Source organism: Malus sylvestris, chromosome 16 (genome assembly GCF_916048215.2).
Source record: "Malus sylvestris chromosome 16, drMalSylv7.2, whole genome shotgun sequence".
NCBI classification, from domain to species: Eukaryota; Viridiplantae; Streptophyta; class Magnoliopsida; order Rosales; family Rosaceae; genus Malus; species Malus sylvestris.
In genome coordinates this window covers 31,795,146-31,867,234 of record NC_062275.1, presented here as the reverse complement: position 1 = coordinate 31,867,234, position 72,089 = coordinate 31,795,146, and the positions used below count along the sequence as shown (strand labels likewise).

At 39.5% G+C, this 72,089-nt stretch overlaps 2 protein-coding genes across 3 annotated transcripts in view; one reads left to right on the top strand and one right to left on the bottom strand.

The window, feature by feature from the left end:
* The window catches only part of LOC126606562 (ADP-ribosylation factor 1), a 10,247-nt gene extending 5,843 nt beyond the window's left edge, over positions 1-4,404 (top strand). Inside the window, exons 8-9 of the mRNA XM_050273962.1 lie at positions 2,946-3,076; positions 4,117-4,404. Of these exons, the coding sequence (XP_050129919.1) occupies positions 2,946-3,076; positions 4,117-4,150 (165 nt within the window). The 3' untranslated portion in view covers positions 4,151-4,404. The remainder of the gene's footprint in view (positions 1-2,945; positions 3,077-4,116) is intronic.
* Positions 4,405-22,710: 18,306 nt separating this feature from the next.
* On the bottom strand, positions 22,711-27,613 carry LOC126606559 ((R)-mandelonitrile lyase 2-like). 2 transcript variants are annotated; one of them, XM_050273957.1, is made up of 5 exons: positions 27,392-27,613; positions 27,046-27,173; positions 24,347-25,006; positions 23,154-23,994; positions 22,711-23,054 (listed from the first exon to the last, which is right to left on the bottom strand). In XM_050273957.1, the coding sequence occupies exons 1-5, from the start codon at positions 27,571-27,573 to the stop codon at positions 22,898-22,900; spliced, it is 1,968 nt and encodes a 655-aa protein (XP_050129914.1). In that variant the 5' UTR covers positions 27,574-27,613; the 3' UTR covers positions 22,711-22,897. The 2 variants fall into 2 exon arrangements, with proteins under 2 accessions (XP_050129914.1, XP_050129915.1); XM_050273958.1 differs by having other exon boundaries at positions 27,046-27,190; positions 27,392-27,540.
* Positions 27,614-72,089: the final 44,476 nt, after the last annotated feature.

Here is a 72,089-nt window from a genome sequence, read left to right as displayed (position 1 = left end):
ACCTGTCACACGCACACTCAGCTTTGCAGAAATTATGGGCATTCTGTCGAAGACTTCTGGTGAAGTAGAAAGCACATGAATCTTACTGTTCAATCACCCACTTCCCACACGCAACAATAGCTCATGGGTACCACAAATAACTTTGCCAAAGTTCTCTGCCAAAGTTGAGCACGTGAAGCTTGCAGCTCCCACTACATCGCTCTGACCAAGAAAGGTAAAAGAATAGCAAAGAAACAGCACTAACAAAAGTTTAGACACATAAATTTTGAAGGTCTAGCTACCACATTATTACCCACAACTGTAAAGGAACAGTACCACTGCTGGATAATTGGAAAGTCCCTGTGTGTCAACCTCTGTGCTTCGTGGCAAGGTAGACTAGCAAACATGCCCAACCTTTACTCACATTCGAGAAAACACTCCCAATAAGATTGCTTGCTCCAAAATCGAAGAGGCACCGTCCTCCGAATCTCGAGAGCCAGACTCCCAACATGACTACTTTCTCAAAATCGAAGAGAGGGTAAAGGAACAGTACCATTGCTGGATAATTGGAAAGTCCCTGTGTGTCAACCTTTGTGCTTCGTGGCAAGGTAGACTAGCAAACATGCCCAACCTTTACTCACATTCGAGACAACACTCCCAACAAGATTGCTTGCTCCAAAATCGAAGAGGCACCGCCCTCCGAATCTCGAGAGCCAGACTCCCAACATGATTACTTCCTCAAAAATCGAAAAGACACTGCTCTCCGAATCTCGAGAGTCATACCCCCAGCATGATTGCTTTCTCAAAAATCGAAGATGCATCGTTCTCCGAATCTCGAGAGCCAGATACCACAGACCACTTTTTCAAAGTGCTCTGACAGAGTTAAAACATGTGAAACTGGCAGCTCCCACTACCGTGCTATGACCAAGCAGGGTAAAGGAATAGCATTACTACTTGTTGTTAGGGAGACTCCTATATATGTCGACCTCCATCCCCAACGGACAGGCAGACCTGCAAAAATGCTCAACCTTTCATCATATCTGAGAGGGCACTCCCAACGAAGCCTTTCGAAATATTCAGCTTTCTTTCCCCCCGATAATACCTCTGCAAACAAGCTATACTAGAGCAAGAATATCTCATATCATCAGGGTTAAAAGCAAGAGTATCCCATATCATGCTTTTTCCCTGTCTTTTCTTTTGGCCTTGTTTTTACCTGCAAGACAAGGAGAAAGAGAGCAATCAGTCAGCACTTGGAATCAAGCTTCCAGCCAGGAACTGACTGCCTGGAACCCCTTACCTGATTACTTACCTGGCATTGCTCTCGAGTACTCATCTTCAACATCTTATGTTTCCAGGGAAGATTCCGCATCTGCTTGAGGAACAGATAGGGCAAGTGCGAAGGATACAAGGAAGCATGTGGAGACAAGCGTAACAGCACACGTGCCGATACATTCATTACTCTGTCAAACGCAAAAGTATCCCATATCAGCAGGGTGGAACGTACTCTAGATTTGATGGACTTGTTTTGACCCTCAAATTCTTCAGTCGGCCTTATACTCTGGAGGAAACCAGAAAACCCTCCAGCTCAGTTCAAGAATAAGCCTGTGGAAAGTTACTTCTTCAAAAGCAAAAGTATCTCATATCATCTCTTTTCATTTTTCTTCTCTTTATCCTTCATGCTGCTGCAAGATGGGGAGAAGGTGAACAATCAGTCGGAGCTCTGATTGCTTACCTTGTCTGTCACTTCTTTCAGCAGACCCCCTAGCTCGGCGACTTGGGGGACTCCTACTACATGGTTTGTATCGCGCTTGACCAAGCCTGAAACTACAAGTAAGCTTCAAGTGAAATTGATACATTACCTTGTGCATCTCCACCAGTTAAAGATACCACCCCTGGATGGAGGAAGAGTACTTCCAGAGAAGATGCCACATCTACCTATGAGACAGATAAGGCAAGTCAAGACGACACCACACTCCGATACTTAGAAGTTTCGTGATTACGAGATCATTCTCCCACAATATTTCCTAATGTCATTTGTACTAAATCATTCACTTGTACTCACTAAATGAGAGCTTGAACCTATGTACTTGTGTAAACCCTTCACAATTAATGAGAACTCTTCTATTCCGTGGACGTAGCCAATCTGGGTGAACCACGTACATCTTGTGTTTGCTTTCCTATCTCTATCCATTTATATACTTATCCACACTAATGACCGGAGCAATCTAGCGAAGATCACAAAAAGCGATCGTTTTCGCTACCTAGGATCTATCTTGCAAGAGAACGGAGAATTAGATGGAGATCTCAACCATAGAATACGAGCTGGATGGAAAGAGTGCATCCGGCGTGTTGTGTGACCGTCGTAGGCCACTGAAGCTCAAGGGAAAATTTTATAGGACGGCAATAAGGCTAGCGATGTTGTATGGCACAGAATGTTGGGTGGTGAAGCATCAACACGTACACAAAATGGGTGTAGCGGAGATGAGGATGCTTCGTGGGATGTGTGGGCACACGAGAAAGGATAAGATTGGGAATGAGGATATCCGAGGTAAAGTAGGAGTAGCCGAAATTGTAGGAAATATGAGAGAAAATCGGCTCCGGTGATTTTGAACATGTGCAAAGAAGGCCGACTGACGCTCCGGTTCGAAGATGTGACTACGGGACAGAGGTTCAGGGCCGAAGGGGTAGAGGAAGACCTAGGACAACTTTGGAAGAGACTCTAAGAAAAGACTTAGAGTACTTGGATCTAACGGAGGACATGACACAAAACCGAGCGCAATGGCGTTCTAGGATTCATATAGCCGACCCCACTTAGTGGGAAAAGGCTTTGTTGTTGTTGTTGTTAGAAAACTTTGAAAGGGAAGCAGTTCTTACATTCCAAGTTCAGTTTCATATCTTTATATTGACCTTCAAATATAATTTTTCAATCTTTGTGATTCTTTTTATATTTTCATTTGTGTTATTAGGATCTTCCTGGTGCTCTTGATGATGCTGCAATAACTGAGGCTTTGGAGTTTCACAAGATAAAAAATCGCCAGTGGGCTATTTTTAAAACTTCTGCCATAAAAGGGGAAGGTCTATTTGAGGGCTTAGACTGGTATGCGTTACTAATCATCAAATTTTCTGTAGTTCCAGTTAGTAAAAGAACATTCCGTTTCAATTGTGTAATTTCTAATATAGCTAAAAATGGTGGATATGTTTTCTCTGTAGTTACATCTGTTTTACACATTTATGTATCCTAGGAATTTCCAACGGTTTTAAAACTGGATGAGATTGAGCTAACAATTTAACTGGATAAGATTGAGCTAACAATTTATCTGGGTAAGATTGAGCAAATATTTATTGCCTGTTGCCTTGGCTTCCCTTGTGAAGAGCAAAGGGCAAAAGGTCAGGGAAAACTGTTGAGTTATCTGCTCAACTCACCTCAGTCCATTATTAGAAGCCACGTCCCAAAAAGCATTTGTTGGTACTTTAGTAGTCAACATGGTAGTTATAATGATAATAACCATGAGTATCATGCAGAAATCAAGCTCGTAGAACGAATTCATAATTTCAGAGTTGAATCTTCAACGATGCTAGAGTAAAATTGGCCCTACAACTGCTCAGCTGCTAGAAACAAAAACTGAGTACTAGTAGTTTTCACAATTGTAGTATACATGCATAACATTACTATGTACACTAAGTACCATTGTCCCCATTAACATCGTAGAAATTTCAAGAGTCCAGCAGCAGGTCAATAGGATCCTTTATTCATTAATTCCTTTCTGAAACTATGACTCTAAATCTGCTTCCTGCTTAATATTCATTCTGTTGGAGTTTTGCTATTGGGAATTGTTATTAGCGTTAAAGTCATCATGCACTCCTATGTCCTTTATTTTCTTACACTAGGGAGGAGTGCATGACGACTTTTATAATTGCCAATAACAGTTATTTTTCTTTTTGAACAACAAGCAGTGCTGTTGGGGGCATTTGTTTCATAATATTTCGTTTTTGAGTGTGCGTAAATGTACTTTTAAGACTTTGTACAGTTAGAAGTGATGATGAATTTTCAAGTTCTTATAGTTTTCAATTTTTTTTTGTTTTTAACTTCAACCTTAGTTTCTGAAGTAGAGTGGAACAATATACTTGTTAATGTAGGTTGAGTAACACACTCAAGTCTGGAGGTGGCTAATTCTTTGGGTTTGGGAAATCAAAGCTTACTTCTCTGTAGCCAGGTCAGAATTTGGGAGGAACGACGTTCTGATAGAAAATTTCATTCAGGAGTGCAGTTATGTCAATTGTCCCTTGCCCATTTTTTCTGTTCCCATTTTGGAGTAAACGACTGCTATACATGTAAAAAGTTCCCATCATAGATATGATCATTTGGCTCATATTTTTGTAATTTTCATGTTCTCTGCTTTATATCAGTTATGCTAGATTTTGTTTTGCTTGTGTTTTTCTGTGGTTGGGCTAACGTAAATTTTCTAACCTTTTACGTGGAAGTTGACCAATATTGTCTATCGCCTTCGGTTGGTTTATCTGTCACTTGGTGAGCCATAACTTAGAGAAAAAACTTTCTGCGTTCTCACCAACGTATATTTTGGGGCTGTGGTTCAGAAAGTGAATTACAAGTTTCAGCGGTTGATATTTGACGTTGGAGTATTTTCATGTAGATTTTAATCCCTCCTAGTTCATCTGGTTTATCGACAGTCTTCGGTTTTTGCAAACTCATAAGATGATGCTATGCAAATATATGAACAATATATAACCATCTGCTGCAAACAATCACAATGATTTTAGTGAGGTTCAACGACCTTTGCTTATTCCTCATGTGATCTCTCTTGAAATGAACCATGGAGAATAACAACTCGGTTATAAGAGCTTATTGAAAACCCTTATGCTAAACACCAAAATCTTGCTGTAGATTTCTCTACCCTTGTATTCTCTCCGTTGTTCGCGCAAATAAACAACCCTCAAAAGGAAAATTTTTGATGAACTAAGTTCATTAAGCCACATAATGCATGCATTTAACGATTAAATGGTTGAAGCACGCTTGTATGCATTTTAAAACAAAACTTAAACCATGAAATTTAAAGCTTAGTAGTGGTGGTGAACCAAGACTTAACTCAAATCATAAAGAGAGTTGAGAAACTTTATACCTTAGAATCACAGAGAGTTGAGAAATTTTATAACTTTGAATCACTAAGAGAGTTGAGAAATTTTATACATTTGAAGCACCTCTTTGCTTTGCAAAGGTTATTCACCCAAGAGAGGGCCTTCAATCCTTTGCATCCTTACTCCTTGGCTCCATGGATATGGATGGAAGAAAGTTGCTTGTTGGCTCCTTGTCTTCTTCGATTAGAATGGAAGAATAGACTCTCCAAAAGCCACCAAAGTTGTTTTGACACCAATGATGATGGAAGGAAGAAGATGAGTGGTATGAGAGGAAGGGAATGCTAGTTTGCTTCTCCCATATGTCCAGCCTTTCTTGAGAGAAAGAGAGAGCTTGTGTTCTCATATCTTTCCTCAAAGAAACCTTAAAGAGGTTAAGGTTATAAAGTTGCCTTTATACCTCTTTTCAAGTGAGTGGCAAACTTGTAGCATGGACAGTTTTGAGATTGTCTTTGGGTTAATTCCTATCTAATTTTAGTTGTCCTACAACTTAAACTCAATGCGCCTTGTGGATGAAAACCTATTTGGCCCCCAAACGCGAAACTTAATTAAAACCTAATACAAACCTTTCATATGATTACTAAACATATTAATCAATCCTTGCCATATGCATTTGAACTATTTGATTGTCCTTACTCATCGTCGATATATCTTTCAATCACTACCTTACATGGTGTGCGATAAATTAGGTTCTTTTTAGTGAGGCAGTGGACGATAAGAACTCTTACTAATCTATTGTGAATTGAAACTTACTCTCAATTCTCCCTTTAGTGATTCATCTTCAGGGTTTCCATAAAAACCATGAGTAGCAGCTAGCAGTATGTCACCTAGCAGTATGTCATTGTGGAACTTGACAATTGCAAAACACTTCATCGAGCACGTCATATAGGCCTTGGAGGTGCCACCCATTCGAGTCATGTTGGCAATGTAGTGGAAAAGATGAAGACTCTCGAGTGGCAAAAAGACGAAACTCCAAAAATAGTCGTTTGACGAAACCACTGTCCTCAGCTAGGAAAGCTTGCGGTACACCGTGGTCAAAACCGAACTGTCGTCTCACTCGGAGAGGAGCATAAATTGCACTCCTTTCCTTACCATTCTTTCCAAGGGACGGTACCAACGAGGCTAACAACGCCAATAATTTCTCAGTGAGGGAAGAGAAATATAAATTCTCGGACAAAGGAATCAAAGTCATACTAGGATCATCACCATAAACGACATCAGTATAAAACATCACCGCACTAGAACACAGCAGCTCATCTACCACAACAATTCTACCACGGATTTTATGTGCGTATGATAAAAAGTGAATATTTATCACGGGCTTAGTGAGCACGTCGTGGATAATAATATTTTATAACAAGCAAATAATGACCCGTTATGATAAAAGAATCTAATACCACAAACTTAGTCAACACGTTGTAAAAATATTAAATCACCATGGACCTTCAACGTGGTATATAGTTCGTAACCACTCTGGATTCTTTTTATCTACCACGATCATTAAGTGTGGTAGAATTACACACATTATTAAAAAAAATTCAAAAAGCTGGATTACAAATTTCCCAAAATTTGAAATCTATGAAACTTACTAATATTCCCGCCCTTCTCAAAATTGAAATCCTTCTCAATTCCTATTTCTTATGGCTTCCTCTTTATTCTCTGGGCAGACTCCCACCTACCACCGACTTGAAAACTCCCCACCGCTTCTTAGCCATCTACAGATTTTCCTATTCACCATTTCCCTCTCATTTACCCCTTGTTCTTTCTTCCCCTTCGTACTTGTTCTCGGAATATTCCTTTTTCTCTCTCTCTCTCTTTCTAACTTCTGATTTTCATTTTTTTCCTGAGAAAACTGCAATAATGGTGAGCTTCTCAGCCCTCTGAGTTTTTACTTAACGATCTTCGTCAATCTGCTAGTATCGCTCTAAATCTCCTTGCTAGTGCCCCAACTGTTGTCGTCATGAACCTCTGCTTCATTGGCTTCATCACGGCTCTTCATGTGTTCGGCAAGCTGTACCTCCACCGATCTAGTGGCGGAACTTGAGGTCTGGGTCCTGGTTCAGATCGGGTTCGGATTCGAAACTTAATTGGTAATTCAATGCTACAAATACTTTGTTTTCGCTATGGTATGTAAATTATCTCAGGGTTGATATTGTTAGGGTTTTAATTTTGTTTAAAGTTTGGATCTTGGATTGTGTTTGGATCAAAATCGTGTAATAAATATTTAACCTTTCGTTATTTTGCTTTCTGAATTTTGATATGCTATTGAATGATTGAGAATTTGATGATCCAAAAGTTTTGAATTTGTTAAAATTTTAGAGATTAAAAGGAAAGCAGAATTGTGTATACTTGGGAGATTCATGGTTACATAAACTAAGTAGACGATTGCTAATAAGATTTGGAATTGAAAAAAGGGCATCCAAAGCAAAAGGGATTAGAGCTTTTAGAAAATAAATAGGATTGGCTTTGCAATACATTGGCTACTGATGTATGTTCAGAAAAACTGCCCTTGATCCATTTTGGGGTGAAATCTTGATAAATGTAAAGATAAGAATGGATGAATGATCAACAAAATGTGAAGAGCTTGATTGTAGCCAACAATAACTAAGCTTCTTTCCTGCCCATGATTTGGACTTTGATTAGAAGGTATTATTTAGAGGGTTTCATAAGGTTGTTACATAATGAATGCCTATTTCTGTTAATGTCCTTATTAGAAGGAATCAGAAGTTTGGACTGGGGATGAGTTTATCCATAGGGTTCAGCATTTGATATCTATTGATCCACTGCCTGTCTCAGTAGTTTAGCAAATCCTTGGGATAATCGGTACTAGGACATTTTTTTTTTCACTTAGATGATGGACTGTTTGCCTTTTGGGAATTGACTTAATGGATGAAATTTTTTTGTATATCATGTCCTTGAGTTGAGACATGAGTTTCCTTTCTAAGATATATATTTTTTCTTGTTTTATCTCAAAGGTGGTTGGTGGTTCTAATTCATGAGGGTCCATAACTCCAATGTCAGCTATTACATCAACAGGAAACTACAAATTTGAAGTGTGTACATGGGTGGGCAACTACAAATTTGAAAGGAATTTGATTGGAGGTATTCAAGGAAAACTAAAGTCTTCTAAGTGACAATTTCCTTGTAAATGGAGGCGTATTTCATAATTTATAGATAGTTTCATATTTCTTAGGACATCACATTGGTTTTATAGGTGATTTTGTTGTAGTTTAGTGTAATACTTGTAATTCTTTTTAAACATGTAATAATTTAAAATTTTATTGTATTATAGTAAATTTGCAATTTTGTGGGTTTTTATATATTGCTTTTTTTTTTTATCAAAATTTATATATTGTTTTTAATTAATTAATTATTTTTAATTTTTAGAATTTTTTTTATAATGGGCATTATCCATGGTTAATTAATGGTCCACAATGGTTTTAGCGTGTGGTGTTAGATTCGAATTCACTACAGGCTAAATCCGTGATTATTATTTAATTGACAATGTGCTTTGGCCGTGGTAAAAGTCTAAACTTTTTACCACATCCTTAATACTAATGGGCAATGTGTCCGTGGTGGATTTTGATCTACAACGGACATCCACCGTGGTAGATGATCTTTTTTCTTCTAGTGCCGGCTCGAAGCCTTCAGGGATTGCTGTGTTCACGTCATCCAGATACTCGAGGAGGTCTTGCTTCCTTCCCGGGAACTTACCAAACCAACGACTAGCTAACAAAAGTCTCACAAGCATATAAGAGGAGTTAACAATAAAGCGGCACTTAAAGGGCAATGACTTATCTTCAACCATTTAATATGTTCCCAGAGGAAGATTTGTAGAAAGCAGACACACAAAAACTCTTTACCGAAGCACTGTCGACTTACTCCCCCAGAGAGTGAATGTCATCCAACTCGTGGTATAGAAGACTGAGGAATACAAGGCACTAAAGGAACCAAGTTGCCCCACACAATCGCCAGGGCTAACAGAATCACTCGACAGTGGAAGGTGTCCTCACTATCACATAAAATGAAGCGACCAAGCCACAAATACAACATGGATTTTCTATTTCAATTACTAACATTTTTCTTAATTTTTTTTTTTCAAGAGGGTTCCAAATTTCACAAGATCGACATGTTTAGGGATGTATACGTTTAACCGGGGATAAGAGATGACGGAGGAGCTGCATGTAAGTATATTTAATTCTTACTTTTCTTAAACTTGTAAGTAGTATACATATTAATTATTATTAATACATCTGTGGTATTATTACAAGTGACGATGGCGGAGAAGAGCCAAGCTATTCATCAAGAGGTCGCCTCCTAGCTTTCCCCGGACACCCTGATCAATGCAGTGACTCCGCCCGACGGTGTGGGGTTTCATATCATCACAGAGATTTCGATTAGAGGTCGAGAAAGGCTTGTCGGGGGGAATGCCCATCATAGGGAGAATGTGGCCTGTTCTTCCAGGCAGGCCAAAGGCCAGGTCAATGCGTTGATGTAGGAAGTGGCTTACCTAAAGTAGCGGTTCGCAACCCAGGGGAGTCCGATGACGCTGAGCTTACAGGTCTTTCACTTGTTCGGTATTTGTCTCCCACAAGCTTCTCAAGAACTATCGACCTCTAAGCACCCCCCACCTGAAGGAGACCCACCCGAAGGAGACCTAGCTCGCCTATGCTGACGCAATAGGCCCCGCGACACTTTTTATGTAGTTTTTTTTTTTTCGGATATTATAAATTTTGTTGTCTTGTATGTACATATCCATATATCCTATAAATATTTTTTTTATTAATTACTGTTTATAATTTAATTATAATAATAAAAAAATATAATTAAATTATATATTTTATTAAAAATGAAAACAGAACAGAAAAAATAAAAAATAAAAACCCTTGAGCAATGAATCACTTCGTCACAAAAGATTAAAAGTAAGAAAGGTTTTGTCGCGCAATTGGTAAACAACAAAACTTAATAATGAAATAATGTTAAAATTACTTGAATTGTTAAAGGTTTACCCGACGGGGACCTTCATCGATAAGTCTTACCTAATGACGTTTTGCCGTCGTCATGAACTCAACGTGACAACATGGTTGCATACCCTTGTTATCTGTGTGATGACAGGCTTCGTTTCTTTATATTTTATGCAACAAAGCTTTTTTCAACAAATACCATTTCCTTCGTCACACAAATGCTTAATTCACAAGCTTTGCGTGACAACTACTTTGCGATGGAGTTTTTGTCCTGTGAATGTTTAAGCGATGAAGTATATATTTACGAGACAAATTACCCTTTGTCGTGAGAAGTGTTAATTGTAGTAGTGTCTTGTTGGAGGCAAAGTGAAACTAGCTTCTCCATCATGTCCTTTTCCAATATATATAAGAATTGTTATTAGCACTCTAAAAATCTTACTCTACACCCCTCACAAGTGTATTTTCGTTCTAATTATAGAAAGTTTAGAGTGCAAAATGAGATTTAGGAGTGCCGATAACAATTTCCTATATATATAGGGAATTGTTATTAGCACTCCAAAAATCTCATTTTACACTTCTCACAAGTGTATTTTTCTTTCTAATTATAGAAAGTTTGGAGTGTAAAATGAGATTTTTGGAGTGCTAATAACAATTCTCTCTCTCTCTCTCTCTCTCTCTCTCTCTCTCTCTCTCTCTCTCTCTCTCTCTCTCTCTCTCTCTCTCTCTCTCTCTCTATATATATATATATATATATATATATATATATATATATATATATATATATATATATATATATACACCTTTTGGAAGTTTACATGCTCGACTACCAATTTAGTTCTTTGTATATAGGGGTGGAAAAAAAATACCAAAAATACCGAAATTGTACCGAAAAAATACTGAAAAAAAAACTAAACCAAAAGTACCTAAAAATTCAATACCCAAAACCTAACTGATACCAAAATCTTTGGTATAGGATTCGGTATGAAACTTAGGTTTGTTCGGTAAGGACAAACCAAGCCGAAATAAAAATAATTTTACTTTTTAATATATAATATTTAATAGCCGTCATATTTGTTGAGATTTAAGCTCAACCGTTAAAACCACCTCACCTCTCTCGAGTCCTCACTTCTGTTTATGTCTCGATTCGAAGTTCACCTTGAACTTAACCTTCTCTCACTATTCCAACTCTCCTCCACCCGCCTTCTCTAACTCTTGACTCCTGCCACCCACACCATGCCCTCTCTTGCCACACCACATTGACCACACACTTGTTATATCTCTCTTTTTGATCCAATCTCTCTCTTGGTCGTGTGATACTTGAATCTCTCTCTTTCTCTCTCTATCTGTTTCTCAACTTCTCTGTCTTTCCTTCACCTTATAGGCTTGGACTGCTGTAGTGAATTGTGCACAGAAGGTAAATTTTTCCTTGCTTCTTCAAATTTAATTAGAGTTTCGATTTAGGGATTAGGGTTTCGATTTGGGAATTTTGGAATTGAATAAAGGTTTCGATATTGGTATTCTTGGTTTTTTGTTCTCGAATTTGTGTTTTGTTCAAATAATTTTAAATCAATGAATCACATATTCCTTTGTTTGTGAATTCCGGAATTCATTTACACTATGTTTGGAGGTGGAAAATAAAATTGAAATTTTGACAAAAGTCTAAATTTATAAATTGACATGCACTAATTCTCTTGTTTGGATTCATAAACATAGAAATTTAGAATTTCCGCGTGGAAAAAAGATTTGGAATTTGGGACCTCCACTTCCTAAGTTTAAATTCCATGTATACAGGTGTCATTTCCAAATGTCCTAGAGGGAGAGTTTAAAAATAAAAAAATTCCATTTCAAATTCCATTGTTCTTTTAGGTTAACCAAATAAGTAAATTCACAAAGTTTAGAATATAAAATTCTATCATTTCTAGTTCCGTTATTTTGAAATTCCTGAATAATTAATCTCAAATTTCTTCATTGAAACACATTCTTATATTAAGTAAATACCATAATATATCTTAATGATATTCAAGCCACCCCACAATTCCAGAATACCGTCACATATTCTTTTGTTTGTGAATTATGGAATTCTTTGTTGTTATTCATTTCTAGAATGTATAATGTTTTTGCAATAATTTCGGATACACCCCGATCCGGAATGTCCATTTGGACTCTTGATCGAGTTGTGCTGGCCGACACATGGAGGGTGATGAAGCCAAAAAGTATAGTAGTGGAAAAAGGATGTGAATAAATTTAAACCTAAAAGTGCCTAATCTAAAGAGTGCGCGGGATTGAACCCATTTCATACGTGATATCAGAGCATAAAACAGTATAGTAAAAAGGATGAGGGTTATACCACTGAAGGTAACCATCTCTAGAGATTTGTCAAAATCCTTAATTACAAGTAAGCACAGCTACTAAACCTGAAGGGGCGAAAAACGAAGTTGAGTGGGTCAGCAAAACAACGTTTGTAAGAAAAAACCTTTATTTTCGAACATAGTAACCCCTCGATATAAAACAAGTATAGTTTCCGTAAAACATGCTACGTAAGTATGTAAACAACAATACAACAACAATATAACCAGAAACATGACAAGTCATGACATATCGAATGTCGTAGTAATATAATAATGTGATAATCAAGTGTAACTAAGTGCTCATCCATCTAAGCTGACACACGAGTTCGTATAGATTATTTCTGACACGAACAAGACTGGGTGTAATTAATATGCTCTAGTACTACGACCATGTGAAGGCTAGTGCAGAAGCATGCTCACATACGAGTCGCAATTGCCTAATGTAAACTGTATGACAGGACTAGCACCTAACTTGGATCCAAGGCGAGTGAACGGTGTGGATGTGAACATACATGTGAAGGATTGGCCTTGGCCCTAGGGCGAGTACTAACATCAGGTGCAGCATGATGAGCATGAACAAGTATGTATGAATGTCATGATAGTAATATCCTAACCATATAGCAGCATTTATCATAATTAATATCACAATAATGATACTTGGCAATAGAAGCGTAAAAGTGAAGTAAATACACATTTATGGAAACTATAACTATGTATAGATATAAAAACAAACTGCCCACTCACAGATACATAGTCAAAACAAATCCTTTGAGCCTTGCTTGACCCCATACGCCCTCGGGATATGTTTCCCCTATATGTGAAATTACTAATTAACTTAGTTTAATAATAGATAAACAGGAACTTAATTAAAACCTCTGTAGATTGCTCAAACATAAGGTTTGAATATACAAAATCAATCTATTCGACATCATGGACCTACACAAATTTTCAGAATAATTTTTGGACGCTGGAAGCGTTACCACACTCCGGCTATGGCACGGCCATACACGTCACCACGCGCAGGCACAGACTAATAGAGGCATGATGGCCGTTAGGAATATTCCGTTAAAAGTTAAAAGAAGTTAACGGCATTACCTGGCGCCGTTAGAATATTCAATCAACTTTGACGGAATATTTTGTCATCTTCTCCGGCGATCCTCGCCGATTGCCTCCGGAATCTGGAAATTTTCGCCGGTTTCTGGGTAAAATTTCAAACCTTCATATCTTCTTCATTTCTCAACCATTTTTCACAAAATTTATATAGAAATGAAGCTTATGAAGAGTATACTCACGTTATACCTATCAAATGTCCAAAAAGTGGACAGAGGTGGCCTGAAAATGGCTTGAGAGGTACGGCCAAACTGGAACTTCTTGAAACCTCGTGTTTTTGATGTCAACTCTTCACCAAAACTAGTCTAGGATCTTTAAGGAGTTGAGTAGTAGCTTCCACGATTCCTAAAATGCTGTGACTCGGTCTGAAAATCGTCGATCCAGAACTCATAGAGTCGGAGCTTTCGAGTTGGTGAGTCAAACCTCAACCAAATTGAGATCTGGTTACACGGTTGTGTTCGTGGGGTTGAAGGGAGTTCAAAGGTGTAGGTTACAAGTCACGTTTGGGTGGTTTGGACGTCGGTTGAGAGAGTTGTCGAGAGAAGGTAAGAGAGAAACTTTCGGGGAGAGAGAGAGAACAAGGTTTGAGTTGTGATTGGTGGGACAAAAATGAAAGCATTTATGATTGGTTGAGTGAGAGAGGGAAAACAATTGATTGGGTGGTTAGGAGGGATTCAAGGAAAAGAAAAAGTTTGATTGGTGGATGAGATGGGGGGACACAGATCCCTTTTTTGAGGAATGGGATTGGATGGATGGATTTTCAGATTTTTTACCATTTCAAATGTACCAAATCTGTATCCTTAATAGTGTTTCTGACACTGATATTTTGTACGAACGTGTACAAAATACCCATAATTAACGTACTTTAACGGAGCGTAACATTTTCGTTACAAATTCGTTTCAGGTCTAACTCGTGTCCACGTGTTCGTGACGACGAGTACAATTTAAGTATGAAACCAGGAAGAAGAAACTGAAAGCCGAAACCACGTTCACGTCAGATTCCATTTTTTCCCTAAAAAATGACAAAATCGTCAAAACACCCTAATGAAAAAAGAAATTACAGTGAAAAGTAGGGACGGGTCGTCACAATTTCGGGAATATCGAAAAACTGAAATTTTTTCGAGACTATTGATATTTTGATTCGGTTTCAATTTTATGAAGGATAATTAAGTAAAAAATTAATTTTCGTAGCTACACCTTTATTAAGTATTAACCTCCCTATAGTAAATTGGTTTGATCGTCCATCCAATCTCTCCAAATTCCTAACTTTTTAAAATCCTTTAAAATCAAATTCTAATTAAATACACATGAAGTTTTAGGAACTACTTTAAATTCATGATCAAATACACCCAGATTTCTATGTAGTTTTATAAACTCCTTTAAAATCTTGAATTGAATATCCATGAACTTCCATATGGACTCGTTTAAAATCTTAGTGGAATACTCTAAAATTCATGTACTCTTTTAATATCTTTTGATCTCTTAATTAAATATACTAATTTAGTTTAGCCTAAGCCCACACACTTTGTGTGTCAAGCAATTTATTGCTTTTTAATTTTTTTTGGAAAATATATGGGAGAGATGAAGTTGGAGAGAAATGTGAAATAGAGTAGGGGTGGGCAAACGGGTATAGAAACCGCGGGTCGAGACGGGTACATGCTGGTTCTAAATTTTTAATAAGAAAAACGGGGTGGGGCGGGTCGATGAAATTTTAGGGACGCGTCGGTTCCAGAAGTATAGAAAAACGGGTATGTGGACCGGCCCGTTTGTAACATTTTCCCATTCCTCTCCTACTTTCTCACACCTTCTCGAAGACTCTCCTCTCTCACACCGGCCCGTTCAAAGCTTCCATCTCCTTTTCTCTCTCCCTCGATCTCCATCTTCAAGATCCCTCTGCGAAAGCTCATCGAAGGTAAATTTTGACTCTTAGATCTTGAATTTCTTTGAATTTCATCACATTTTCAGTCTTCTCCGTTGGATTTCGGTACTTTTGCGCTCGATTTGTTTTGGATTTTGCGGTAATTTCGTTAATTACGGTCAGATTTAAGTTCAATTGTGTTTAATGTGGTAAGATGCTTTAATTCCGTGAGATTTGTGTTGATTTTTCACTCTGATTCGAATCATTGGGATTTTATAATTATGCTCCAACTTTTCATTGCAAATGTTTTAAACTGCGATGCTGTAACTCCAGATCTGCTTGATCTGTTGCTGCATGGCTCATAGTGTTAGGATTCTAAACCATGCCAATTCCCTTTTGTTAATTCCTTGTCTAGTAGTGGAGTAATAGAAAGTAGTGACTCAGCACTTGTATACCTAACTCATTTGTTTGTAGTGTCTAATGTGGGTATACAATTCCCATTGTGATATCCTTTTGGGATATGAATGAAAACTGCTTTATCTTTCCTCTGTTATTTTCATTTTCTCTGTAATTCTCTCTTTGGTGCTGCTGGAACCTACCACATAGTTACTAGTTTGAATGCATCAAAGTGTTATTGGATGAGATAATAGGAACTTGCAAATGATTGCCTTTAAAGTGTTTTACATTTGGCCTTGCAGAGGTTTGATTTGTTTGATCACCAGCAGATCCTCGACTAGTTTTAGGAATTTCATGAGTCCATCTCGTCGCTGAACGTCCGCTATGACGAACTCCAGCTCTCATTCGCTAAGCTTTTGATCCACCAGATCCGCTAGGACTAACTGTAACAGATGATCCTTTATGAAGTTCGTGCTCCCCGAATCCCACCCCAACCTAGCCCACAAATCCCGATCGGCTCGGTTTCCATTTCTCTTGGCCCCACCCCCGTCTCCACTGTCCATACTCCTATTCCACCACCGACCTGGGGTCTCTCGCCCTCCCAGCCATTAACCACAGCCCCACCTTTAGGATCCCACATGACTGCTGGACCCTCATCCCTTCCATTCACACCACCACTGTCTGCCACCACTCAACCTATGAGCTGTCCTTCAACCTCCCGCTATCTTCCCCCACCATCCACACGCATTCACTCTCCCATTTTCACCTCCGAGCCCTCCTATACCCAACTATACCCATCCACTTCCCCAACCCTCTATGGACCCAAGACACTGAAGATCGAACTTCCTCGTTTTTTTGGGGATGACCTTTACCGATGGCTAGCAATGGCCGAAGAATTCTTGGACTACCACGAAATTGTCGAGTCCCGCCGAGTTACAGTGGCCGGCCTTCATCTGGGTGGTGATGTGACCCATTGGCTTCGGTGGTTCAAGATGCGTTTCCCTCTCTCAGCTTGGGCCACCTTCACCACCCAACTACTTCAGCGCTTTGGTCCGACCGACTCCTTGAACTTCAATATGGCCCTCTCATATATCACCCAAACCACCATTATGGAGGCGTATGTGGGACAGTTCATCCGCCTCTCCTGTCGCACTTCAGACTAGACCAATGTGCAGCTCCTCGGGGCGTTCTTAGGGGGCCTCAAGGACGAGCTATAGGATGATGTGGTTGCTTTGAGCCCGTCCTCCCTTGCACGCACCATTGGACTGGCTTATCTTTGAGCAAAAACAAGGCCGCTGATCCATGGTACGTTCCTGGAACACCTGTTCATCCACCTACTACTCTAAACCACCATTTCCCCCTCACCCAACCCCTCTACCCATCCAGTTCAACCATGACCTCCTTCCACCATAAGCAATTCCAACCCCGTTAAACCCATTCTCCGGCTCACCCAAACGGAAATGCGGAACCTTCGGGAGCAAGGTCTCTGCTTCAATTGTGATGAATAATACCGTTCGGGTCGTCGGTGCAAACAATCTCACATTCTCATGTTGTTGGCGGATGATGATTGTTCAGATCTTAACCAGGTCCTTGAGGACCAGATTCCACTACCTACCATCGTCGTGGAACAGCCAGAGCACCATATAGCTCTTCACGCCATTTTCGTCACAAAACGTGCCCGGGGCCGTGCTATGTGACTCAAGGGATTCATTGATCCTACACCAATCTAGGTGTTTATTGATTCTGACGCTGATCAGAGTTTCCTCAACCCCTAAGTGGCGACTCGTTTGGGCCTCCAGATTGATACTTTGCACATTGAGCTGGTCATGGTGGCCATCGGCCGCTATTTTCGCACCAGAGGGGTGGCTTCCCAGGTTTCTGTCTGCCTTCAAGGCTACACTTTTACTAGTGACTTCCACCTCCTCGTAGTGATGGATTGCGACATGGTGTTAGGAGTGGATTGGCTCGAAACCTTAGGTTTCATTGGTTGGAACTTTTTTCTTAAAGTTATGGAGTTCTCCATCCACGGAACGAATTATCGGTTGGTAGGGGCTTCCACCTTGCCCGCCTTTGCATCCCCTGTTTCTGAGGTATCTGTCTTCCGTGCCCTCCCTCACCTTTCCAGCCTCACCACATATGACCAGCCTCCTTCCCCAACCCCAGAACATATTCAAGTTCTCCTTAACCAGTACCCAAAGCTCTTTCAACCACCAAGCTCCTTACCCCCACACTGTACTGTTGATCATCGCATCTCTTTGCTGCCGGGCACAAGACCGATTAATGTCCGGCCTTACCGCTACGAGCATGCCCAAAAAGCAGAACTTGAGCGCCAAGTATAAGAGATGCTATCTGCCAGTCTCATTCGTCCCAGCATGACTCCCTTTTCTTCCCCGGCTTTATTGGTGGCTAAAAACGACTCTTCTTGGCGTTTTTGTATGGATTATCGAGCGATCAATGCAGCAACCATCAAGGATTCCTTCCTATTATTGATGAGCTTTTGGCTAAGTTGCACAGTGCGACCGTCTTTTCCAAACTGGATGTCTGTTCCGATTACCACCAAATCCGTATGTACGAACCGGACATACACAAGACTGCATTCCGCACCCATGAGGGCCATTACGAGTTAACTGTCATGCCATTTGGCCTTACAAATGCTCTGGCCACCTTCCAAGCACTAATGAACTCAATCTTGAAGCCTCTCCTTAAGAAATCTGTTCTTGTTTTTTTTTTTTATGATATCTTGGTCTTCAGTGATTCCTTAGACCACTATGTTTCTCATTTGGCTGTTGTCTTTGACATTCTCCAATTGCACCAGCTTCGGTTGAAACCATCTAAGTGCTTGTTTGGACAGAATGTCATTGCTTATTTGGGTCATATAATTTCAGCTTCGGGAGTTACTGTTGATCCCTCTAAAACAGCAGCTATTATTGAGTGGCCAACTCCTTCGATCGTCGGAGCTTTGCGTGGGTTCTTAGGCCTCACCGGCTATTATCGCAAGCTCGTCTGCCATTTTGGTCTCATTGTGAAGGCCCTCACGGACTTACTCAAGAAGGACAACTTCCTATGGTCTCTAGCAGCAGAAACGGCCTTCTCAACCCTCAAGGAAACTCTGTCAGCCACCCTAATACTCGCACTCCCTGACTTCACCAAGTCTTTCACCTTGGAGTGTGATGCCTCCAATGTCGGCCTTGGGGCCGTGCTCTCCCAAGATAGCCACCCAATCGAGTTCCTAAGCAAGTCATTGGTGCCCAAACACCACTCGCTCTCGGTATATGACAAGGAAATGTTGGCCGTGGTCTATGCAATCCAAAAGTGGGGTTCGTATTTAATTGGCCACCATTTCACCATCCTCACGGACCATCAAACACTCAAATACTTCTTGGATCAACGCATCACCATTCCTGCACAACAAAAATGGCTGCTGAAACTCCTTGGGTACAACTACACCTTAGCTTATCGCTCTGGGGCTTCCAACGCCACTGCTGATGCCTTGTCCCGTCGGCCTGAACTCCTCTCATTAATGGGACTCTCGCAACCCCTCTTTGACTGCGTGGCAGCAATTCAAGCCTCCTATGTGGCAGACCCTCACGCATCTACCATCATTATGACCTTGCAACAAGACCCTCAAGGTAAAGGGTCCTTTCGACTACAAGGCGACCTCCTCTATTACAAATCCGGTCTCTTTGTTCCAGCTACATCCCCATGGCGACCCCAACTTCTCAAGGAATTCCACGCTTCTCTTTCTTCGGGGCACTCCTGGTTCTTACGCACCTACAAATGCCTCACTAATAACTTAAACTGGAATGGACTAAAAAAAGATGTCAAGAGCTTTGTGGCTGCCTGTGATGTGTGCCAACACACTCATTATGAAAGCATTAAGCCACCTGGTCCCTTGCAGCCATTATCCATTTCGACATAAATATGGACAGATATCTCTATGGACTTCGTGGAAGGTCTTCCCTCAATCCATGGTCGGAATGCTATCTTGGTTGTGGTTGATCGTCTCTCCAAATACGGGCACTTCATTCCTATCAAGCACTCATATTCCGCTCCCCACATTGCAGATGTGCTCATGCAAGAAGTTTTCCGATTGCACGGGATGCCGGCGTCCATTGTCAGTGACCGTGACCCAATTTTCCTTAGTGAATTTTGGACTGCTTTCTTCAAACACCAACAAACAGCTCTTTGCAAAAGCTCGGCCTATCATCCCCAATCTGATAGGAAAACCGAGGTCCTTAACCGAACATTGGAGCACTATCTGCGGAGCTTTGTGATGGACAAACCCAACACTTGGATGAAATGGCTTTCATAGGTTGAATGGTGGTATAACACTATTTTCCAATCGACGATCAAGATGACGCCCTTCTAAGCTGTTTATGGCTATTCCCCACAACAAGTGTCATCCTATCTCCTAGGTTCTTCTCCAGTCTACTTAGTTGACGTCATTCTGCAAGACAGGGAAACTTTACTCAAACACCTGTGTGAGAATATGAATGTGGCACAGCATCGAATACGGCAACAAGCTGACAAACATAGGTCGGAAAAGACCTTCAGTGTCGGTGATTGGGCTTTTCTCAAACTTCAGCCTTATAGACAGACATCCGTGTCCAAGAATCATTACCCCAAACTCGCTCATCGCTATTACGGACCCTTCCAGGTGATAGCTCGCGTCGGACAGGTTGCCTACACTCTGGACCTACCTCTGCAATCCCGCATTCATCCCACTTTTCACGAGCCATTGCTCAAACCTAAAATTGGTACACATGTTGTTGCTTCAACAACACTGCCACCTGTAGTCACAGATGGCTCATTCCTGTGGTTTCTAGAGCTGATCCTGCAGCACGGTATGTTCAAACGAGGCACCAAGGTCGTCACTCGTTGGTTAATCACGTGGCAAGGTTTACCGGAACACGATGCTACTTGGGAAGATGCTGATTCCATTGTGAGCCGTTTCCCAAACTTCAACGCTTGAGGACAGGCTTTCTCTTAAGGGGGGTGCCCTGTTAGGATTCTAAACCATGCCAATTCCCTTTTGTTAATTCCTTGTCTAGTAGTGGAGTAATATAAAGTAGTGACTCAACACTTGTGTACCTAACTCCTTTGTCTGTAGTGTCTGATGTGGGTATACAATACCCATCATGATACCTTTTTGGGATATGAATGAAAATTGCTTTATCTTTCCTCTATTATTTTCATTTTCTTTGCAATTCTCTCTTTGGTGCTACTGGAACCTACCACATAGTTACTAGTTTGAATGCATCAAAGTGTTATTGGATGAGATAATAGGAACTTGCAAATGATTGCCTTTAAAGTGTTTTACATTTGGCCTTGCCGGGGTTTGATTTGTTTGATCTGTGATGTAAGTGAGTTGGTGTTTTGATATGTAGGGATCCGTAGCCAGAAATGGGGCTTACATTCACAAAGCTTTTCAATCGGCTTTTTACCTAGAAGGAGATGCGAATTCTGATGGTTGGTCATGATGAAGCCGGTAAGACCACTATCCTCTACAAGCTCAAGCTTGGTGAGATCGTCACAATCATGTTCTGTAGACTCAGTTTTTTTGGGTTTTGGAGCTTTGTATCAAAACCGAAAAAAGAAAAAAAAACGTAAAAGGACCCGTTGTACCCGGCCCGGTTAGGTCTGTTTTTTGTTTTAAAATCTGTTGTACCCGTCCTGGACTGACCTGTTTCTTTTAAACATCGGTCCGGTCCGGATCCTTCAAAATTGGGCTTGATATGTGCCCAGCCCTAAGAGAGAGGGAGTGAGAGAGAGAGAGAGAGAGAGAGAGAAAATGTGGTAGTAGAGAGAGGTTTATATATATATATATATATATATTTTTTTTTTTTTAATTAAAAATAGGATTTTTATCACAAATGATCCTTGAAATTGATCCACACCATCAAGATGGTCATTGAAATTAAAAATCAATCAATGTAGTCCTTAAAAATGAGTGTCACAAATAAATGTGGTCATTCCGTTAAAATTTCTGTTATGTGATGATGTGTCACGTAACTAAGGATTTTGAGTAAAACGTGACCACCATTTCTCTTATGTCTTTAACGTTACAAAGGATTACAACTCTTCCAAGTCACACAAACACCCCACTGTCTCCTCTACAAAAGGTGCCCTTGGTTGGTAAAAGTTGGGATGTCTGCACATCCTGGTTGATCAACATCGGGGAGGTTCCATTTCGAATTATCATCACCTGGGAACATGAGAATAGTAGGAACCGAGTGCGACGGTGCCGTTTCAGTGGGAGGAGATTGGTGGGTCGCTGGGTAGGAGGGGCAGAAGATGATGAACAGTCATCTTCTTCTTCTTTTTTTCCTTTTTTTTTGTTTTTAATTGTATAAAATAAAATTTTTAATTATTATTAAATATTTTTAATCCACCTGACAATATTTAATTACATTGTGGGATCCACTTATGTGCCACCTTAGCACATAATGGAATTTTTAACGGAATTGTGACGGAATGACCATATTGATTTGCGACATCTAATTTCAAGGACTACATTGATCGATTTTCAATTTCAAGAACCATCTTGATGAGGTGGGTTAATTTCAGGAATCATTTGTGATAAAAACCCTTAAAGATATGTTATGATGACAAGTGAGTGAAGTTTTTGAAAAAAAAAAAACTACAAAATTTGGTTTGTGTGAAATTACATTATTGCCCATAATTTTATTTTATGATCTAAGATCAAATTGTCTTTTTATCCTATTTTAGTTGATAAAGAGAGTTTTATTAATAGGTGGTTTAGATATACAACATATTACTTGCGTGAAAAAAACATGAGAAACCCCTTTCTTGCAGCCAAAACTTAATCCCCAATAAAGAATGGGGTTTATTATCAAACATTGAAAAGTAAAGACAGTGCATAATTATGCTAAAACAATCAACAAAACGATAAAACACAATATCTTATAATATTTGATTCAATTCGTTTACCAAACAACAGATTTACAATTGTACTGAGCCATTTTCAAGTTGTATAAGGGCATGCAATAAACATATTAAGTAGAAAAACTATATATATGATAGTTCAAACAGGTTACAGAAAGCTGTAAATTATAAGAATTAAAAGGAAATTATATTAGAGTTGATTGACAATTGACCCCTTCAAGGTTTTCTTCAAAATTCATTGGGTGGGGGCAGATGCCCCGCTGTAGGCTTTGCATGGCCCCGTCCATGCATGACATACCTACCCAAGCTGATCTCTCTTGCAGAATTTGAAGACCCATATACCTGCCCAAAGAACAAAAGTTGAAAGTAACGAAAACGAGCAATTCATACAACCAAATAAGTTTTGAAAATTTCAAGCTGTTGCAAGTATACATCATATACCTGCCTAACATCAGATAGAAGCCCATAGGGTGGCTCGCCGGTGTGACAGGGAATGTGGAAGAATCAACTATGCGTAATGCATCAATTCCATTAACATGCAAACCACCATCAACCACCTTTCCAACAATGCATCCACCGTGGTAATGCCAATATGAGGCCAATGAATCTCGGCAAAATGTTTCGAGTGCATCATCTGTTTGATTATTTGGCAGAGGTAGTCCCAAAAAGGTGAAACCTTCTATACCTGGTAAATCTTGGGTTTTATATGGTTTAAATGCATTAGTCCTTAATAAATAACCAATTTGTTTCATGCCGCTAACACAATGAGCAAGGTCCACCGCATTTGAAAAGTAATTGAATCTAACATTTGGACCAATTGTCACATCAGAAGATGAATTTAGCGTGAGAGAACCATGAGAATGAGGTCCTGGAACTTTGTTAGGAATGTGTGCGAAAGTTGAATTTATTGGCAGGGGATAAGACTGACTAGGAAATAAACTATAGGGTGGAGCAGTAAGTGGTCCGCACGAGATAGAACATTGCCAGAAATCGTCTCTAATGCCTAGAACTGTTACAATTGAGGGTTCTATTGGATTTGGGGGCAAAATGTTAATGAAATTACGAGGATTATCGTATAGAAACTGTCCAACGTAAGGATGGTCAAGCACAACTGGTATTCCAAGAGATGATAGATAAGACTCTGGGCCAACGCCACTAAGTAGTAGAAGTTGAGGGGTCCCCATTGTCCCTGCACTCAATATAACTTCACCTTGATCGCGTACATATGCCCGATGAGAAATTCCGTTAGAATCCTTATATATGACTCCTGTAGCTGACAATCCTGCATTATAAAATAGCTTATAATTAATATGTAATTACTATAACGAAGGTTAAAATGGCAAGGAGCTTGTTCTCCTTAAGCAAGGTCTCGAGTTCGAGCCTTGTGAATGGAGAAGCTAGCATTGGGAGAGTTTGCACCCTGAATGGGGTCCGACCCGGTTCGAGGGATTAGTCATCGCCTACGTGCGGGGGTACCCTGGATTCATCCAAAGAATACGGTAGCTTAATTTATTCTCACATCCAGTGTTTGGCCTTTCCTTGATTCCGTTAATGGGTTAAAACAATAAATTGTTAATCTTAAAGTGCAGAATGAGAAACTTAGAGCTGTTTTAAGTATCATAGATGCAACGTACTTGATTCACTAGAAGAGAAGAGGATCTTCTCTACGTTGGCATGAACTGCAACTCGCAAGTTGTCTAGGTCTCCTCTGTTAAGTAGTTCATCAGCCGCATGTCTCGTTCCACTATTGTCAAAAGTTGAGCCAGTGATTCTTGTTTCAGGTACGTGATCCAAACTGAATCCATTTTCTGGTAAAACGCCAGCCTCCAAAAAAGCTTTTTGTGTAACAGTTTGCCAAGCGAATGCATTTGGCTTGTACACAATAGTGTCTTCAATCCACTCATATGTCGCATTAACCAAATTGATGTCCCATTCAACTCCCGATTCATTAAAGAATGAAATGTTAGCTCTTGCGTATACGCCAGCACTGATCATGCTCGTGCCGCCAAGGATCCTTCCTCTAACAGTAGGAATGCCATCTTCTGACATGACCCTTTGAACTGGTGTCTCTCCATCATCTTCTTGCTGGAGATTATATATAAACCCCTCTTGAGTCAAGACATTCGGATATGATGTAGGAAAACTTCCTCTTTCTAAAACGAGCACCGAATACTTTGATGATAAAGTTGCTGCCAATGGACACCCTGCGGTACCCCCTCCAACTACAATGTAGTCATACACTTCTTCTAGTGGAAGATCAGTGGCATTAATCACAGATTTTGAGTAGCTAAAATCTGCAAAATGGGAAGTGAGAGAATTTTCTTTAGTAAATAGGAAGGAAATAGGTTGCAGAAGTGACAACATCTACGTGGGCATCTTTATGTTTTTCTCATTTACGTAATTAATTGGGTCATTAAGAAATAGGCCTTGCAAATTTAATAGTCTTACACAAAAACCCATCTATTAATTGCTTCTAATTAAAACCCAACTTTTAAAGAGTACTACTAGACCCACCCCATAAAAAAGTTAAAAAAGTAAAATATTATTTCTCCACCTATTATTATTCTCAAAATAACCTTAATATATTTTGTTTTAAATTTTTTTTGAACAGAAAAGAATATGATTATAACATGAATTACACAACCACCTGTCACAAATGTCACTTGAAGGATAATTATATGCTTATATAATACAAGTCTTTATAGAATTCTCAAGAAATAACTAGCAGCAAAACTCAACATCTGACTTACATTATCAGAAAATGCGTTAGTGTGTTCTCTGCGTGACCTTGGATCAAAAACTAACAAACTATTATGCAGTGCTGTCAGTGAATTTTTTGGCAATTATAGGACGAACATCATTAGATCTCATCGTAGAGACCCCGAATCCCAAACCGTCAAGTACAAGATGAAATTAACAATAAAACTAAAATTTATCAATGAACACACACCGAGTAATTAAACACTACCATCATGCAATCTTTATTCTACGTTCATTATGACTAAAATTCAAGGTTCTCTCATCGAGAAAAACAAGCTCTTTTTGACCGATGGATGGTGATTTTGAAGTTTTAAATCTTCCACCTAGGTATGAATTGATTTATGCAATTTTTTTTCATTTGATTTCAAATTTTTAGGATTTAAGAGAATATTGCATGCAAAAAAGCACCTTTCTAGCCCATGTGTGTGTCATGTGTACGAAACAAAACAAAGGAAAAAGAGGTTTATGGCAATCAAGTTTTTTTTTTTTTTTTTTTTTTGTGGTTGTCGCGGGGGGGGGGGGGCGGTTGCGGGTGCAAGCGTATTGTTTTTGTAAGGTAGCCATGGGGGGAGGGGGAGGGGGGGGCGGTGCAAGCGTATTTTTTTTGTAAGGTAGCCATGGGGGGAAGGGGGGGGGGCGGTGCAAGCGTATTTTTTTTGTAAGGTAGCCATGCTATTTTTCATGATTGCAACCGTGCATTTTTGTATCTGTATAGTTTATTTTCTTGACAAAAAGCTTTAATTTTTGTTGTAAAGACGATTTCTTGTAAGAGTTCTTATGTGCTGAAAAATTCTTGAAAGTTTACATTGTAAATGGGAGATATATCATACAAAGATGGTAAACTTGTGTGATACTTTCCCTTCTCATATATTTTTGGTAAAAATGTTCACCCATTTTTCCATATGCATCCTCAAAAGAAGAAAAGAGTTGGTTCCCTTGTCGTATATAATTGGTTACATGGTATAGGTAAATTGTTTTTCATATATTTGATAAGCAAATTAATGCATATATTCTTCCATTTTTTAATAAAATACAAATATAAAACATCAAAGTAACAAAAAATGATGAGTAACAAAAAAGTAACAAACATTTATAGAGGGAATGAAGCAAACCGAGGAATTAAAAAAAACTGTGAACATAACAAATCAAAGCCTGAAACAGGATCTGATAGATCTCGAACGATGAAAAACCAATCCCATACAACTCCCAACAATTGAATGAACAAACGCCTGACAGACTGGAAAAGCATTTTGAACAAGTTTGAAATAAAAGTGACAGATTGTAAAATATTTGAAACACTAATGTGAGAGATAAAAAATGTTTGAGAAAGCAATCAGTTAGTGACAAATAGCATTAAATTCCACAAAATTCTACCCTAAAATTATGTTAAATTATAACGGGGTATTCTTAGAAGAGAAATTATAAATAATCAAAGTCATCAAGCCAGTTAAGGAAACTTGCTTTGTTGGAGCCTAGTCAATGAGTTTTTCTCATGAAAAGTAAATATGATGGGTTGAAGCAGAGAGAAAATGAGTTTTAAGGGAAAAATTCTCATTTACATAATTAATTTTACCATGTTCAGAAAGAGTGGCCAACGAGTGAACCTCTAATTGAAGATGGACAAAAAGTTGCAACACCAATAGTACAACAAACATTGTTGATTTCTCCATTTTCTGAATTCCGAAAGGCAAACGTATTCTCCTGAAAAATTCAAAACACTTCAACTGAATATAATTAATTATTTTGTTGGTGACTATATATTAACAACAAAAGGTTCATTGATTTACAACTTTTGAAGTATTTCTAACGTTGAAGTTAATAAACTAAACGACACTTGCTATATTTACAGAATTTTACACTTTACAATATAAATTATTGCACATAAAATATAATAGGAAATAAAAGGTTGGAAACTTTACGGTTTGTCAGTCTCTGTTTCCTGCAGGTACAAAGATGGACTTGGTGTGGAAGCAGCACTTGTATCCTCAAGGAAAACAAGCTCAAACTTCTCTGAAGAACTCTCAAACTTCTCTGAAGAACTCACAATAATCTTGAAACCGTATGCTACTGAATGGCGAGAATTGGACGCAGTAAGCATCATTCTTTATAGATGTTGAGAGCATCTGTTTTTTTTTTTTTGGTCAATGTTGGCAGCATGTATACAACTTGAGAAAAGGAAGGGACCCTTGTAAAGGACATGGATGCTTCACGCGGCATCATAAATTAAAGAAAAATATTAGGGAGACATCATTTTCACATTACAATAGTGTATTATTTGATGTGATAAATGATGGCCACACGTCACAATTAATTTTTTATCTCAATGATTGTAGTTGTATGCATCATTTGTTATTTCAATACGGAAAATTCTATTTCAATCCTTGAGACATCTTAATTTTTGAATAAAATCTTGTCTAAGATTAAAAATCAACAATAGTCCTTGACATTTAATTTTAATTTTTGAATATTAATTAGGTTGTAATAATTATTAAGTTTTTGTGTGTAGGTTATATATTGATTTTCATAAACAATAAAAATGTTATTTATCATTGATAATTATTATTCAGTTCCCATAATAAGAAAATTCATAGATTATCATCTATTTTTCATTATGTGCGACTTTCTCCATATAGAGTTATATGCGTATTATGCACCTATTTATGTTTAGACACTATAGGTATGTACCGATATATTCGTACCAAAACTTATGTACATATATATTCGTACTGAAACATATGTACCTATACACTCATACCGATCTATTGTATTGATTTTTTTGTACTAAAATTTACGTACTAAAACTTCTGTACCTATAAGTTATTATAAACATAAATTTTTTTTTTAATTATTGACTTTTTTTTTAATTATAAGATTTAAATTTTGAATAATTTTTTTTACCTATTAATATGATTGGAGGAGCAAAAAAATACACTAATTACTTAAATAATAAATGTGCTATAATTACTTAAATATTGTAAATTTTAAAAATAAGGACTTAAGTTAGATTTCAGAAACCATTTAGGTTAAAATCTAAAAAGAATTTTATTTAAACCCTAAAATCTAAAAGCCCCTAAAACTAGACAAATCTCAACTCTATCACTAACCCTATTGAAACATGATCTTCTCCCAAATCCTGCACGAAGATTACAAGAATTTTTTTTTTTATTTTTTATTTGGGGTTTTATATATATGGGGATTGTGGTAGTAAAAATTTTGCCATCTTCGGTCTTGACGATTTTGTACTTATAAAACACATTAACACCTTTGATCAAAGAACCAAAGCCACACACGCCCATGAGGTGAAGAAGGGGGATTTGGCCAATGGATCTCCGATACTTATGTCAGTTTTGAGAGAGAGTTTACGTCTGGATTGCGTAGCAAAAGCTTACAAGAGTTTTATGGAGGATATTTAGAGGAGCTAGGCCGACCACTGTGTGCGGTTTGGCATGACATGTGTCGGCATCCAGTTGGCCAAGGTGTGTCATCCATAGGATGGAAGAGGAAAAAATTATCCCCAAGATAATATTCAATAAATAATTTTAGGATTATCTTGAAATATTTTTGACTGGATATGGTTGTGATTCCTTGCTTGATGGAGTTAAACCTCAATTTGAAAAGTATAAATATGAAATTCGGTAATTAATCCTATCTTTAATACCTTTAACTTTTCTCCTTACCATGGGCAGGAAAGCTTGATGAGGTTGTAGTCAACTGCTTAGGCCTTCAGGATGTTGAGCTGCGTGCTGATTAAATCTGAGCCTTCGTTATTTTAATAGGGGCCCTTTCGTCATTCACTAGTAAAAGTTCATGTATCATTCTCCTATGTTGCTGGTTCTATATCTATGCTTGGCTTATCCAAGTACTAAACTAGAATAGCGCGTTTGAGCTAATGATCGAGGGCAAAGCCTAGCTTGCTAGTGCATCCACATGGGCATTCTTTACTCGTGGAACCTGCGTGAGGGTGTAAGTCGTAAATGCGACAAGTTTCTCTAGAACCTTCACCAGGTATCGCGCCATCCTTTGATGTTTCTCCTTAAGGCTTGGTACGTCATTAGCTGAGAATCTGAATGGATTACAAGCTTCGTCACTGCAAAGTCTTTCACCAGAAAGAGGCCTGCTAGTAAGGCTTTGTAATCTGCTTCATTACTCTGCTTCATTGTTGGACTCCTAGAAGCCTAAAGTGATAGCTTGCTCGAGTATCGAACGGTTTGGGGTAATGAAGACAAAACCTGCTCCTTATCCTTGGTAGTTGAAGGAACCATTAACATACAAGCACTAAAAGTCTTCTGCAGGGTAAGCTGGTGCATCCTTGTGATGGTCGTCTGCCCTAGAGGCATGTTTCGCTAAGTTGTTGCTTCCGTCGAATTGGGAATAAACTTCGTTATGCAGTCCGCCAGTGCTTAGGCCTTTATCGCCATGTGGGGTCGGTAGACTAGGTGTTTTGACCAACTTCTAACAACCACTTGATTACTTGCTGAGAGGTATTTGGATTGTGCAGGAATGATCGCAAGGGATACTGGGTCATGATGATGACTATATGCATTTTAAAGTATGACTTGAGCTTCTAAGCTACAACAACTAGGTCAAAATTAACATGACTAAAGTTTCCTCTTTCGGTGTCTTACTTTGTACAACATAAATGGCTTGAACGTGGAAGACCGTTTTCTCTAGTTTGACCTTCATTTTCTTAAAAATGCTAGTGGTCCCCATATACTTGGGCTTGGTGAAAATGTCATTCATTCAAATCACCTTGGTAAAGGGTTTGGCGTCAGCTTTTGCATTTCGCTTATGCTACGTTGCTGACTTATCAAGGCATTTGTCACGCTAGCCTTTCTTTACCACCTTTTGAAGGTACTCATTCCACTTGTAACAAGAGCCCGTCATGTGACTTGGACCTCGGTGGAATGTGCAATACTTCGAGTGGTCTAGCCTTGATGTATCTCCCTTTGAAAGTGGTGGCAACTTGAACCATGGTTTGCTCTTGAGATTGTGAAGTATCTGGTTGATCGAGATTAAGAACTTTGTAAATGTCTTGGGTGTTGAGCCTCATTTTGTCGAGGACCAGTCCCTAAGGTTGTTTTTGACTTTCTCTTGATGTCTGGAATACTTCTCATCTGCCTTTTTTTAAACTAACCTCGAATCCTTCTGAGGTTGCTTAAGTGCTTTCTTAGCTGGCTTGGCATCGTCCCAAAGTGAGTGCTTCTTAGCCAAATAAAAAGGGTTCACCAGGGTTATGTCCCTTCAAATGATCAGCTTTCCGATTAAGGGGTGGTTTGCTATGAGTTCATTTTCTAAATGTTGTATTGGCTATCGCATCATCGCAATTAACAATCTTGGCCTTTTCCTCCTTGAACCTATTGAAATGTCCCACATCGACCGTATCAATAAGAAAGGAGTAGTTTAAATATCCTAACCCCACTCCAACTAATACCGAGGCCATTTATGATAAAACCCCACACTTGACGGATTGTGCATGTGGTAATTACCAAGTTGGGGATAGTATCAATGTTGTTGCCACGTCTCAATGATAATTCTACATGGTATGAGAGCCAGGGAGAGGGCTCGTATTGTATTACCACGTGTAGGGTGAGTCCCCTTGGCTCTATGTGGTTATGGTTGTCGATGTATAGATCTCTCATGTCTCATACTCAACACTATCCTCAGTATGCTCCTTAGTACTCCTTGTCACAAAGCCCTTCCTACTGTGTCTAGCGATGTGCATCTCTAAAACTTTGGACCAAAGAGGATAATTCGATCTATTTAGCTTTAAGGTGTTTGGTACAGCTGACGCATCATTCTGAATAACAATAGGATTTAATACTAGATTACTAGTTGGGTTACAAGCATGTCCTTCCAATTTCAGAACCCCGCTATCCTCCAAAGATGCCATTATATCTTACAAGAAATTGCACAACAAAGTAGCACACCCACAAGGATACTTTGACACAGCAATACTCATACTCATACATGGAAATATCACACACACACAAGCAGCCTGACGTTCTGCAAGGGATTTGTAAAAAAAATAAAAATAGTCGGTCGTGCACAGCATGGCCCGTCTCTCTGATAATTCTACAGAACCGCCTCATATAGTTGCAGAACGTCTCTTTCGGGTCTTTCTTGATGTTGAACATATGGTCAGACTTCTTTTTTATCGAGCGATAGGATGAACATTCCTTGATGTAAACCAAGGAAAGTTCATTGAAGTTCCATATTAACCGTAAAGAAGGGTATGAAACCAGTCTTACGCCTCACCTTGCAAGTTGATGTTGATAATCTTGTAGTCTTATGCCTCGCCTTGCAGGGTGATGTTGATAATCTTGTAATTGAGGGTGCCGTTGTTCTTGTAAAGGTCATGCATGACGGTACTGCTTTAAATGTCTATCCGAATAGTCATAGTCCTTGAAAAGGGTAAAGTGTGGCATGTTGAACTTACGATGCAAGTTCGTCTGCTTAATCTCGTTTGTGAAAGATGAGTTGCTTATACTGATTACTTCCATCCAGAACGCGTCTTCAGTGTTGTCGATGTGATGGAAACTGCTCAATCGCTTAGCTAAAAATATTTTTACTTCCTAATGGATCTGCCTCTGGGGCAATGGTGACCTGCAGGTTTATGCAGCTCTTCCTAGTGTCCTGTTTGTCAGTGTCGTGGCTGCAGTGCACTTCTTTCATCTCTGGTATGTGAGCGGGCTGTTCGTGGTTACATTGGCATTGGCTGCCAATCAAACTTGAGCCATATCGTTCTTTTCCTTCCCTTTGTCCCTTGCATCACCTATTCTGGTGTGTGGTGGGATAATCTCTGTGCGAGGCCAAGTTGTAAGTGGATACTACATCTAGGATGCTTGTTAGAGTGTGGGCCCAATCGTGAATTAACACTCTCTCGTGAGTTAAGTTGAGAGTGAACGCTTCTACGTGTACTATGGTGGGAGATAACGTTATCTCGAGTGAGTAAATGAGAGTGTGCACTAGTAGAATGCTCAATTTATGGTTGTGTAGATGCTTACCATGATGTTGCTTGAAAGAAACATAGTCATCTGCCTTCGTCCTGATCATGGACACCTCGCTAGGAGTGCTGCATCTCGATGTGCATCAAAGGTTTACTCAATAAGGTCATCTGTTGCGTGAAGGTGTTTGTCAAATCTACAACCTACTAGGACAGGTGTTGATCTACATTTGCGGTAAAAGAGCTTGGTTGGTAAGCATCCCCACCAGTGGTGGATGTGTAATGGATAATTAGTGTAAAATTCTAGCCTGGATGGGTCAAGCTTGAGAAAAAAAGGTAAAAATACCATTCATTCAGTCATCGATCAAATTACCGGTCTGGTTGGCCCGGTTGGAGTAGGATCTAGCTGGGATTACGGGCCTACTTGGCTTAACTGACTTGAGGACCAATATGGGACCATCGGTCAGGTTAGGTGCATAGGTGCGGCTTGAGGCACGGAGCTAGGTCGCCCTGCCTAGCCTTGGGCTACTGCAGCTGGTGTATAGGGTTCATGTTAGACTTCTTATGCATTGCGCTTGGGCCTAGTTTTTTTAATAGCAAGGTCTGCTGCTGCTGCAAGTATGCATGGGCCTAGAGAGTGTGAGCCGTTACCGAAGCGTGGGCTGCTTGCTCTTGGTCCTCTTGCCTGTTATTTTATAAGTCTTCATCATGGGCTTGCATGCCCGACGCTGCTATAAGACTCCTCTATGATGGATGTGAGGTTGCTTCAATCGCTGCATTGAGTCACGAGGAACGGCGGCGCTGGGCCACGTCATATTCTCCTTTCTCTGGTCCATATCTTTGAACGTAGAGCATTCTGCTCATCGTGGTTTCTATTTTTTTTACCATAGTATCCTTTCTCCAGGGATTGATCAAGGAATTTTGAAACAGTTAAATGACTATGAACGTATGAGAAATTCAACATAACAGAAAATTTCGAAATTGATTACAAGAACCTTTTGAAGATATTAAATCGGGCTCACAATGAAATGACCAATTTATGGTAGCAAAAGTATGTTGTCTTCGGTCTTGGCCTATTTGTACCTACAAAACAAATAAACAACATTGATTAAAGACTAAAGCTATGTATGTTCACAAGGTGGAGAGGGGGGAGTTTGGCTAATAGATTTTCGATGCATAAGTTAGTCTTTTTTTTTGAAAAGGAAAGAGAGCTTAGAGCTTGATTGTGTAGCAAAAGCTTACCAGAATTTAGTGGAGAATAGCATATCTATAGAGCTAGGCCAACCACATGTGTATGGTTTGCTATGACATCTATTGACGTCCAGTTGGCTAAGGTATGTCATCTGTAAGATGGATGAGGAAAACATTATACTAAAGATACTATTTAATAAATAATATCTTGGGATTATCTTGAAATATCCTTAATTGGATATGATTGTGATTCCTACTTGATGGAGTTGAGCTTCAATTAAGAGAGCATAAAGATAAGATTCATTAAACTATTCAAGCATTCAGGGATGTTGAACAGTGCGTGGATTAAATGTGGGCCTCACAATTTTAATTGCGGCATTCTCGTTCTTTGTTGGTAAAAGTCCACGTAGGGACCATACTATTCATGGAGATGAGCATCTATTTGGGATATACACAAAATATAGCTAATGAGTAATTCATTCTTTAATGACGATCATAATCGAAAGTGTTCATTCTCTTGAGCATCATTTTATAGGTTTATCTCTTTCTCTCTCCCCTAGCTTCGGCTTAGGGTTGGCAACAACCCCTCACACCATTTCCGAACCTTTCTCCCTTTTCCTTTGTGGATTTTCTTGTCATCCCATCTTCTGCACATCCTCTCCCTCCCTCGCTCATGCGCCTCCCTCTTTCCATTACGCGCCTCCAACATACTTCTTTATTTTCCTATAATTTCACTGGGTTTGGTGATGCCTTGCAAAAGCTCCCTCCCTTTCCCACCATTTTGTACAACCCTCCAACATTTGTTGGAGTTTTCTTCCTAAATCTAGGTTGTACACTCTTATTTTGGCTAGTTTCATGATTTTGGGTGGGATTTTCGGTTGTGGTGGGTCAGATACACCTTTTACAGCTTGATTTTCATGGTGGCCTACTCCTATGGTAGCTAAAAGATCTCTCTAGAAGCGGTATGCACCTCACTGTGGAGACTTGTTGATTGATGATTCCATCCTTGGATTAGGTAGCTTTTATTTGTTTTGTTTTGTCCTATTTAGCTAGTTGCTTGTTACTCATTATTCTTATAATGGATTTTGTGTGCCCTATAGCTAGGTATGTTGCATCAGCCATCTTTGTGGTAGATCTATGCTGCTTGCTCATGGTTCTTGTTGTGGTAGCCATGTAGGGGTTTTCTTATTTGCAAATTTGTGAAAATTTATCTCAAGATTAAGAGATTGGTCACCAGAGAAATGTACCCATATGGCACCTTCTTGTATATGTTTGTTTTGATAAATGGAATTTTATCGCATTAGTCCAAATTAAAAACATTTCTTTCAATTTGAAGACTGTTTAGTCATCTATATTTGTTTGAGCAAAGTGACAGTTATGACCACTAGTAAAACCTTTTTGATAAATCATCAATTGTCTTTGACTAATTTGGATAACTAAATGATCTCCATATTCAATGAATTCTTTGATTTATATGGATAACTGTACAGTCTCTATATCCAATGAATTTTTGTAGTGGTTATCATTTTCTTTTTTGAATTGTTGAAGAGATCAATTTTAGATGATAATAAAAAAATTAATGGTTACGATTATGACGTTTGTATGATACAATAATGTCACTTTATATTTGAAGGAGTAGTTCACATATAAGAAAACAAAGAGTCATTGGGAAAATTGAAATACTGTATTTGCAATATTCGAGTAAACATATTCAAATGAAATTCCATACCATGCTTAAAACATGTATAATCACCACTGTTCTAAAAATCTTTGCCTAGCGCCGTGCAGGCACTAGGCGGCTGGCCACTGCACCAATTAATGTCTAGGCGTTTGAAAATTAAGAAATGGCGCCTAGACTTGCTGAGGCGCTTACCTAGGCACCCCGCCAGGCCCGTCCAGACCCCCCCAGGCACCTACCTAGGTTGTGACTCACTTCGATGGAAAATAGATAACTTTCATTTTGCATTTTATTTTTTTAATAAATTGTAAGAGACTTGCTGAATACTTAAATGAACACACCTTATATGCTTGTTCCCTATGTTTTCATTATGTTCCAATACTTCATAATATATAAGTCATTCTATTTTGTAGTTTATGATGAAATTATATATATTTTAAGTATTAACAGACGCAAGCGGCCTTTTACCAAACTGGTGAAAAGGAGTTGAGCTCTTTCGTGACGGCGTGTGACCAAATTTTTTTTTTTATATAAACAAATACATATTTACACGAAATATAATAAATTGATTTAAATCCGCCTAGTTTGCTAGGTGGTAGGCCCCAACCTACTGCCCGACTAATACCTAGCGTCTTTTAGAACCTTGATATTCACACAGTAATTTTATTTGCAATATTAAATTTAATATTTATAAGGGTATCAATACCATTCATTAAATTTAATTTTCAACATTTTTGTTAACATAATTTGTTTTCCGCATAATTCGATAAAAAATTTTAAAATTCCGACAAGATCGATTTCATCCCACTTAAACAGTTGGATTAGATTATTTTTTTTCCAGGTTTAAACTTTAAACCGTGGATTGTGAATTTGTTTCCATGTTCATCTTTTGTGTTTGTGTATCATTGGCACAAAGATCAAGGTTCGATATGATATATGATTTCATCATGTCGTAAACCGTTATATAAGGTATATATGGTTTTCCACCACTCAAACCAATAATTGAACCGAAACTATGCTGTTTAAGCATGAGGATGTGAATTTTCGTAAACTAGTCAACAGTCAACCGCTACTATATCCATGTCAAACTGTCTGTGTCAACTAGAGTTGTTGGCCTGTCACCCTCTCTCTCGTGCCTAGGGGTCGGTTCGGTGGTTTGAAATAATAGCATCTATAATCATTTTTATGTTGTAAGCCTATTTGACTGAACTATTCTAAAGGAATAGAGAGAGGAAGGCCGGTGGCAATAAAAGAGAGAAAAGAGAGATTTAATTGTGAGATGAGTGTTGTATCACCCCATTGTGCTTTTATTTATAATAGTCTGATAGGTTAAATCCTTACCGTTGACACATTCATATTCTACTATGGGGAATATTCAAAGATATACCTAAATACACTAGGATTTACACAATCACATTCATATTCTAAATATGACTGCAACATTCCCCCTTAATTGTGTAAATACTCAAACAAAACATCGCATTAGTAGTAAAACTTACAACGGGCGAATGCGAGTCTCAAATATAAAGAAAGTTTGCATTGGTAGTAAAACTCACAAAACTTCGCTATGGTAAAACCTAAGGCAGGTAAAAACCTATAGACTAAGGAGAAAAGTGAGAAGTATGCATAATGTCTAAAACAAACATCAAACAAGACGAAAATAGTGAACTCAACGGATTATGATCATCTTGGGATGGGTGCCTCATCAAAACCTCGTTAGGTAGCAAAAACCCAGTGGGAAAAATGCTCCTAATTGTAGGAAAAAGAGTTCATTAAGATCAAGTGAGTATGCTTCAAGATACTCCCCCTGAGTTAGACATAACTTTCAAGCAATTCAATTCAGATAATTTACACATGCCGATTCCTTGGACGAGCTTATAAAAAGTAGACATTGGTAATGACTTGGTAAAGAGATCGGCCGGGTTGTCTTGGGAATGGATTTGCTTGGCTTCAATGTTCTGATGTTGTTGTTGCTGGTAAGAATAAAAGAACTTTGGCACTATGTGCTTGGTGTTCTCTCCCTTGATGTATCCCTTTTTTAACTGTTTGATACATGCCAAAGATCGTCGTAGGAAGGTCAATGACAGTAATAAGACCCCTAGTGCTTTGAATATATTCTATGACTGCTCTTAACCAAAAGCACTCACGCCATGCTTCATGCAGGGTAAGGATCTCAACATGGTTTGAAGAAGTCGCAACTAGCGTTTGCTTGGTAGATCTCTAAGATATAGCGGTGTCTTCAACATTAAAGATATAGCGGTGGCTTCAATGTCAGGTAGATATCCAGCATCTGCATAACTAACAAGGCTAGAATGAACCTAAGAACCGACGGGGGGTGGTGGTTCCTCTCGAGGATTCGTGGATGTAGAACAAGCCCAAATCCGTCGTACCCTTGAGGTAGCGGAAAAGTATCTTTAACACCATTCCAGTGTCTGCATGTAGGCACATTGCTGTATTTAGCCAAAAGATTAACATCGAAGGAAATGTCGGGTCTAGTGCATTGAGGCAAGTACAATAAAGCCCCAATTGCACATAGGTATGGAACTTCAAGTTCCAACATCTCTTCCTTATCCTCATTAGGACGGAAGGGATCTCGTTTAGCATCTAGAGTCCAAACGACCATAGAAGTACCTAAGGCTTCGCTTTATCCTCATTAAAACGTCGTAACACCTTTTGGGTGAAGTTCGATTGATGTACTAAGATTCCATCCGAACAATGCTCGATCTTCAGGCCGAGACAATATCAAGTTTTCCTAAGATCTTTCATCTCAAATTCTGATTTCAAGTGAACGACAATTTCCTTAAGCTCCATAAGAGTTCCGATGAGGTTCATGTCATCGACTTAAACTGCAATGATCGCAAATACATAATGTGACTTCTTAATGAACACGCATAGGCATAATTCATTGTTCACATAACCCTAACTTGTCAAATATTCACTCAGACGGTTATACCACATCTGCCTGGATTGTTTCAATCCGTAGAGTAATCTCCTTAATCTAATAGAGAAAGTGTTCCGTGGTCTAGAACTATTTGAACCAGTCAATGGAAGTCCTTCTGAAACTTTCATGTAGATTTATGTATCTAGATCCCCATAGAGATACGTGGTTACCACGTTCATAAGCTACATATTCAGTTTTTCAAAAACAACCAAACTAATAAGGTAGTAGAACGTTATGACGTCCATTACAGGGGAATACATCTCATCATAATCAATTCTAGGGCATTGAGAAACGCCTTGTCCTATGAGGTGTGTTTTTATCATACTATTTCATTCTTCTAATTATGCTTGTCACGAAAACTCACTTATAGCCCAGGGGCTTCACATGTGGTGGGGTATGAGCTATAGGTCCAAACACCTTACGTTTCATAAGGGAATCAAGTTCGACTTGGATTGCTTGTTTACAGTTTGACCAATCAGTTCTATGTCGGCATTCATGAACGGAACGTGGTTCAATGTCATCATTAAGCATGATGTCAGTAGCTATTGTGTACGCAAATGCATCGTCTACGATCATCTCATTTTGATTCCAAACCTCATCCAATATTGTGTAGTGGACCGAAATCTTGCAATTCTCGGGAGGTACGGTTGTCTCTCATTTAAGGCATCGCCGTAATCTATAATAACCTTATGCGTTGGAACATACGAGTGTGCGATGGTTAGATTCAGACTAGGGTCACTAGTTTGTGCCGTTTTCCTCTTCTGGTGTTGTGAATCATTTAAACCAAGGGACCACGCTTCAAGGTCGGAGCAGATGATTGGCTAGCCGCTAATGTACCGAGCCCCATGGAAGGTGCGGCCTCCCCACCACCTTTGGGGATGGTTCGGCTTTCCTAGGTGGTGTTACAGCATATTCATGGTACGTCTATCCTTGCAGGTACGTTAGTAGTAGGTATATGTGATATTTTCACCTTAGCTAGATCAGTAAAAACATCTGGCATGTTTTGAACAATGCTTTGAAGATTTATAAATCGTAGCACTTTAGTTGCATACTGGGCAGTGTGGGGATCTAAATGAGATATAGTGGGAGTATACCACGACAATTCACGGTGTTCTCTAGGAATGTTAGCATGTTTATCTCCCCTTAATGACGGGAAAACTGTCTCATCAAAGTGATAATTTGTAAAACGTGTGGTAAAGAGATCTTATGTCAATGGCTCTAAATAGAGAATAATGGATGGTGAATCATAACCGACATAGATTCCCATTTTTCTCTAAGGACCCATTTTGGTACGTAGTAGTGGTGCTATTGGCACATAGATTGAGCAGCCAAACACCCGTAAATATGAGACATCAAGCTCGTATCCAGTAACCAACTATAACAGTGAATGAGGTTAGGTAGCGGTGGGCCTCAGGCAGACCAGCATAACTGTGTGCAATATTACATAGCCTCAGGCAGATACCGGCAATTTGGTTCGCATAACCAAAGTCTGAGCTATCAATTGAAGTCATTTTATGAAAGCTTTTGCCAGTCCATTTTGGGCGTGAACATGTAGTACATGATGCTCGACTTCAATCCCTACTTACATGCAATAATCATCAAAAGTTTGTGATGTAAACTCTCCAACATTATCCAGTCGAATCGACTTGATCAGATAATCAGGGTGGTGAGCCCTTAGCTTAATAATTTGTGCTAGGAGTTTCGCAAATGCAGCGTTGCATGTGGACAGTAAACAGACATGTGACCAACGTGTCAATGCATCAACCAACACCATAAAGTAATTAAATGGTCCACATGTTGGTTGGATAGGTCCACAAATATCCCCTTGAATCCTCTAAAGAAACTTGGGAGGGTTGTGAATAATCTTTGTAATTAGGGGTTGAGTATTCAACTTCCCCAAAGAACAATCTTTGCATGGTGGGAATCCAACATAAGGAGGTAAATCATGCCCATGTGATGGTTTGAGGATACGGCATATCATGTCATGTCTGGGATGTCCCATACGATCATGCCAAAGTAGCAAAGTGCTCTGGAACTCAGGCACAGGGCCGACCACATGGTGGGCTTCTATGCCACGAATGTTTATGATGTACAACCCACTCGGGAAACGTTCCAACTTCTCGTGAATATGCTTCTGGCAATACTCATAAGAAGTAATACAAAGAAATTCATAACCATTCTTTTCAGTGGTTTCAATATGATATTGATTATCTCGAATATCTCTAAAACTCAACAACGTTCTTCCAGAATGTGGAGAATAGAGGGCCTCTTTAATGGTTAAGATAGTACCATTAGACAACATAATACGAGCCTTTCCATATCCTTTAATCAGGTTGTATGATCCTTAGGGAGTTGTCAAAGGTGTTTTCTTAGGTACGAAGTTAGTAAAATAGTTTCGCTCATGCAATATGGTGTGCGTAGTAGCACTATTAGTCAGATAAATAACTTCCCCACTAGACATACCTAGAAATAAATTGATTGAATTGGTCACATGCATAAATATAATTCCATTCATTCAATTAATCAATTCGAGAAATAATATCCATAAAATAATTATCCATAATTCAAAACAAACCAAAACCAAACAAATTATTCCAAATACTTGGAAAAATTGTCCACAAATTAAACCATAAACCTAAAAATTAAGGGGAGGTCCGGCCACTCCTAGTAGGTTCGGCCACTAAGGGTAAAAACACCCTAAAATCATGTCTAGAAGAATAAAACTTATTCATCCATAGGAGCTGATACCTCTGAAAATTTGACATCTCCATGGATGTAGTAGCATCTTCAGGATGTTCCACATGGGTAAAGTTAGACTCACAACCAGAATGATACTTGGCAATGGCCTCGGGGGTAGCTCTGCATACATGTGACAAATGATCCTTTGATCCACAGCGGTAACACATATCTATTTCTGTAGAAGCCGATCGAACGGTAGCTTTTCCATTGTTCTTGAAGTTTGGAGCCTTAGGGTTAAGGGGTTGGCGCTTCTAGGTCAAGTTTCTTCCCTTGGGTGGGCCTTGGCTCTGTTGACCTTGGGCCCGTGGTTGGGCTTGCTGCCCATTGCCATGACCATAACGATTCTTTCGTCATTTGTGGCTACTAGAATTAGTAGCCTGTGCTTCAGGCGTAGGGTTCAAGCCAGTGGGTTGAGCTTAATGATTCTTCATCAAAAGTTGGTTCTGCTTTCAGCAAGAAGTAAAATAGAGATCAAATCCAAAAATTTGGTGAACTTTTGTGCCCTATATTGTTGCTGCAGGACAATATTGGTGGCATGGAAGGTCGAATAGGTTTTCTCTAGAATATCTGCATTTGTTAAGTCCATTTTACATAACTTAAGCAGTGATCATATTCTATAAACTTCAGAGTTCTATTCATTCACAGACTTAAAGTCTTGGAAGCGTAGATACTGCCAGTCGTGTCTTGCTTCAGGCAAGTAAATGTCTTTTGGTGATTGAAACGGTCGACGAGAGCAAGGTAGAGGGTGCGTGGGTCCTTGTAATATCCCAAGAATTAATTATCGAATAAGAGAAATATTTGGAAAAAAATTTATTCAAAAGGTTTTCATATGAAGGTAGTGAATGTCATTGCGAGTTTGTATAATCTTTCAGATGATTTTTCGGAGCTTAGGTTTTAATTGAATTTACAAGCTGGACCAATGGCGAATCACCACGTGACAGCTCCTGAAGGTGACAGCAAAAAGATATGATCCGAGTTCTTAAATAAGTGCCAAGTCTTCCACTTGGCAGGTTTTAGTTGGACCTTAAGAAGCAGATAGAATTACTTTGAAACGTGGCAAGTAGACATTGGACCACAAATGAAGAAAGCGGTACAGGTGCACCTATATATTGGATCGAAAGACCTGATGGCCTTTCTTCTTTTCTTCACGGAAAGATGCAAAGAGGAAGCAATGAGCTTCATCTCCTTGTCTCAACCAAACACCATTTTTTCTCTTAACTTTTGATTTGGAAGTCTGAATTTGATTCCGCTTTCGTGGGGAATAGTACTACAAATCTCAGGTAATAATTTATGGATTTACTGCAGATTTTGAAAGCTGCCATTTTTGGGATTTATTCCTACACAAACTTTAATCTTCAAATTTAAATGTTGTTTATGGTGGATTAAGCTTATTCGAAGCTTAATTGAACGAATTGAGGTTAATTTCTATATGGGCTTAGCTGCTGCAAACCCTAGAATTATTTCATGGCTTTTAAACCTTGATATTTTGTGGTTGTTACGAAATTAAGGGAACTTGGTGAACTTGAATGGTGATTTGGTACGTAGAGATCATGATAAATGGGTTTGGACATGTTTTGGATTGAAAGACAGGAGGAACCAATCTGGAAAATAACCCTGAATATCACTATTCACGCTGTAGGGACCAAACTGAAATAGAAGTTTTAGATTTTGGGCCATTTTACAGTTCTTTGAAAGTTAGGTAGTTTTGTTATTACCCGAAGGCTTGGGACAAAACTGTGATTTTAGAATTGTTTTGTGGGCAAATGCTTGCTGGCAGCATGTATATAATTGAGAAATTTTTGAGGACCCAAATAAGAAAGAAAAATGTTTTAAGGGTCCAACTGAGATAAGGTGATGTTAAGCCTAATATCGGAATTCTAAAATAAAGGAGTTTATATTGGTTGTTAGATATAGGGATTATACAGTGATATAGTTTATTTGTTGGATCAGGGACTCCAGTTACCACAACGGTTATGTTTAATCGAGGTGTTGGTAAGGGACATTGTTTACATGTTTTGGACTCCAGGTAGGGGAAATACGGCAGACCTTTACCGAGATTGGCTTTATTAAATTTCGTGAAGAATTATATTATTATCGATCTTGTTGGTTGATTAATGTGATATGGGTTGCTAATTGGACAAATACTGCTCTTGCGTGTTTACTTGTTATTGGTTATGGAATTATTGGTGAAATGCTATTGGTTGAGAATATACTATGGTATATGTGAATGATAAATGAAAGTATTTGTGAATCATTCATAATTGGTCGTGTGGTTGAAGTTCCAGTGGTGAGAAGGAATTGGAAATAAGGGTAGTTGGAAATGATCTTTTGTGTAGTTGAGCTCAACTCTTAGTAGGTACCAGGTCTCAAGCGAGCCCACAGTGCACATATTCTTTAAGGGTAATTCGGGACTGCGACGAAGGGTTTTGGCAAGATGACTAACAAAAGGGGAAATTGGGATGATTGAGTTACATGGGGTTAATTTGTATATTAGAACATTTGAACCACCATTGCAGAGGTAAAATGCACGGTATGGGACGTGCAGGTCCGCGTGTTTTATTATATGAATTAATGGATAAAGATGAAGAGTATTGGATTGCACTCATGCATTGTTATTGATAATGATTTGGTACTTGATTACATGATTTTAATAACACGTAATTTAATATTATTAGTTTAATGTGATAAGGTTATGTCCCTACTGAGCTGTTGAAGCTCGCCCCTCTATTGTTATGCAGGTTTATTAACTAAAATGTCAAAAGGGTAGACGGGATGAGACGAGATAGATGTGAGGCTAGAATTGTATTTATTTATTTAGCCTTGTAAAGAATTATTGAGTTATTTTAAATAAGAAGAATTTTATTTTCCAACCCGTTTCCGTTTTATTTTATTTATTTAGTTTTTAGTTCGCGTTTCGGACTTGGGATCGAATTTTCCACCTACCCTGGGTTCGAGGCGTGATAGTCCTCCTCAGCGAGGTACTCGGTCTGCAGTGCATCATGGATGTGTCTTCGAATGAAGATCATTGCAGTAGCTTTCTGAGCTTCATCGACGAGGTTGATGTTGGTAGGTGGCTCGATAGTGGCTCTAATCTCTTTGCAGTAAGATGGGGCTTCATGTCTTGAACCGACTTTAGGTAGTTTCTACCAGATACTTCTACAGAGGTGAAATTGTGCTTGTTTAAGTTCGACATGTCCCTAAAACGGAGGGTACAACAAAACATAGTTAGTCAAATCGTAATCTATAGACATACATTGTAGAACATTCGGGTTCGATAGACATGTATTGGATAAAAATAACAGGTTCAATTTAGTTTTATGAACGATTAGTTCATAAAGGAGAGGTTCCTGCAAGAACACAGAATGCAATATGCTGATTGAAGTGTAGTGGATTTGAGTTGCTTTAGGAACTCAAGTGTGAGAGCTTCGGACTATGAAAGGATGTTAACGGTTCAAAATATAAAAATAAATTATTGAATCATTAATGCCCAAAAGTGATCTTCAGGTTAATAATTTTGGATTAATTATCAGATTAATGGATTGTAGGTCACTTTTAATTAATTTAATAGATTGGGACCAAAAGGGGTCGATCTTGGTAGCAAAATAATGATAGACATGTCATATTAGCTTCGATTGGTGATAAACCAAGTGATAATTAAATTAGAATTAATTAACGTAAAACCAAAGTACCCCAAAAATATTTTGGGCATTTGGCATTGGGTCGAAAAAAATAACATGAGAATGGGCCCTACAGTTTGGCCGCAGGCTTATTAGGCAATGGTAGGGCACTACTACAAAAAAGGCTGTCACTGGTAGTGTAAAAATCGACAAGAACCCTAATTAGTTACCAAAAATCCAACATCAAATCATGCAATGTCGAATAGGGAAATCAACACCTTTGCTAGCTTCACGAAAGGGTATTGATGTCAGTTAGTCCCCTTAATCTGCCACTAAGTAGCGTCGGTTAAAAGTGACATCGAGGCTCACGTCGGTTATAACCGACATTAAGTAATGACAAAGACTGGCAGATGAAACAGATTGGTGTCGGTCCTAACCAACACCACCTAACAATTTGAAAAATATAATAACTAATATAACGTCGCCCATAAGTGACACCACAAACTATTAATAAAAAAATATATGTCTCAGTTATTAATAATAATTACCAAAAGTTAAAAATATATATAAACGGAATATGTTTAGATCTGAGAAATGTGGATCGGGAAATCACCTTGGTGGTGAGGTATTCGAGGACTACGGCGAGGTAAATGGGAGCGCCAATATCAATACGTTGGGCGTAGTGTCCCTTTTCGAGGAAACGAGCTATACAACCAACGGGGAATTGGAGGCCGGCTTTAACTGACTTGGACACTGACTTTTTCCTATCTCCGCCTCTTCTTCCGTCGGCGTCCTTGGTGGCTTTCGTGGCTTCCATTCTCTTTGAGTTTTTGGGGAAATGAAAACAATTCATTTAGGAGGGAAAACAAATTGTTATTCCCTCGAAATTCAAAAAGTCACTTCTGTTTTCCTACATTTTCCAATCTAAGCATAGAAATCTCCAAATCACACTAATTTTCTCATTGATTTCGCATCCAAAACACATCAAAATGAACAAAACCCTCATTCATTTTTTCAACCACGGTGTGGGTTCTAAGATTACATGAAATCAAGCTAGAAAACAGAAACTGAAATGAGAGGGAGTAGTATGGAGGCTTCCCAAGTCAACAGCTCGAGAACTAGTTGGGGTATGCAATGAACAGTGGTGGAACACATTATGCAGAACTAAGTTTGGCTTGGTGTCCTTACTAGATCTATAAGCTCCGTGTGTGGAAACGGAAATGTGTGTTGGTGGGATAGAGGGAGATGTGTAGTGGAAAGATAGAGGAAATGATACAACTTGGCTGGTTTTGATTTGTAGGCTAAAGGGAGATGTTTGCAGTGTTTTGATTTGTGGATTTTCAGAAGATAAGAAGATGGAGGGATGGGAAATGGAGAAGTCGAGGAAAGAGATAGAGAGAATAGGAAAAAGAGAAAGGGATACAGGAAGGTTGAGTGGGTGGGTACAGAGAGAGATGTGAGGGAGATGGAAAAGAGAGGGGGTGAAGAAGAACCGGTTAGAAAAATAATAAGAAAAACAAGAAAAGAAAGGAAGTGAGAGAAATGAGGCATGTGTGTCAGAGAGAGAAAGAAACCCATGTGAGGGAATTAGCCAAAAAGAAGGAAAGAAAAAAATGATGTGATTTGTGTGTAAAGAGAGAGAGTCAAGTGAAGTAATGGAAGGAGAATGATAGTGTATTAAAAAAGGGAAATGTTTGATAGATGTTGACAAAAGTGGGTTTTAAAACCCAAATAAAACATTCCAATCCCTAATGCAATTATTAGTGTCGGCTAGAATCGACACTAGGTTTTACAATATTTTAAAAATAATTATTAATGTCGGGCCAAAGCGACACGATTCTTATTTTATATGACACCGCCATTTAAAAAGATTAAAAGCTATGTCGGTTATAAGCGACATTAACAATCTATGTCAGTTGTAAGCGACTTAGATATTTTATGTCGGTTATACCCGACAATAATTTCAACACCATATAAAGAGAGTGTCAAAAATATCTTATCCGCCAGTATATTATATAAAACTGACACCGACGACCGACACAATAAGCCACTTTTGTAGTAGTGGGGTTGCAGGCCTCTGGGCCGTGTGGTATGGGGAGCCCAACATAAAAACTTGTTGGCTTTAGGCCAAAAATTGGACACGGGTGTAGGCCAGTGAATACTGGCCTGCGAGATGGTGCAGAGAAGCCCAACCGAGTGTTCTTTTCTTGCGGCAAGCCCAAAAGGCTGTAACCATGGGTTAGACATCAAAACAACGTCGTCCTGGTAGTGTGCCCCACGCGGTTTAGCTGCAGGCCAGAGCAGTGGTGCCACGACGGCGTGGCGGTGGCTATGCCGTATTTCCTAAATTTTTTTTTTTGACATCTCTAGGGTTTGAAAGACCCTAAATTGCTTCTAATTTATTTTATATGCTTTGACTCACAAATTCCAAATAGCAAAATAATTGTGTAATGCATGAAACATATATATATATATATATATATATATACACATATACATATATATATATATATTGACAAATATATGAATCATATACAATATATACACACACACACACACACATATCGGAAGGAAAATTTAAATGTAGGGGGTTCATGCATCATGGGGAATGTTTTCATGCTTCATGGACATTTCAAATATCTTACTTTATTTTAAGTGTACCTGATTGGCAGAAAACAAATAAAAGCCTTTGAATATTGTAGAAGAGAGCCCCCTCCTATGATCCTTCAATTCCTTAGCTTCTGGTAAGAGCATGCTGATAACATGTTGTAGGCCTATTTAATTGAACTATTCTAAGGGGATAGAGAGGGGGAGGCCGACGACAATAAGAGAGAGAAGAGAGAGATTTAATTGTGAGGTATGTGTTGTATCACCCCATTGTGCCTTTATTTATAGTAGTATGATAGGTTAAATCCTTACACTTATAAGATTACATCTCTAATAAGATATTAACTACTGCAGGGAATATTCAAATATATCCCTAGATACACTGGGATTTATACAATCACATTCCTATTCTAAATATGATTGCAACGTTTTATAGATTCTTTTCTTAAATAAATGACTAATTCAATGTGAAATTTGTTATATATAAAAGGTCAATATATATTTTTATATCCACATTCTCCTTTTAATACAAGGGTGTGCTATCCACATACCCCTTTTTACTTCATACACACCATCTTAACTTGTGACAGTCAGATCGACTGAATTAAAAAGATCAAGGGATATAAATTAACAAGGGGTGTGTGAGAAGTAAAAAAAGGTGTGTGGATAGCACATCCCTTAATACATTGCTTCCGCATCCACCAAATGAGGAAATTAATTTTCTACTTACATTCAACTTGAAATAATCAATTAATTTTGGGTAATGCTACCTACACGCCCATTTTTACTTTTAACACACCCCTCTTAATTGTCGGCCATCGGATCAAATGAATTGAATTAGATCAATGGTAAAAAATTAACAATAGTGTGTAAGAGGAAAAAATAGGTGTGTGAATAGCATAATCCTTAATTTTTTTTTTTATAAGAAATGACCTATATGTCAGAATTAACCGTTTCTGATCAAATTACACTTAACTGACTTTACTAAGTTACTTCCGTGAATCAGAGCTCCATTGGAATACAATCTTATTTTGAGACATTCCTAGTTTGGATGCCTCATTTGGACCTGCTTTAGGCACGAGGTTGCTGCAGAACGTATTTGACTTAGTGCGCTGCTTTGGAATAGAAGTAATCATACTATGGGGTCAGAGTCTAAAGCCACTACTCGGATGATTTTTCGGTTCGCCCTTCTCATTACTCCCTCAAATGGCAAGAGCCCCAGGTGAATCTACAACCCATAACCTTTAGGTTGCACAAATTTTATGGAAGTCAGATGGTGCACTAGAAGACGCCAAACAACATAGCCATGTCCCAATATCCGTAGTCTGCCTTGCATAATTACACTTCCTAAGTTGTCAAATGGATCTGTATAGAATGGGCTATAGGAGACTCCTTTGGTACGAGCGTTTTGAGTATTTAGAATGTGGTAATTTTTTTCGTAGTTACGAAGTAGTAAGACAAAGCTTTGTTTTGGTTGGAAGTTGAGGTATTCCCCTTACCGAAAAGATGGTGTAAGAAAGAACAAAAAAAGTCACGTGATAATCAAACCATAATTCTTAATTCAAAAGAATTGGGAATTTAATGTAAGGGTGGCAAGGTTGCACATTTCTTGGCCATCCGTAACGATGATATGAGAACATTATCCCTAGTTTTGGGGATTTACGTCCTAAATATGCTGTTCCTGACATTGGTCCATGCAAGGTCTCTAAGTCATTGCATAGGACATTACTTCTTTGACCAAGTTGACTTGCTTGTGTTCGATTGATGAGATCATACTTGAATTTGTCAGAAGTTAATTAGGTAGGAGCCGCACATGATTGGAGCTAGCTTTAAGTCGGAGTGTAGCTCATGTGCATGGTTTGTTATGATGACATGTTGTCTAAGTTTAATTGCCCGTCTCGTTCATTCTTCATGAATAATTTGGGATTTGGAGGATCGACTTGAATATTAAGATTATTTGCAACACATGCCAATTACTAGATTGTAGGAATATCTAAAAATATAGGAAACTCCGTGAAGGAAACTTTATGACTTTGTAAGAATATTTGAGCAACTCGTGCATATATATATTAACAATTAAAGTAGGCATGCACTAAAATACAATTCTTTGGCCTATAAAATGCAAATACTAGTGAATGGTGACCATGATTCTTTAAAAATTTAAAGAAAAATACTTGAGCTTTCATTCCCTTGAAACTCATCCTTGTGTCCACAAGGTTACCACCCAAGTGGATGGGCTTCAAGTTCACTCCTAGCTCCTTGGATGTTACCTTTCTACTTGCCTCTTTGCTCCTTGCTTCTTCTTTGTTTCTTGAGAATCTGATGAATGGATTCTCCAAAGCTTCCAAAATTGCAAGCTCTAAGTCTCCATAGCAAGGATGAAATGTGAAGACGAGATGGAATGACCTAGAAGAGGAAGGAGTGTTGGCAGTTCCTCCTCTAGATGGTCGGCTATAGAGAGAGAAGGAGAAATTTGTGTGCCTCCAAACTTTCTCTCAAAAGAACCGTAATGAGCTTCAATTTAATACACACTCAGAATTGAGTCGCAAACTTGAAATTAAGACATAACGCGAGCATGACCGGTCTCCTTTAATTAGTGGGCTAATTTGTCACGCAACTTATGTTTAATGAGCATTATGGACCAAAAAATACATTTGGCAAAGAAACCCGAAATATGGACTTATATGTATGTTTAATTAACTAATTAATTAATCTTGACTAGGCTCAATTAAACTCTTTAATTTTACTTATCTATCTCAAGCGTATTTCTTCATACTCATCCTTACTCGGTGTACATTACATCAGGTTCTAGTTAACGAGGCAGTGGGCAACTGTAACTCTTCCTAATTAATAGTGAATTAAAACTTACTTTCAATAATCTTCAGGGCTTCAACAAACCATAGTGACACTAAACAGTATGTAATGGCTACCCAAGTAAAGTATAAGTGGTTGGAGAACCTATTTAGTTATAAATACAATGCAATACGGTCATTTTCTTATTCAATAATCTTGACCACATTGTTTCGTACATAGTTTATTTCATATTTACTATCCAATGTGATACTTCTCTATATAATTCTAGCGAATATGATTTGGAACATACTTCCTAAATCATATTCATATTATTCAGACAAAGTCTCATGAGTCATATCTTAGAATATTTTTCTTCCGCTATGGAAGGCTAGCGATCCCTTGTTGTACACTCACATGTCTCTATGGGTAAATCATAAACCCTAACAACGCTAAGAACATCCTAAAGATGAGGCATGTACTTTGTTACATTCTCAAATGACCAAAGATGTATCCATAAGGCAACTATGGTTTCTCAGGTTAAAGAATTACTTTGCATTATTGCAACATATGAGTTCTTACATGACATGTGTGTGAGAACTCATCACGGTGAAGGAAAAATTTGATGGTTCTAAGTTCATGGAGCAACATATATGCGTGCATTTAGCAATTAAATGACAGAAGCATACCTGTACAAAGTTAATTACAAAACTTAACCCATGAAGTTCAAAGCCTAGTGGTATGGGGAACCTAAGACTCAACCCAATTCAACAAAGAGAGTTGAGATGTGTTATACCATTGTAGATCCTCTTTGCATAGGCAAGGGATAATCACCCAAAGTAAGGGCATTCATTCCTTTCTCTGAGTTGGACTCCATAGCACATTTTTCCTCCTTGGATTCTTGAATTTGGATGCAATTGTCCAAAGAGCCCAAAGCAGGAGGCCTCTATGTTTCGATACCAAGGTTGATTGAGGAAGAAGATGAGAGCCATGAGAGGAAGAGAATGCTAGCAATCCCCTCCCATGTGGCCGGCCTTCTAGAGAGAAGGAGGGAACTCGTGTTTTCTCTCTTTGCCTTATAGAAATCCTAATGAAGAGTGGGGTTGGGAAAATCCACTTCGAATCAGATTTTCCATCACATATCAGGTTTCAATACCATTCATTAAATTTAATTTTCATAAAATAACAAAAAAAAATTTATCATATAAAAGTAAAAAACAAATAAAGATAAAGATCTCCACTATAAGGTATTACATAACAATTCTGATAAAATATAAAAATGTTGGAAATAAAGTTTGGAGTAAAAGAGATAGAGAGAGATGAGAGGGAAAGTGGATGAGAAATCAAGATGCCATTTTCTCTTATTAGAGTGCTTATTTATAGGTGTAGGATTTACAAAGAAAAAGGTGTTCAACTATAGATATTACATGTTGACTCAGAAGGTGATCAACCACATAATGACTAAAACATAATATATAAAAACTTTACAAAAAGGGTTTTCAACAAAAACAATCCCAATTTCCCAAATTAACTCTTAATTTCTTTCGAGGACAATGCTTAGATACAAAGCTTTTGGAGCCAAATATTGTGTTTCTATTAAACTAAAATGAAAGTAGATCATCATGATTCTCTAAATTCGTGTGGCTGAAAAAAACTATCAATAAGGAGTGTAAGAAACTCTTTTGTGAGTTTCATCAAACATATCATGAGTGCAATACTTTAAGCTAAGTGAGTCATATTAAGTGAGGCTTAATTAGGGTTTTGTTTGTAACCGGACAAATAATTGTTGGAGGGAAACCTAATGGATTCAAATACATTTGAATCAGTCAGTTACATTTGGACGATTACTGATGACAACTTCCTCTTTGATGGGAAGAGGCAGTTGTCATGTATATAAAACTGAATTTGGTCCCTTTTCTCGATGTGTGCTTGGTTACAAGAAGGCAAACTTGTCCCATTGAGAGTTGAGTAACCCTTTTCTGATACACAAGGGAAGAGATGATCATTTTCTCATCGCAAACGCTATGGCATCCAACTTAGGTTAGGCTTACAAACATAGTGCATCAGTTTTAGGGTTCATGCATGACTAATTAACGTCCATGCACAGATTAGGGTTGATGGTTTCGATCTCTAATGGTTGGTATTAGAGCCATTCCATTCAAACCTCATCTTGTATATATGTGATTATGATGATGAATTATCCGCTGCTGTTCATATGTGTATGATAACTCCGCCGTGTAAGTTTATCTTACATTGCCGGTCCCAAGCCCGGATAAAGGAGGAGGGGGAGGGCGTCAGGTAGTCGATAGCCGGCACTCCATGATTACGTCGAATCCTTATGAAAATGAATCCAGAACGAAATCGCGCTAAAGCTAGGGCGTCACCCGTAAGTGGCGCGCTGTGTGGCCCGAGCACAGTGATAAGTGAGCAAGGGTCGCTGTATCTCCATCGGCACCCGGATGCAGTGTTAAATGAGCAAGGGGGCTATAGAAACTTCTTTTCGAATGACTCCACTCAAAGTTGTTTGGGAGCATATGCTCCTATCATCTTTACACGGGACACACAAAAGAAGTACTTTGATCCTATTAGACGGGGAAGGGTGAAGAAGCTAGGACAGAAGGGTAGAGTTCAAGAGAGCAAAATGCGTTTAGGAACGTGGAATATAGGAACCTTGACGGGAAAATCTATGGAAGTAGTAGAAGTTATGGTGAGGAGAAGGATAAATATTATGTGCCTACAAGAAACTAAGTGGGTTGGGCGTAAGGCAAAGGATCTAGAAAACTCAGGGTTTAAACTATGGTATTCGGGCACAAATAGAACGAGAAACGGTGTTGGCATCATCGTGGACAAGACCTTGACACAAGATGTTGTAGATGTCAAGAGGGTAGGAGATAGAATCATGGCAATCAAGATTGTAATAGGACAAGAACTTATCAATGTGATTAGTGCGTACGCACCTCAAGTAGGGTTGGATACGAGTTCGAAGGAGAAATTTTGGGAAGACCTTGGAGACTTGGTGCAAGGAATTGCTCAGACGGAGAAGTTATTTATAGGAGGAGATTTAAATGGACATGTGGGCAGGGAGACAGGCAACTATGGAGGTTTTCATGGTGGCCATGGTTTTGGGGAGAGAAACGAGGATGGGGAAGCTATCTTGGATTTTGCAATGGCATATGATCTCTTCTTAGCCAACACCTTCTTTAAGAAGAGAGAAGAACATGTGATCACCTACAAGAGTGGGTCGTCAAAAACACAAATAGATTTTCTTCTAATCAGGAAAGGGGATCGTATAACTTGTAAGGATTGCAAAGTTATACCAGGAGAGAGTGTGGCTAATCAACATCGCTTGTTGGTGATGGATGTACATATCAAAAGAGTGAGAAAAAAGAACAAGACTTGGAAGTGCCCAAGGACTAGATGGTGGAATCTAAAAGAAGAAAAACAAGCCATTTTCAAAGAGAAAGTAATCACCCAGTGTGTGTGGGATAGAGAGGGGGAAGCTAACCAAATGTGGGATTCCATGGCTAGTTGTATCCGAAAAGTAGCAAAAGAGGTATTAGGAGAGTCCAAGGGCTTTGCCCCACACCAAAAGGAATCTTGGTGGTGGAATGAGGAGGTACAAACAAAGGTGAAGGCTAAGAAGGAATGTTGTAAAGCCTTATACAAGGATAGGACCGATGAAAATGGTGAAAGGTATAGAAAAGCGAAGCAAGAGGCGAAGAAAGCTGTGAGAGAAGCTAAGTTAGCGGCTTATGACGATATGTATAAGCGACTAGATACCAAAGAAGGAGAGTTGGATATCTATAAACTAGCTAGAGCAAGGGAAAAGAAGACAAGGGACCTAAACCAAGTGAGGTGCATCAAGGATGAGGATGGAAAGGTTCTTGCTACAGAGAACACGGTTAAAGACAGATGGAAAGGTTCTTTTCATAATCTTTTCAATGAAGGACATGAAAGGAGTGCTTCTTTAGGGGAGTTGAGTAACTCAGAAGAGTGTAGAAACTACTCTTTTTATCGTAGAATCCGGAAGGAAGAAATGGTTGTAGCTTTGAAGAAGATGAAGCATAGAAAAGCAGTAGGCCTAGACGATATACCAATCGAAGTGTGGAAAGTTTTGGGAGAGACAGGTATAACATGGCTCACTGACCTTTTCAATAGGATTTTGAAAACGAAGAAGATGCCAAATGAGTGGCGAACGAGCACTTTGGTGCCTATCTACAAGAATAAGGGCGATGTACAAAATTGCATGAACTATAGGGGTATTAAGCTAATGAGTCATACAATGAAGCTCTGGGAGAGAGTCATTGAGCATAGATTGAGGCAAGAGACACGGGTTTCGGACAACCAATTCGGGTTCATGCCAGGGCGCTCAACCATGGAGGCAATCTATCTCTTACGAAGATTGATGGAAAGATATAGAGATGGGAAAAAGGATTTACACATGGTCTTTATAGATTTGGAAAAAGCGTATGATAGGGTCCCAAGAGACATTCTTTGGAGGATTTTAGAGAAGAAAGGAGTACGAGTAGCATATATCCAAGCTATACAGGATATGTATGAAGGAGCAAAGACTGCCGTAAGAACTCATGAAGGACAAACCGAAAGCTTTCCCATAACTGTAGGATTACATCAAGGCTCATCCTTAAGTCCTTACCTTTTTGCGTTGGTAATGGATGAGTTAACAGGACATATTCAAGATGATATTCCTTGGTGTATGCTTTTCGCAGACGATATAGTGTTGATAGATGAAACTCAGGAAGGGGTAAATGCAAAGCTTAACCTTTGGAGAAAAGTGTTGGAATCTAAAGGTCTTCGCCTAAGCCGATCAAAGACAGAATATATGGAGTGCAAGTTCAGTGCAAATGGAGGTTAAAACGAGTTAGGGGTGAGGATCGGAGATCAAGAAATACCAAAGAGTGACCGTTTTCGTTACCTAGGATCTATCTTGCAAAAGAACGGAGAATTAGATGGAGATCTCAACCATAGAATACAAGCTGGATGGATGAAGTGGAAGAGTGCATCCGGCGTGTTGTGTGACCGCCGTATGCCACTGAAGCTCAAGGGAAAATTTTATAGGACGGCAATAAGGCCGGCGATGCTGTATGGCACAGAATGTTGGGCGGTGAAGCATGAACACGTACATAAAATGGGTGTAGCGGAGATGAGGATGCTTCGTTGGATGTGTGGGCACACGAGAAAGGATAAGATTAGGAATGAGGATATCCGGGGTAAAGTAGGAGTAGCTGAAATTGAAGGAAAGATGAGAGAAAATCGGTTACGGTGGTTTGGACATGTGCAAAGAAGGCCTACTGACGCTTCGATTAGAAGATGCGACTATGGGACAGAGGTTCAGGGCCGAAGGGGTAGAGGAAGACCTAGGAAAACTTTGGAAGAGACCCTAAGAAAAGACTTAGAGTACTTGGATCTAACGGAGGACATGACACAGGACAGAACACAATGGCGTTCTAAGATTCATATAGCCGATCCCACTCAGTGAGTTGGATTTTCCAAGTCTCCAACCGAGAAGTTTTCCTCACTCGGGAAATTAAGGGAACACTACCTCAACCTACATGCTCCACTCACAAAGCTTCAACAAAAGAAAATTCAAAGAACTTAGCGAAGAAGGCTTTGGTGTATTTAACACAATACGTTGAAATGAAGGAAATCTTATTTATTGATATCCCCGATAAGTTACAAATATGTACATATACTTGAGTCAAAATAAACAAACAAGAGGGAGCCTTCACAAAGGTTGCTTAGGAGAAGTCTCAGCAATCGGTAGAGCCCCAGAAAGAGAAGGCACCGGAGGGGGATCATTCGGAGCCTCAGTACTGGACAGAACCCTAGAAGGAGGAGGCATCAGAGGTTGATCATTTGGAGCTTCATTACGCGGTACAGCCCCAGAAGACGAAGGCAATAAATGCCTTTGGAACAAACCCACAAATCTCTGATGATCAAGTAAAACCTGACCATCAGATTCCTTCATCTGGTCAAGCTTCCTCTTCATGTTTGTAGCATAGTCATGTGCGAGCCGGTGCAACTGTTTATTCTTATGCTTGAGCCCTCTAATCTCCTGTTTGAGACTCATCACTTCAGCCGCCAATGATTCAACTTGGCGGGTTCGAGCAAATAAGCGTTGGGCCATATTAGACACAGAACCTGCATATTGAACACTAAGAGCCAGAGAATCCTTAACAGCCAACTCATCAGACCGTTTGGAAAGTAGTCTGTTATCTTTGGGAGTGAGAAGGTTCCTGGCCACTACCGCAGCGGTCATATCATTCTTCATCACGGAATCCCCAACGGTAAAAGGACCAGTAGGGGAGACGAAGGATGGGCGCCATATGTTGTCTGGAGAAGGCGGGGCTGCCTCTTCAACAAGGTTCAAGTCAAAACGACGGTCGGAGGGGCCAGACATTTTCAAAGGTGTTGAAGAGAGAAGAGGTCGGACAAATCAAGATCTTAGAAATGCAAGAATGGAGCTTCTACTGGTGGATATTCAAGTGTGCTTTGGAACTTAATGTCAGCCCCTATAAAAATCTGCACTCGACGAAGCTTCAGAAATCGAAGAGGCGCTTGCTCAGAAATCGAAGAGGCGTTTGCTTTCTCAAAAGCTAGGCTGCTCAGAGACCACGAGGGTCGATCTCAGAAATCGAAGAGGCGTTTGCTTTCTCAAAAGCTGGGCTGCTCAAAGACCACGAAGGCCGATCTCAGAAATCGAAAAGGCTTGCTTTCTCAAAAGCTGGGCTGCTCAGAGACCACGAGGGCCGATCTCAGAAATCGAAGAGGCACCTACTTTTCCAGCCTTGTCAGCACCTGTCACACGCACACTCAGCTTTGCGGAAATTATGGGCATTCTGTCGAAGATTTCTGGCGAAGTAGAAAGCACATGAATCGTATTGTTTAATCACCCACTTCCCACACGCAACAGTAGCTCATGGGTACCACATATAACTTTGCCAAAGTTCTCTGACAAAGTTGAGACACGTGAAGCTTGCAGCTCTCACTACATCGTTCTGACCAAGAAGGGTAAAAGAATAGCAAAGAAACAACACTAACAAAGTTTAGACACATAAATTTTGAAGGTCTAGCTACCATATTATTACCCACAAGGGTAAAGGAACAGTACCACTGCTGGATAATTGGAAAGTCCCGGTGTGTCAACCTCTGTGCTTCGTGGCAAGGTAGACTAGCAAACATGCCCAACCTTTACTCACATTCGAGAAAACACTCCCAACAAGATTGCTCGCTCCAAAATCGAAGAGGCACCGCCCTCCGAATCTCAAGAGCCAGACTCCCAACATGATTACTTTCTCAAAAATCGAAGAGAGGGTAAAGGAACAGTACCACTGCTGGATAATTGGAAAGTCCCTGTGTGTCAACCTCTGTGCTTCGTGGCAAGGTAGACTAGCAAACATGCCCAACCTTTACTCACATTCGAGAAAACACTCCCAACAAGATTGCTTGCTCCAAAATCGAAGAGGCACCGCCCTCCGAATCTCGAGAGCCAGACTCCTAACATGATTACTTTCTAAAAAATCGAAGAGAGGGTAAAGGAACAGTACCACTGCTGGATAATTGGAAAGTCCCTGTGTGTCAACCTCTGTGCTTCGTGGCAAGGTAGACTAGCAAACATGCCCAACCTTTACTCATATTCGAGAAAACACTCCCAACAAGATTGCTTGCTCCAAAATCGAAGAGGCACCGCCCTCCGAATCTCGAGAGCCAGACTCCCAACATGATTACTTTCTCAAAAATCGAAGACACCGCTCTCCGAATCTCGAGAACCAGACCCCTTACAGGATTGCTTTCTCAAAAAAAGAAAAGGCATCGTTCTCCGAATCTCGAGAGTCAGATCCCCGACAGGATTGCTTGTTCGAAAATCGAAGAGGCACCACTTTCCCAACTTCAAGAGCTGGATCTCCTTGGATAAAGCTTGTCTGTAATCTTCACACGCAACATCAGCTTTCCAAATACCACAGACCATTTTTTCAAAGTGCTCTGACAGTGTTAAAACTTGTGAAGCTGGCAGCTCCCACTACCGTGCTATGACCAAGCAGGGTAAAGGAATAGCATTATTACTTGATGTTAGGGAGACTCCTATATATGTCGACCTCCATCCCTAACGGACAGGCAGACCTGCAAAAATGCTCAACCCTTCCTCTTCTCTGAGAGGGCACTCCCAACGAAGCCTTTCGAAATATTCAGCTTTCTTTCCCCCCGATAATACCTCTGTAAACAAGCTATACTAGAGCAAGAATATCTCATATCATCAGGGTTAAAAGCAAGAGTATCCCATATCATGCTTTTTCCCTGTCTTTTCCTTTGGCCTTGTTCTTACCTGCAAGACAAGGAGAAAGAGAGCAATCAGTCAGCACTTGGAATTAAGCTTCCAGCCAGGAACTGACTGCCTGGAACCCCTTACCTGATTACTTACCTGGCATTGCTCTCGAGTACTCATCTTCAACATCTTATGCTTCCAGGGAAGATACCGCATCTGCCTGAGGAACAGATAGGGCAAGTGAGAAGGATACAAGGAAACATGTGGAGACAAGCGTAACAGCACATGTGCCGATACATCCACTACTCTGTCAAAAGCAAAAGTATCCCATATCAGCAGGGTCGAACGTACTCTAGATTTGATGGACTTGTTTTGACCCTCAAATTCTTCAATCGGCCTTATACTCTGGAGGAAACCAGAAAACCCTCCAGCCCAGTTCAAGAATAAGCCTGTGGAAAGTTACTTCTTCAAAAGCAAAAGTATCCCATATCATCTCTTCTCATTTTTCTTCTCTTTATCCTTCATGCTGCCTGCAAGATAGGGAGAATGTGAACAATCAGCCGGAGCTCTGATTGCTTACCTTGTCTGTCACCTCTTTCAGCAGATCCCCTAGCTCAGCGACTTGGGGGACTCCTACTACATGGTTTGTATCGCGCTTGACCAAGCCTGAAACTACAAGTAAGCTTCAAGTGACATTGATACATTACCTTGTGCATCTCCACCAGTTACAGATACCACCCCTGGATGGAGGAAGAGTACTTCCAGAGAAGATGCCACATCTACCTATGAGACAGATAAGGAAAGTCAAGACGATACCACACTCCGATACTTAGAAGTTTCGTGGTTACGAGATCATTCTCCCACAATATTTCCTAATGTCATTTGTACTAAATCATTCACTTGTACTCACTAAAGGAGAGCTTGAACCTATGTACTTGTGTAAACCCTTCACAATTAATGAGAACTCCTCTATTTCGTGGACGTAGCCAATCTGGGTGAACCACGTACATCTTGTGTTTGCTTTCCTATCTCTATCCATTTATATACTTATCCACACTAATGACCGGAGCAATCTAGCGAAGATCACAAAAAGTGACCGTTTTCGCTACCTAGGATCTATCTTGCAAGAGAACGGAGAATTAGATGGAGATCTCAACCATAGAATACAAGCTGGATGGATGAAATGTAAGAGTGCATCTGGCGTGTTGTGTGACCGTCGTAGGCCACTGAAGCTCAAGGGAAAATTTTATAGGACGACAATAAGGCCAGCGATGTTGTATGGCACAGAATGTTGGGCGGTGAAGCATCAACACGTACACAAAATGGGTGTAGCGGAGATGAGGATGCTTCGTGGGATGTATGGGCACCCGAGAAAGGATAAGATTGGGAATGAGGATATCCGAGGTAAAGTAGGAGTAGCCAAAATTGAAGGAAATATGAGAGAAAATCGGTTCCGGTGGTTTGGACATGTGCAAAGAAGGCCTACTGACGCTCCGGTTCGAAAATGTGACTACGGGACAGAGGTTCAGGGCCGAAGGGGTAGAGGAAGACCTAGGAAAACTTTGGAAGAGACCCTAAGAAAAGACTTGAGTACTTGGATCTAACGGAGGACATGACTCAAAACCGAGCGCAATGGCGTTCTAGGATTCATATAGCTGACCCCACTTAGTGGGAAAAGGCTTTGTTGTTGTTGTTGTTGTTGTTGTGTTCATATGTGTATGATGATTGTACCTGTTCTTAACAAATATTCTATTATATGTTACATTGATAAGTTAGTAAAGCCTTATACAATCATCATCCTGAGTGTTAATTATGCTTGTTTCTATCTTTATTACTCTAAAATTTTGGCTAAAACTAAACAACACGCACATAATTTGGTTATCATTTAGTCTGCAATAATGCAAAGAATGCAGAAAATGATATACATGTATCTCATGCTTACACATATATGAAGTGTAACAAATTTTGAGTACTGATGTCGTGGGAGTTACTCAATTCTTGCACCAAAGTGTTTGACTATCACTTAAGATTATGTGACTTCATAAAGGGTACTTAAAATGGCAGTTCAGAATAATATCAAGTTTAGAAATTTCCAAAAGGTGTAGTGTTACATAAAAGCATGTCTTTTATACTTAGCTATGCAAAACTTGAAAATCATATACTTGTATGGACAATTTCTTGCCCAAAGGTGTTACTAGCTTCATAGTTTAAGTGTAACAAGACAATTCAGACTAGTTCTTGCTTACAATTCAGACTCGTTCTTGCTTACAATACTTAAAGGAAAGGTTGAGGTCTAACAATGTTGAAGTAGGGGCATATCTTTGTACGCTCATCAAGTGCAAGTTTGATGGATCAGGTAGTGTACGTGAGCACTTGTTGAAGATAGTTAACATTTCAAATAAACTGAATGCAATGGAAATTGGCATCACTGACCAATTTTTAGTTTATAAGGCGTAATACTCTTTGTCTGGGGAATATGAACAAATCAAGGTCAAACTACAACACTCAGAACGAAACATGCAGTTTCAATGAACTCATTGCCATATGTTGTCAAGAAGAAGAGTGGTTGAAATACTCCAAAGCTGAGAAAATGGAAATAGCCAACCTTGTCGGCGCTGGAAAAGGCAAAAGGATAGCTAATCATGGGTAACAAAAATGACAACTATAAGGGCAACAAACCCTCTGGTCACGAAACGCTCATGCTGGTACACTTGGTTCAAAGAAACAGTTCAAAAGTCTTGGTGTATCTGTTAAAAATGATGGAGCTTCCACATCACCTGGTTTACAGGATCACAAACCTCATTTTAAGAAGTGTTTTCATTGTCAATTCACTAAACATTTGAGAAAGATTTGTTCTGGTTTTAAAGCATGGTTGATCAAGAAAGGTAACGCTGTTTTTAATGTTTTTGTAACAGTTGAACCAAATATGATTTTTGTACCTCAAAACTCTTAGTGGTTTGGCACTGGATGTTCCATCCATATTGCAAACTTATTGCAGGGATTTCAAAGCTAGAAGTAGACAAGTAAAGAGTCCTAGTGTGTACGTTGGAAATGAGAATAAAGTTGTGGTTGAAGCAGTTGACACTGTCAACTTAAAGCTGTCATCTGGTTACATTTTAGCTTTGAACAATGTCTTGTATGTATCTTCAATAAGAAGGAATATGTTTTTAGTGACTCAGTTTGTTAAAAATGGTTTCTCTTATATTGGAGATGCTAATGAAATAAAATTTTACCTTCAGGATCAGTTTGATAGTGCTATTGGCTATGCTTTTCCAAATGGTGACCTTTGGCAAATTGAATGCACATATAATTATGATTGTCTTAATGTTGTAAATACTACAGCAAAGACAATGTTCACAGATGATTCATCTTCGATGCCTTGGCATCGAAGGTTGGGACATATCTCAAATAATAGAATGTTAAGACTTATAACGGATGGTGCATTGTCAAGTGTTAACACTAATGATTTTAAAAACTGCATAGATTACTTTAAGGGCAAGACCACTAACTTAACCAATAAAAACAAAGGAAAAAAGAAGCAGTGATCTCTTGGAGATCATACACACATGTGTTGTTGGAAATTATATATTATAATTAATATTATAATATTTAATTTTTGTATGAATAAAAAATAAGAGTCATGTGTCATAATTGAATTCAAATTCATAAGTTGTATCTGTTCATTGAAACTTTAGACAACAGCCGTATTGTTTCAAAAAGGGTGGCTTGAGTTCTATATAAACTCAAGCATCCCACCTGTCTAAAAAAATGAAGGGAAGAGTTTTCTCCAATGTCTTAGGTAGAAATCCGAATCGTGTCTTAAGAGTACAGAATATATGAAGTTCGCAAGAGTCCGAAGATTGAAGTGCTTTGACTTCGGATTATAGATTGTTGAATCCTGGGAGATGGATGCCTATCGAACTACAAGCACAAGAGTAGGGGCGAAATTCTATCTTTAGGACATTGCTTTTATGCAAGCCTCAATCTCCAAGTTTGTTAGTTATTCTAAAGCTGTTCCAATCACACCATTTTAAGCTTAGATAGAAATAAAGCCTAGTTTCTCACATTTTCACACATAGGGTGCAAATGTGAAGCAAGTCTTTATAATCCAAATGAAATAAATTTGGATTTAAAGACCGCTACAAGCTATTTTGTTGGGTATGCTGAGAAATCTAAGGGATTTCGTTTCTACTATCGACAATCATTTACAAGAATTGCAGAAAGTTACAATGCAAAATTCATTGGAGATGAAGTTGATCATGGTATTGGTACCACTACTTCTTTTGTTTTTGAAGAGGACAGTCAAGCTGTAGAATCTTTTTTTTTGTTGTTCCAAGTCAAGTGAATGTCCTATCCTTGCCACTACCAACGTTGAACACTGATGTTCCATCTTTGCCTGCACCAACTCCATTTCAACCTCCACTTGAATCTGAAACTGATATACTCTCTCAGAAAACCACATTGGCACCATCTCCTACAATCATTGTGCAACTAGCACATCTAGAATTACTTTTCAACCTTAATTATCAGCCAATGCCGATCAATCATTACAACCTATAAGAAAGTTTTCTAGAACCAGAAAACATCCATTTTTCAAATGACTATATGGTATATTTGCAAAAAATTGATTATGACGTTGGTGACATGGATGATCCAGCAATTTACAAAGAGGAAATGACAGGTCCTTATGCTTCTTATTGGCAAGATGCAATGGATGATGAATTGGCTTCCATGGCAAGTAATAATGTACAAAACTTGGTAGAGGGTACACCAAGTACAAAGGCTATTGGCTGCAAGTAGATTTTTTAAAACTAAGACAGATTCCCAAGGCAAAGTGGAAAGTTCTAAAGCAAGGTTAGTGGAAATGAGATTCACTCAGAAGGAAGGAGTGGATTATGCAGAAACCTTCTCTCCAGATTCAACCAAAGATTCTTTTCGTGTTATAATGGCTCTTTCAACACAGTTTGATTTGGAACTTCATCAAATGGATGTTAAAACAACATTCTTAAATGAAGGATTGGATGAACATATTTACATGAAACAATCACTTGGATTCATTAAAAAGGGGAAGGAGAATTGAATCTGCAAACTCAACAAGTCCATTTATGGACTTAAGCAAGCTTGAAGATAGTGGTATAAAAAGTTTGAACATGTTGTGACAAGTTTTGGTTTCATAGAGGACAAGATAGACAACTGCATTTACATGAAAATGATAAGGTAAAATTTAATTTTCATGGTTCTTTATGTAGATGATATCTTCCTAGCTAGTACTAGCTCTCAGCTACTTAATGAAACCAAGAACATGCTCAAAAGTCATTTTGACATGAAGGATTTGGGAGAAACTCAATATGTGTTGGGGATTGAGATTATTGGAAATAGACAGTAAATAACTCTAGGGCTTGCACAAAAGAATTACATCAGTAAATTATTGAAGAGGTTTAATATGGAAAACTATGGTGGTGGAGAAAAACCAATTGGGAAAGGAGACAAGTTTTCTACCAAACAATGTCCAATAATTGAGTTTGAGATTCAACATATGAAGGACAAGCCTTATGCTTCTCTAGTGGGTAGTGTGATGTATGCTCAAGTGTGTAGCAGACCTGATTTGGCTTTTGCACTTTGGGAAGATTTCAATTGAACCTCGTGTTGTCACTGGAATGTTGCAAAGAAAGTACTCAAATACTTGAAAAAAACATAGTCTTATGTATTGAGTTATCATTATGTTGATAGTTTGGAATTAACATGATGTTGATCTTGGAGGATTTGTTGATGATAGAATGTTAACTAGTGGTTATATCTTCATGTTAGCTGTGGGACCATGATTTTTCAGGGCCAAAGTAAGACCGATTCGAATACAGTTACCTCAGAAGTCCGATCATGGACTCATTAGCTCTCGGTTAAGCTATATTAGATGAAGCAGGGTGCTACCATCACTGTACTCTAGGGCACTAAGTGGAGTTCTAGTGACTCTATTGGATAACCATGCTTGTTTTGCAAGGCACGTGATCTAATCTGAATATGGACACTATTAGATCCTATAAGTCTTGGAGTCCCTCCAATCTAGGGATAGTTATACGCTATTGTTTGGGCCCAAAATAATATTATTAGGCCGAGCGAAGGTTTATGTTCCGTCCAAAGCTTTTCCAAGAATACTATGGGCTGCCTAATCAGTTCGGTCGAGTCCTATTGCCAAAAGGATTGATTTGGATAAGAGTGAATGGGCCGAGTCCTAGTATGATAAGGAGTCTTATTGGAATGAGGATGCCAGGATTTGAGAAGTGAATGTGGCTGTATAAAGAGCTTGGTTCAGGGTCCTAGTGGAGGTAGGATTGGCCGAGACTCGGTTAGATTAGGATAAAGAATCCTAATCCGAGTATAGTCCTAGTTCGGCCATAATGAGATTGGCTACTATAAATAAGAAGGGGGTGCATCGTTCTAAGCCCTCCAACTCAACACACAAACTGCCCTGTGTAAACTCTTGCTCTACACGAAACCTCTCAACAACCTTGAGATTTTTATTTTCTTTTTCGCCAACACATCTTCAGTTTGGATAAACAGCACTGTGAAGGCAACCGATGAACACCTTTAGTTTGGATAAACAACATTGCTGCCGTAGAATCAGCCGACGCGAAGCACCTTCAGTTTGGATAAACAACACTGCGTCGAGGGCGACTGATTATCTATCAAAGTCTCAGTTGAGAAGGATTTTCGAATCCTTATTGGTAGAGGTCATCTCATTAGCCTTATCGGCGAGGTAAGGTGTTACGAATTACTGGGCTCAACGCATCGAACGCCGAGTTGTTTTATGATTGGATACTTATAAGTGGGATCTAGAGTTCGGTATTCTGATGGCCGAACTATGTTTACAATTAAGATGCACATTTGCTTTGAGTACTTGTGCCCATATAGTTTGGTGTCGATTTGGCGTGCTTATACTTTTACGAATATAATCATTGTGATCCAATTCGACGCAGACGATTTGTGAACTTCGCATAACTAGTAGCCTTGTCTTCAGGCTCTAGAATATGAAGGCTGAGACGTGTTCCTTCCTTGGCCGCAATCATAAGATTAAGAAGTTAGTAGCGCACCTAACGCAACATCAACAAATTTTACTCACCGGCCAAGCTCGACCGTTGAGTTGGCACGCCCAGCACACAACTAAAGGACATAGTTAGCTTATTAATTACTCAGCCTGCGCCATGTAGGCTTGGTAGTTTTTAGGGTCAACAATGTAGCACGCCCAGTGGGACCAAGTGTTAGAACTACGAAGTTCATGCTTGTCGAAACATAATCGATTCAATCATGGGAAAATCAACGACCGACCTACCAGTTCAGAGCCCCAAACAAATTTTATCACATGCACAAAATCCTCTAGTTGCTGTGACGCCGGAGGCTGCAAGTGTAACACACCGAGAAAAGGAAGTTTGTCTCGGTACCCAGCCTCGTAAAACATAAATTCCCAACAACCGCAGGTGTCTTCATTGAAGGGATAGTGGAGGACTGCGATAAAGATGGTGGTGAAGGCTCTGATCCCTCAACTAGGTCGTTTCCTTCAAAGATGACTGGACGAGCAATCTCGGCAGGTTGAACAAATAGTTAGCCAAAAAATGAACGGTTTTCTCGAGGTGATACAAAATAATGGTGATACACATACCAGATTGCTCGAACTACTGGTTAGTAGAGTTTTTAAAGGTGGGCCTATTGATCAATCCTGACAACTTCCATTCAAGAGTAATCTGCTACAGGCCGAAATAAGATCTATTCGGCTCAAAACAATTGACTTGGAAAAAAGAGGAGGATTAAGCAGCATCTGTTGATATGATCGAGGTCTAAAGAATGATCGATTCGGCCTTGAAGAAAGGGTTGAAGTTCCCGAAATTCATCCTTCCATACCCAGCTTATGTAGAGAAGTTTGAATATCGTAAAGGCTTCAAGATCCCAGATTTCAGCCTTTTTACTAGAGAATCGTCCCTATCCTCGTTAGAACATGTGGCTCGATTCTCGCTAACAGGTTCAACATTTGCTTGGTACATCAACCTCCCTTCCAATTCCATCCAAAGTTGGGAGGAACTAGTCGAAAAATTCCATTAACAATTTAACCGGCCAAGGATGGAAATGTCAGTTTCATCAATGGCTAGGATGGCTCAAGCCTCTGACGAGTCACCAATGGAATACTTAACAAGGTTCAAGTCAGCCAGAAATTGGTGCCGAGTACCTCTCCCTGAAGTTGAATTTGTCAGAATCGCTCTGAATAGCCTGGATGTGGAAAATAAAAAGAAATTCTTGGGGGCAAACTTCCGAGATATGTATGAACTGGCCCATGATTATTTGCTCCGAGAGGAAAAGATCTCGAAGTCCTCATCCCGGGGAACAATTTACAAAAATCCCATGGTTAGCTATGCATCGCCCGAAGTGGAGGATTTCCAATATGTCAGTGTGGACGCGGCCGATATAGTGATAGATAAACTGTACGTTTGTAAGGCATTGGTTCAAATTAATTCCAAGGATGCCAAAACCCGCTTGGCCTCTGAAGAGGCAGTTAAAACATCAAAAGTTTACACTTTTGATATCACCAAAGCCGATGAAATTTTTGTCCAATTATTGCTGGCAAAGATCATCAAACTTCAGCCAGGACACAACATTCCTAAGGCCGAAGAGTTAAAAGGAAAATCATATTGCAAGTACCATAACTCGAATAAGCATACCATAAATAACCGTGTCGTGTTCCATGATGTTATTCAAAGCTGGATTGACAAAGGCAAGCTGAAATTTCCTGAAAAGCAGATGACTGTTGATGTTGATCCCTTCCTCTTGGGGACAGTTGGCATGGTAGATGCTCATTTACCTAAGAGCAAAGGGAAATGGAAGGCCGAGTTCGTTCCAACACAACATGTTCCAAAGCAAAACTCTCTGCCGCAACTCAAGATTAATCTATTTTCCAACAAACCACCCACAGGGTTTTTAGGATTAGCCATAGTCGAGTCTATGTTAGACTCCAGTGCAGAATAAACTGATGGACCGATGGTTTTATGCAGCAGTTGTAAAGCGCACGTCGTCAAAACCGAACCAAAAGAGAACCCACCCCAGGCTCTAATAGCACGGCAACTATCCAAGGCCACAACAACACCTCCGAAGGAACTCAGTGGAGGTCAGTGTCAGAAAATATTCGATAAGCTCGGCCCTTACATACGAACGGACGACCCTACTTCAGCCAGATGACATCTTGATTTCGATGCACCATTTTATAATGAGGATTACTACTCGCGTAACTCCAGAAGCTCCAGTTCATCGGCAAATCAAAAAATCTTCAAGCCATCTGAGTTATGCGACCAATGTTGGTATAGTTACAATTCTCCCACTGGCATGTATACTGCATTATCCAAATCTCAGAAACGTCGACGCCAGCGGATAGACTGCATGGCTCGACGACAGGCAGTACAGGCTATTTTAGTTACCAAATGGCAACCAAAAAAAGCAGCAGGAAGTGAGGTCGAATTACTTTAAGGGAAAATGGTAACTGATCACAACTTTGAAACCACAATTGAAGAGTCTGAGAAGTGCATCAAACTTCTCCTTTGGCCCGGGGAGATGAATGCTAGTTTCGAGCGTTTAAGAGAAAAAGCCGAAAGTAATCTTCCTCCATTAACCCTGCAAGAGCCGTTAATAAGAGTACATGCGAGAATTTCACAAGAAATATTCTACCAATGACTTGTACGGCCTACCCAAGGTGTGTCAAGAAGCCCTCAACCTGGTGCTAACTTGCCCTGATGCCGAACAGATTATTCAGAAAAACCACTGACCTAACAATGAAGGCTAGGTTCCAACACATATGTGAAGCTCGAGTCCTCAGCTTCGAGGTCGACCTGTACACAGACATAGACACCGCCGAGCTCTTTTTTTCTTTTGAAGACTTTCAGTATTGACGACATCATTTCGAAGTCTTCATAGCCATACTCATTTGGCCTTACGGCTTATAAAAAAGATCGTGTGGAACTTTTGAATGCCTACCTAGATACAAGGGATGCTCGAATCGCCTATGAGGAACGAGCTCGTAAAGTATTGCAGGGAAAAAATCAAACCCCAACAATGAACAAGCTCGATGACGACAGCCTGAATGAAACAGGTTCAGTTGACGTACCACAAGAGCAGGTACCCGATGAGGCGAGAAATGATCAAGTCGAGGGTACCGTACTCGATAACCTAAAGGACGACGACCAAGACCTGATGGGTCATTCAATCCTCGACAATATGGAAATTAGCATGGTCCATGTCTTACCTGCTGAATTTCAGCCAACCACACACCAACCAAATTCTTTGGATAGGGATATGGTTGCCGAAGAAGCAACACAAGTCGATTTCATCGCTACCAAAGAACATGAGCAAACGAGTAAAGTTGATAAACTTCAAGCAGCTCTGGCTATACTGTTTCCCCGCTCCTATTCGGTTAATCTTCAACATTTGAAGCCATTGTATGTCACGGCTCACATTAAAGGCTATCCAATCTCCAAAATCTTCATCGATTATGGGGCTACGGTCAATATCATGCCCCTATCCGTCATAAAGGCGCTGCAAAGATCTAATGACGAACTCATTCTATCAGGAATAACCATGAGCAGCTTTGTTGGTGACAAGTCTCAAACCAAATGAGTGCTTCCTTTGGAGGTAAGCGTTGCAAGACGTAATCACATGATCACATTCTTTATCGTCGATTCCAAAATTGAGTATAATGCATTACTCGGTCGGGATTGGATCTATCAGGTAAATTGCATTCCTTCTTCATTATACCAGGTTCTCATTTTTTGGGATGGCAAATCCGTTATGGTTCATCCGGCCGACAATCAACCGTTTGAAGCCAATATGATTCAGGCACGGTATTACGATGATCATATCGGCTATATTACCTTACAGGGTATGAACAAGGAAGGACGACCGGCTTGAATTTCGGTATAGAAAGCAATCAAGGTAGGCACCGAGACTGTCCATCAGGATTCGACGAGGCTTGGGTTGGCCGACCTGATCGCAGATACTGATGTTTAAAGATAAACAGGACAGACGTTGGGTCGTAGTTTCATCTACCATGGAACGACTATTGGCCCATTGGTATGCTATTTCCAAGCAACCGATTTCGGGAGTAAGTTTAGTCGAATTTTTGGCCAAATGAGACAACGACCCTATACTATCACTAAACAAAGTTCAGGCTGCACCGGCCAAGCTCAAAGATAGTCAACCTCAAGTTAAAGATCCTTTAGAAGAAGTAAATGTTAGCACAGCCAAAGATCCACGGCCTTTGTTCATTAGTACTTTGTTACCCTAACATGTAAAAATCGAGCTCTGTAATTTGCTTAAAGAATTTAAGGATTGTTTTCCTTGGAGTTACCATGAGATGCCTGGTTTGGATCGAATGTTGGTCGAACACGAATTACTCATCAAACCTAGGTGTAAACCATTCCGCCAACCACCTCGACGATTATCCACCGAAGTATAACTCGGCATAAAAGATGAACTCGTTCGACTTCTAAAAGCTGGGTTTATTCGGACAGCTCGATACGTCGAATGGTTGGCAAACATTGTCCCAGTATTAAAGAAAAGTGGTGCCCTACGTATATGTATTGATTTTCAAAATTTGAATCTAGCAACTCCCAAATATGAATATCCAATGCCAATTTCAGATTTGGTAATTGACGCGGCAGCAAACCATGAGATCTTATCCTTTATGGATGGATATGCTGGTTAGAACCAGATTTTCATCACCGAGGCCGATGTCCATAAGACCCTTCTTCGTTGTCCAGGGGCACTCGACACATATGAATGGGTTGTCATGCCTTTCGGCACCAAGAACGTCGGTGCCACATACCAACGAGCCATGAATACTATATTCCATGACTTGATTGGTACTACTGTTGAAGTCTACATTGATGATGTTGTAATCAAATCAGAACTTTGGCAAACACATTAAGACGATCTTCGACAGGCTTTCCTGCGTATGTGCCAACATAACCTTAAAATGAATCCTGCCAAATGTGCTTTCGACGTATCAGCCGGTAATTTTTTCAGCTTCCTTGTACATCATCGTCGAATTGAGGTGGACGAGAATAAGGCTCGAGCATTCATAAACGCTCCACCCCCGATGACTAAGAAGCAACTACAGTCGTTGCTCGGCAAAATTAACTTTTTTCGTCGATTCATTGCCAATTTGACGGGCAAAATGAAAGCCTTCTCCACGCTCTTGAAACTTAAGGATTCTGACATTTTTGAATGGCGTGCAAAACACCAAGAGGCTTTTACGCAGATCAAGGTCTCCCTCACAACTCCATCCATCCTGATCCCACCACGACGTGGTAGACCTCTTAAGCTGTACATCTCAGCGGCTGAAGAATCCATTGGATGCCTTCTTGCACAAAACAATGATGTTGGGCAAGAACAAGCCATTTTTTATCTTTGTCGAAATCTCAACCCACCGGAGATTAATTATTCCGCCGTCAAAAAGCTCTGCCTAGCCTTATTTTTCGCTGCATCAAAACTCATGCATTACATGCTCCCGTTGGTCACTCAGGTCATCGCCTAGACCAATGTCATTCATTACATGCTCACTCGGCTATAGTAAAAGGCCGAATCGGAAAGTGGACAATGGCACTGTCTGAATTCAATTTGTAATATGTGCCCCCAAAAAGCTGTCAAAGGCCAAGCGTAGGCCGATTTCTTGGCCTAACATCCCTCACCATATGTTTGTGGGGGCAATGACGTTGAAATGGGCATGGTGAAAACATGTGATAATTACTGGACGATGCACATTGATGGTTCTAGTACTTCAATCTCCGCTGATGTTGTGATAGTTATTCAATCCCCAAATCACAGCCGCTAGTATTTCTCTCTCAAGCTCCATTTCGATTACATGAATAATCAAGCTGAATACGAAGCCCTTATCATCGACCTGGGTGTCCTTATTCTCGATGATTCTGAACTTGTAATTAACCAACTTAATGAGACTTTTCGTTGTATGAGTTATACTCTGGCACCCTATCATATGGTTACCAGTTATTTGGCCGAGTCTTTCAATGACGTTACTTTCAAACACATTTCACGGGTTCGAAACACTGACGCTGACGAATTAGCTCAACTCCGAAGCAAACTAAGTCGAGAAATACCTGTGTCACGACGAGCATACCCGACCTTGGTTAATCAGCAAGTTGTCTAAAGTGATTGTGTGATCCATACACGAGTCATGTCATTTTCTTCGTTGTTAGAGCGAAAAGACCCTATAGAGGATTGCACAGTCGAGGCAATGCCAAATGACTGGAGAAAGTCAATTATATAGTATCTTGACAATTCCAATAGCAAACACGATCGTAAGCCAAGGGTTCATGCCACGAACTATGTAACGTACCAAAATGAATTGTACCGAAAGGGTGATGACGTTCTATTACTGTTATGCCTCGGCCCTCAGGAGGCTGCTTAAGCAATCACAAAGGTCCATGAAGGAATTTACGGGGCTTATTAGTCTTGATGAAAAATGCGATGGTTGTTTCATCAACATGGTTATTTCTGGCCGAGCATATTGAACGATTGTATTGAGTTCACACGAGGATGTGTATAATGTCAAATTCATGGGCTTATATAGAGAGTCCAGGCCGAATCACTCCATTCGGTCACCAAACCATGGCCGTTCAGAGTAATTGGTAAAATTACACCATCTTCTAGGGCAGCTAAACATGCGTGGATACTCGTCGCAATGGACTACTTCACCAAATGGGTCGAAGCCAAGTCATATGCTGAGCTAACGTCTAAAGAAGTATATAATTTTGTTAAAGAAAACATCGTGACTAGATTTGG

Coding starts and splice junctions, on each gene's coding strand:
- LOC126606559 (XM_050273957.1), bottom strand. CDS start 27,573: ATGATGCTTACTGCGTCCAATTCTCGCCATTCAGTAGCATACGGTTTC. Junction 27,174..27,391: donor GAAACAGAGACTGACAAACC/GTAAAGTTTCCA, acceptor TGAATTTTTCAG/GAGAATACGTTTGCCTTTCG. Junction 23,055..23,153: donor TTCTATCTGATGTTAGGCAG/GTATATGATGTA, acceptor TTCTTTGGGCAG/GTATATGGGTCTTCAAATTC.